Source organism: Talpa occidentalis, unplaced genomic scaffold, assembly GCF_014898055.3.
Source record: "Talpa occidentalis isolate TD23 unplaced genomic scaffold, MPIMG_talOcc4v2.1 talOcc4.5, whole genome shotgun sequence".
NCBI lineage: Eukaryota > Metazoa > Chordata > Mammalia > Eulipotyphla > Talpidae > Talpa > Talpa occidentalis.
Window position 1 is genome coordinate 72,872,604 of NW_023604861.1, and position 72,089 is coordinate 72,944,692.

The following is a 72,089-nucleotide window of genomic DNA, read 5'->3' on the forward strand; positions in this document are numbered from 1 at the left end:
CAGTTTGGGGAGGCAAAAGGGCTCATTTTATGGTTTTAATTAAACAAAAAGCTCTTTGGCTATGAATAGTTGTGAAGCCACCAATTAAGTAATTTGAAACAAAACTAAAGTTAATGTCTAACCTCATACCATATATATATATATATATATATATATATATATATTTTAAATTCAGAATTGAGGCTGCCAGAGGGGCAAGGAAGTTGAGGGTGTGATTACTTGTAGGTTTCTGTTGTAGCAACTGGGTGGATCCATTTTCTGCTATGGAAGAGACTGGAGAAAAATCAGGGATGGGCAGAAAGATCAATAAATCTGCTTGGATATAGGAAGTTTGAGTTGTACCTGAGAGATCAGAGCCAACATATACTTGATTTGTCAGTCAATCTGAGCTCAGAAACCAAATATCAGCATAGAGATCCAAGTGCAAATTTTAAGGATGGGTGAGGTCTCCTGGGAAAAGAGTACAGCGTGCTAGGGGAGGAAGGTAGCACTGGAGTTCCAATGAATGAAAAGATTCTAGGTAGCAACATGAAAACATAAAAGTATAAAATCACTTTATAAGACTAAATATGTAGACAAATACATAATGCTATACCAATTTATAGTAATATATATCATATTTTTAAAGATTTATTTTATTTATACAAGAGCTAGGGTACAGGCCAAATGTCCAGGAGGGTGAGAGGTTTCACCAGAGACAGAGCAGGGAACAGAACAGGCAGACTGACAAAGCACACTGCTAAGAGGAGCAATGGCGAGGCAGGAGAGGTCGGCCACACCTATCATTCTTAATTTTAGTATAAAAGTTAAAAGATTAAAATATTGAGGAAAACTGTAACTATAAAATTTATTAATAGATACTATAAAATAATCTGATCACAATGATATACAAAGAACTCACACAGCTCAACAAAAACAAAATAAACAATCCAGTCAAGAAATGGGCAGAAGAACTCAAAAGACATTTCTCCAAAGAGGAAATGTAAATGGCCAACAGGCATATGAAAAAATGTTCAACATCCCTTATAATTAGGGAAATGCAAATCAAAACCACACTGAGATACCACCTTACACCAGTAAGAATGGCACATATCAAAAAAACAAGCAACAACAAATGTTGGTGAGGATGTGGCGGAAAAGGAACACTCCTACATTGCTGTTGGGAGTACAAACTGGTCCAGCCATTGTGGAAAGCTGTGTGGAGGTTCCTCAGTCTAGTAAAAATGGAGCTACCATATGACCCCACAATTCCACGCATAGGGATCTATCCAAAGGACACAAAAACAGTGATTCAAAAGAGCACCTGTACACCTATGTTTACTGCAGCACTATTTACAATAGGTAAAACCTGAAAACAACCCAAATGCCCAAAAATAGATGACTGGATCAAGAAGATGTGGCATATGTACACAATGGAATATTATTCAGCAATCAAAAAAGATAAACTCATGTCATTTGCAGCAACATGGATGGAGCTAGAAGGAATTATGCTCAGTGAAATAAGCCAGAAGGAAAAATAAAAATATCAGATGATTTTACTTATAACAGGAATATAGGGGAACCAAATAAGACATCACTGTAAAATAATAATAATAATAACAGTACAAAACACAACAAAGCAAAAACAGACAACATAAACCAGAGATATACTATAGGGGAGGAGGAGAGAGGAGGGTGAGAAGGTAGGGAGTGAGGAACACAGGGAACTGTGGTGATGGTGCAGGGGTGCCTTGGGGAAGGAGATTCTATGGGGAATCAATCTGAGGGGGTGGGGGAAAGCAAATATTGCCTAAAAGAAATGTAAAAATTATATGAAAACAGTAGTTAAAACATTACAGTATTAGCATGAAGATAGACTAACGACCTATAGAACAGAATAAATAATCTCACACATGTATAGACAAGTAATCTTTGACAAAGGAGTCAAAAATGCACAATAGTCCAAGGAGAGTCTCTTGAAAAATTGGTGATTGGAAAATTGGATATTCACATGAAAATGAATGACATTCTATTCCTATTTAAGCCATATCCCAAAACAAATTAAAAACTGAAATTTAAGACTTAAATCTATAAAACTTTTAGATGACTATTACCAAAAAATAAAACATGCAAAAGTTAAGCAAGTATTGATGAGGTGAAAAGAGAACACTTGTATAATATTGTTAAGAATGCAAAATGGGGGGCCTCCCCTGGTGGCACAGCAGTTGAGCACTGGGTTGGGAAGCTGCCCACAGCCTCTACAGCGCCGGTTTAATCCCCGACCACCTGTAAGTGTCCCACATGGAGCGCAGACCTCTCTTGCTGCTCCCCTCAGCAGTGTATTCCGTCACTCTGCCTGTTCTGCTCCCTGCTCTGGTTCTGGTGAATTCTCTCACCCTCCTGCGCTTCTGACTGTACCCAGTGCTTGCATAAATAAATAAATTATTTTTTATAAAAAGAATGTAAAAGGGTACAACAGCTAAGTAAAACAGAATGGGGTTTCTGCAAAAAAAATAAAAATAGAACTAGAAATCCCCCAATACCTGGGGGTGGATTTGAATATATAAGTGCATGAAGCCAACAGAATAACAGAAATCATAGAAGAAAACATAGGTAATATACTCCTGTATGTCAATTATACAGATGTACTTGGGCACTTGACTCCAAAGGCAAGGGATACAAAACCAAAAATATCAAACCAAGAAGTTTCTGTATAGGCAAAGAAATTAATATCAAAACAAAACAAGAAAAACATTCTGAATTGGATAAGATACTTGCATATCTTATATCCAACAAACTGTTACTATCCAAAATATACAAATAACATAAAACCGAACAATATAAAAACAAACAACCTGATCAAAATTAGGTGAAGAAACTGAATAACCACTTTTCCAAAGAAGGCATATAGACGGCAGATAGGTACTTGAAAAGATGTTCATCATTTCTTATTACTAAGGAATTGCAAATCAAAAAAAGTGATATCATATTGCATTTGTGAGAATAGCTACTATCAAAAAGGTAAGAAATCAGTTCAGAGGATATAGAGAGAGTAGAATCCTTAAACACTGTTGGTGCAAATGTAAATTTGTGCAAGCTTTATAAAAAGCAGGATGGAGAATCCTCAAAAATTTTAAATTAAAAATTCTATAGATCTAGTTATCTCACTCCTGGGTATTTATTCTCAATATATGAAAATGCTGATTCAAAGTTACATATGCATTCCCATGCTTATTGCAGCATAATTTACAATAGCCAAGAACTTGAAAGAGCCCAAGTGCCCATTGACTGATGAATGAATAAAAAACATGTGATACATAGACACATTGGAATCATATTCATTTATAACAAAAGGATGAATCCTATCATTTGCAACTATATGGATGAAGCTAGAGGAAATTCCTATCAATGAAATAAGGCAGAAAAAGCCAAACATCCTATTATTTCACTCATATAAGTTAACAGAGAAAACAAATGATAACCTAAGTAAAACAAAAATAATCTTTTGGACTATAATTAAAAACTAGTGGCTACCAGAATAACAAGGGCAAGAGGCAGATGAATCCAGAGAAAGTTGACAACGGTATGGTGAAGAATAGACTTCATCTTTTACCATTTAACTTAATGTAGTAGATACACATGTTGATTTTCAACTATGAACACCTGAAGCTTATATAATGTAATACAATGTTACTTCAATAAATAGATTTAAATAAAATAAATTTAAAAATAAATTTAAATCAAAAAACAAGAATGAGGGTCTCTAATATGAACTGTTCATAGCATTAAAATAAGGGGTGACACAAGAAAACTTTTAGAGGTGATGGGTAGTTTTATTACTTTGATGGTAGTGTTAGCATCATGGGACTATGTATACATTTAAACTCATCAAATTTTACACACTAAACACGTACAGTGGGGCTGTTTTTTGCACATCAATTATATCTAGATAATCTGTGTGATCATTTAAAAGTAGTGGGAGTGATGGTAGGCAAGTTCACAAGCTAGGTCACACCAAAGATAGCATCTGTCTGGCTCTTGTCCTCTTGCATTGCTCATCTTAGGGAAGTCAGCTGCCATTTTATGAGGGCACTAAAGGGGCACATGGGAAGGTGCGTATTGGGCAAACCTGAGATATCCCATTAGCAATCAGCTAACCATATGAATGAGACACTTTAGATCCTCTAGACTCAATCACCTACAAAGACAGACATTAAAAAAGGGGATGAAATAGACATCCACCTATGGGAGTTATTGATTGGGTTTAATGCTAGGGCTTTTATCCTGTTATGCTGCATGTAATATACTGAGGATTTCAGGGGAAAAAAAAATACAATACATGGGATGTCCCTGGAACTAGAGGTCAAAAAGGAGTGGATAATAGAATTTGAATAAAAAGGAAAATTGATTAACTGATAGTGATTATTAGGCAAGGTTACTGAAGGCAATATTATAACTAGCAAAGCATCACTAAAGGACACTCATCCCTTAATACAAAGCCATCTTAATCAACCTAAAGTAGAAAATATGAAGACTCAAGTGACCAAGGCAAATTTTAATTGGGATGACAAATGTTACTTTGCAAAACATGACTAAGAAGGCTCCTTGAGAGTGTTTATGTAGAACTGCATGTCTTTCTTGCAAACGTTCTTTATAAGGCATTGCAAAAAAAAAATCTTTAATTCCACTTTATAGATTTTCCTTATTTTAATGTTCTTGTCACTGGTGTAGGCATATTATAAATGGAATTAACTACATTACTAATGCTTTTAATCTGATTTTACTAGCGCCTAGGGCTGATGACTAGGAATCAGCCTGTGTGTCGTTAAAAGAAAAATACAGTTATATAGAAACTAAATTACATGTCCAAATAAACACATTTATCCATGCACTTTATTTATTGTCCTAACTAGCAAAAGCACAGAGCCCTGTCTGCCTATCTTCAAAAATAAAGTAGCTACATAGCAGTTTGTGTGGCTGCTAAATCAAAAACTCAACCTTGATGAAAAAATGAGCAAAATAGCTCACAATTGGATGAATTCCTTTATCACCCCTGAATCTAAAACCTGGAACTAGAATTTGTGAGGCACTGCATACATTTCAAAGACCATATATATATATATATATATATATATATATACATACACACACACACACACACACATATATGTAAGAAATCACAAACTTTTGTTAATACATTCAAATAATTCCCAAGCTATCCATTAGATTTGAGCACAGTTGATCTGATTTGACTGTTCAGACAAGTGAAATATCAGTACTGACTGGTTATTGTTGATTAAAAGTCATCTGTATTAGACCAAAACTTTGAACCGAAGAAAAAAAGTGAAGTGTTAGAATGTATGTGCTGAACATTTTATAAGAAATAATTAAAGGGAGGGCATGACATGGTCCAAACTACCAGAACTGGTTTCCAAAACCAGAGTTGACTTTAACCTCAACTTACAATTGCTTCTATTTACTTTGGTATATTTACAAATTCTGTGCTATATTAATCATAAGTCATCTTATTATAGCTTTCTCTTCTTATCATCTACCTGTTCTGTTCATCAACTCAGAGACACTGGTGACACTATCACCAGCTAAAATCTGCCCTGACCACTCGTGTGTGAGAGATCCTGGTTGTCTTCTGCCCTCTGATTACAATTTAGAAGACAGAAGTCTTTTTATATCCATTGCATCTGTCATAATTTTGTATTATTGTTGAAGGCTTCTGTGCTATCATTTGACTTTTAATATCACTTATGACTCCAAGTACCTGGGAAGTTTCTGAAGTGCAGGTGATTTCATTTTATCTTGTTTTGTGTTTTTCCATGCCCTTCTCTCCCACTGTGCTTGTCACAGTGCTTTACAATAGGATATTCTCATTACACAATTTGTTGTTTTGCAAGAGATCCATCACATACTCGGAAACATCACAATTTCGTTGGATCCAGACAATATTCACACCCCCAAAATGCTTTACTCTCATTACCAAAAAAAGGGGGAAATATGTTTAAGTAAGAATAAGAATATTTTCACAATAGTTTAATCTTCTCAATATCCTCACAAGGAGGTGGGTATTGTTGCTATTTCTATTGTAGAGATGAAGAAACCAGGTTGATTTCAATGGTTAGGGGTGTGATGATTCCTATCCAAATCAGTTGGGATCTATTTTCTGGGCCAGTTCAACATAAATAACACTAGAGATCACAATTAATAGTCAGAAAAGCAGACTAACAATTGAGGAATTGTGGAGTAATGTGAGCATACAGAAGTGGGTCATGGCACAGGAAAGGTTTCCTGAAAGAGGGAATATTGAAGAAAAAGAGAGGGACTAGAGCCCTGAAAAATAGAGGCTCTAGTAAGTGGAGCAAGGTAAGAGAGAAAAGAAAAAGCATTTGCCATTAAGACTGTGGAAATATTTACAGTTGGTTTCCAATCACCTCATATTTTCTATCTAGCCAAACAGCAATAAAGGTATGTGGAAAAAACATATATATTAAATTACTAGGTGTCAGATTTCTGATTTGATAACACTTGGTGTAAAAATAACAGTTATTATTACTCTTCATTTATCTAGCTCTGAGAGTGTACACAGCGCAGTATAATAAGTAGAATTTATCAGAGAAGGGACAAGATTTGTGCCCCAAGGGCTTTGCCAAGAAGAGTCTCAAGTGGAAACTGTGTGACTCCTGAGAATGGCACTGCAGTCATGCAGATGCAGAATCACCCTCCCCTGCAGCTGCCTAAAGATGCAAGGTCCTGGTGCATGGGGCATTTTCCTTTTGTGGGAGTATATGGTAAGGGATTTTCATGTCCATCTTTTAGAGAGAGGATGACTGGAATCTTTTTCTAACATTATGTGCCCTAAGTTATTGCTTGAAAAAAATCTTTTTTTCTATGAAAAATGTTCTGGCTGTTTAATGGGATCAGTTACTTTATGATCAGAGATCCCCACAATGTGGGGGCCAGCGTGAATGAGCAATTTCTTTCAGTGCCCCAGGAACACACTGTGGACTTAATACAACTTCTATCTTAGTTACAGATTATCCGTCTGAACTAGTAAATATAAGTTTGTGGATTGCAGCTCAGACATGTAGAAGACAATCAAGAGAGCGTTGGGTTTGATGTATTTGAGAAAGAATAAGAAGAGGCAGCAAATAAGCAAAATGTAGAGCTTTCACTTAAATTAGACCACAACCTGCAATCATAAGATTATTAACACTTACGCTGGACATTGTTTAATAAATTCATTTTTATAGTTTCCCAGTTAGGTACTTTAGCAGCAGCAAAAGCAAAGTATGAAGAAAGACAGAGAGCTGGCCAAGGGAGGAGATAGTAGAGCTGGGAAAAGTAGGCAGGACGCAGGTATTAGGGTGACGAGGACACAGAAAAGCAGCCATACGTATGACTTGGTGGTCCCTGAGGTCATTGGTATTTCTAAGGGTCATAACCCAGAGCTCAGTTTGTGCTTATTTCAGCTGATACATGCTATATATTATCCTTATTAGAATAATTATATTTTTATTTTTTAATGATTAAATTTTATCTTTTCATATTTGAAAACAAATATGAAATCAACTACTTCAATTGAAAGAAAAAAATAATTGGAATCAAGAATTTAAGAACAGAGAAGTCCTTCGTGTAGGATAAGAGCTGTGAATAGCATTTGCACTTATGCTTAAATAGTCACTATTGCTTTCAAGATGTAAGCAAATACAAAAACAAAAAGCATTTTAAATTAAAATGTAATGTAAAAATGCTAATGATCATTTAGGAAAATACAGGTTATTTCAAATAAATTTTGTAATAAGACAGTTGTCAGAAATGAAAATCATGATAAAGTTCACTTGACATTGAATATGATTTTATTGAGGCTCTTTGAATCAGGAGCTAAAATAGTCTTAGTGCAACACAAGGCAAAGCAGTTCTTGCCTGAATTAAAACCTAGCATGTGAACATCAATAACCAAGTATGCAATACCTAATATCACTGCTGGTTGTGACACCTGTTACAAAAATAAACCAAGGTAGGAATGTCAAGCACAGTCAAGGGGAGCAGTTGCTACTATTTGAGATAGGGTGAACTTCTCTCATAGGAGGTCACATTTAGACAGTCTGAAACAGTATGGCCATTCCGTGAAAGAGCATTCCTAGAAAAGTACTAGGTGAGTGCAAAGGCCCTGGGGGAGGGTTGGGTTTGATGTATTTGCGGAAGAATAAGAAGCAGAATGAGAGAGGGAAAGAAGACAGATCATTTGGAAGAAATAGGTAGTATTCTAGAGGAACAGGAACTACAGCTGAATTGGAAAGAAGGGATCAAGAACAAATATTAGGAACCCCACCCCTGCCACCATCACCTAGTTCCCAGGATATTGGGTAAATGGTGGAGCCTATTATGGTTATAGAAAAACTGTGAAAGAAGAAAATGTGTGAAGGAGTTGGCATGGAAACCCAGTGGCCAGTGGGGTGATACCTCTAAAGATTTAGAGAGCCTGGACTGAAGATCAAGGCCTGGGCTCCATCAGAGTATAGATGGACTGGCTAAGAGAACATCAGCAATGGGACAGACACAGGGGGCAATAGGCCCGGGAACTGGCTCTTGACACAAACCGTCACTTAGAAATAAGCAGGGAGGGCATATAGGGCAGCAACCAGGTACACGGCAGGCAGGGGTACCAGGGGGCCAGGAGGCCAGTAGGCCTCCAAGCCCCTGGCAAGTCTTCACTCTGGGCTTCTCTGGGGTTCTTTCTCCCCTTCTCACTCCTCTCTTTCTCTTGCCTCAGCTTTGCTTGGCAAATATATCAATTCTACAGCCATGTTCCACAGAAGAAAATAATACAACTTATAACAATGGAACAAAATTCAGATGCCCACCATCAGGCAGGGGAATCCTAATGGCAGGAGGGCAGAAAAGCCTGAAAACTATTTACCCTAGTGGGTAGTACACAAAGGAGTAAGCAGTTCAACTATCCAAGAGAAATCAAAGGACACAGAATTCTGAAAGTGAAGGAGAATATCAAGAATAAATCTTTGGAAAAATAGAAAGTTGAGGGCCTCCCTGATGGCGCAGTGGTAGAGCGCTGGGTTGCAAAGCTGCCCACAGCCTCTGCAGCGCCGGTTCGATCCCCGGACACTGGCAAGGGTCCCACATGGCCAGCAGACCTCTCCTGCCGCCCGCTGCTCCCCTTAGCAGTGTATTTCATTGTTCTGCCTGTTCTGCTCCCTGCCCTGTCTCTGGTGAATTCTCTCACCCTCTCACGCTTCTGACTGTACCCAGTGCTGGTATAAATAAATAAATAAATCTTAAAAAAAAAAAAGAAAGTTGAGCAGTCACCTTAGACTTTAGGATAGTCAGATGAGCACTGAGAACCCACTGTTGGGTACAGCAATCTGTTGGTCTTTGGCAGCGAGGAGAGAGTACTAGGGCAGGCATTTACAGATGTACAGAGAATTGAAATTGACAATGATGGGAGAAACAGGCAAAGTTTAGGGTTAAAACAAACTCCTAATATAAAAAATATGCTACAGGGGGTCACTTTCACTGTGCCCCTCCCTGACACACCAGACACTGCCTAGTGACCCCTTGTAGCGAAAACGGTTTTCAGGCTTTTCTGCCCTCCCACCATTAAGATTGCCTTGCCTGATGGGGCACCTGCAGTTGTTACATTGTTGTAAGCTGAGTTGTTTACTTCTGTGGGCCATGGCTCAGTATTGAGATATTTGCCAAGAGAAGCAGAAGCAAAAGAGAACAGGAGAGAGAAGAGATAGAGAAGCCCAGAGTGAAGACTTGCAGGGAGCTTGGAGGCCTCCTGGCCCCCCTGTATCCCTGCCTGCCTTGTACCTGGTTGCTGCACTACATGTAAAAGCTCAATAAAAGTCTGAGAAAGCCACCGAGGGCTCCAGGACTCCTCCCTTACCCACTCGGCTCGGATCATAGATATCCTGCTCTGTGTCTGTGGCCTTCCTGCCACTACATCCCTGTTTCTAACAAAGTGTGTCAGACCATTGGATACAGTGGGGTACAGAACCCAGAGTGGAATCATTCAGCCCATGCTTTAGAAGATGACAAATCCAAACAATTTAAGGAGTAAATGAAGACCTCACCCGGGGACCCACAGAATCCAGTGCTAAGTGGCAGTGGGGGACAGGGGAGGGGGCGGGGCAGGGGGTGTAGGGGACTGGCAAGAGTCCAGCAGTGGTTTGCTTTAGAGAAAACTAATTCTAGTTAATAAGAATTTTTTGTTTGGTTGTTTTCGTTTTGTGTTTTAAAGGTTTTCATCAAGTGAAATCAAGTGACAAGAGAACCTACATCTGATGTTTGGAATTTTGTAGGAAAAAAGAGGAAAAGGATGTGGTGCTTGTGGACTGAAACAGTGTGGGGAACAGCGCCTAGACAGAATACTATCTCCCCTGCTATTGTAAAAATTTGATATAATTGCTCATTGGGAGAAAATCTAACCATCATATTTTTCCCCCTTATACCACCTATATTTTATTGTATGTGGCTGTGGAATTGATGTATGGAAATACTCCTTTTTCTTTCTTAAGGACCCTGTGAAGGGAAAAAAAGAAAAATTTCATTGTGATAGTGCAGCAGCCAAGATTTAAAGGTTGTGCTGGACTTACAATTGAAATGCAAATCACTCTTTGCAAACAGCCTCCTGCTGAGGCCCAAATTTTTACAGATCAGGTTCTGCTGTCCTGATGAGGAATCATTGAACAGGCATTTCCCAGGATTCACAAATTAGTTGCCGTGTAAGGTATCATTTTCTACGTTATAATTGTAACTTACCAGAGGAAACTTTGTCACAAAAGACAGTACCCTGTGCTTCCATTATTTTTCCAGCTGCACGGCTACTAAGGATTCTTTCACACACAATAAAAATACACACATCACGACCTCCCTCTCTGAAATACACACTCCTTGAATATAAACATTTTGAGAATATTGGTGTGCTTTTCTTCCCCTTCTTTTTTAGATGTGCAGGTGGTAAAATACTGGCTGCCATGAACTGCAGACAATAAATAAAAATTACCAGCTTCTTATGGCTGCCTGATAGAAATGTGCCAGACTGGGGAGGCTTGATTCTCCAGACACAACGAGTCTCTGGGAAAAGAAGTCCCTGGAGATTCAGGTCCATTTGTTGGGTGTTCCCTCCTGGATGGGCATTGATGAGTGAGGGTGTCCAGCTCCAACATACTGCTTTTTGAAATGGGGGAGGGTGCGCTTAAAAGCCTCCTTCCATAAGTTAGCAAGGCTACTGCTCTGAGAGAGGCTGTCTTGTACACAGGGCAGAGAAAAACAAAGGTTGAGTGTTTAACAGTCGAAGTTGAGAGATGGAATAATATCCAGAGGTCCTATGGCTTAGTGGGTTTTTCACTACCTAGAGTCCTTCAACTTGGCCTTGCCCAGACCCTTGCGGAGTCTGGTCACAGCATTTCTAAGGACTCTGATCATAAATGTTCTGGAAGAGAGTTTCTCAAAAACAAATCTGAGAACCATCTGTCCCAGGGAGCTTATTCTAAAAGGCAACAGAGTCTGATTTACTATATTCAGGTTAGGTTCCCCAAATCTGTTTTCCCCTGATCATCTTTGTGCACACTGAATTTGAGAACCACTGTGATGAAGTCTGAAATTCCTTCCAGGCTTAGGGTTTGAGAATTCACAGGTTAGTCAAGCAAACCCACCATGGAGACTGGGTTCTAGAACTAGAAACAAATATCTGGCAAATGTCTCTTTCAGATGAAGTTCCTATCTACATCTAACACATGCTACTTGAGGGCCCGTCATTCGAGTATACATGTACAAAATTTAGACTGTTAAAGAAACCCAAATATTTCCAATATTTCCCTCTTTTTGCTTTTTGAGTTTTATTTCTCCTGGTATTTTCCTTATGTGGTACCATCTTAATCTTTATTCCCTCAAATAGCTAACAAACTGTATAGGAAACTTTCAATAATTTACAAGTTTAGGAAGCTGTTAAAAATAGTATAATATGCATAGTTGTAATACTAATCATATTTCCAATAAATATAGAAAATTACCTTTTTTTTTTTACTCTGGTAGAGCCCTGAGTGCAATAAACTCTTTACCCAAAGCATTAGCTTAGAATGATAACATTTGTCTTCAAAAAACATAAACCCAGTTTATTTGGACAATGCTACTTTTTTTTTAAATAATAAATTTTATTTTTATATTCCCCATACAATTGCAACCCCCCCATTTTGACCCCAATCCCTCCCCTCCCACCCCTCACCCCCCAAAAAGTGTCTCTGGTTCATAGTTTTTTTTGATTTTGATTTTCACTTTGCTACTTTATTGGGTCTTAGTCTCCTTAATTACAGCACAGTACAGGTATCTGTGTTAGGTAATTCAAACAGGCTTTCTCAGCTTGAAATTGTATCATTTTCATGAGCACAGTCCATGTCTATGCTACCTGGAGATACAAACCAACTGTCTTCCTTAAAGTAGGGGCTCTACTCTGCAGACTTCAGGCCCTATCTGGCCAGAGATCAGTTTTTATAAGGTCCTTAAACCAAGAATGATTTTAACATTTATAAAATGTAGTAAGGAAGCAACAACAAGAATATTTGACAGAGACCTGAAGATCACAGGGGGCCCTGTCTTCTAGTTGGTCCTTTACAGAACCTGCTGCAGGGGTTAATAAAGTTCCATTAATCGAGAACATTACAGGTATGGTGCTTCCTTTTCTTCTGGGCACAAATTCAGAACACATTGCCCAGCCTTTCTTGCAGTTAGGACTGACCATTTCCTGAGTCTACAGAATAGGGTGTGGCTCATGATCATGCGACAACCTCTAGGTCTCTAATAACACTGTCCCGTGCTGTGTCCATTACCTGTTCCTGTGTGTACCAGCTGAAGCCATTACAAAATGCTTGCACTTTAGATGATGGAGCCCTACAGGGAAGGAAGTCCATTTGACTGACTTGGTGGAAAACTACATACCAGCAAAGAGCATCATATAGAAATTCATCTCAGTACAATATAAATTAGTGATTGCTAGGATGGCAAATGGAGGAGTCCATTTAAACAGACACACACACACACACACACACACACACACATTGTCTTTGCCACCACAGCCCCAGTGAGCAGCTTGCTCTGTCTCCTCTGAGTTGGGAAAGCAGAGCATTGACACTGAACCAAACAAATAATGGCACTAAGGACTGTCCAGTTTCTAAGTGAATGGAAAGTTCTATGACATCAATTTAGAAAAAAAAATTTGTAGATCAGAGATCTTTGTTTATTTGTTAGTTAGGTTGTGATGATTTCCTTCTGGGAGATAAGCCATTTTGTTTCTCAAGTAGTTCCCTTCAAACAAGTCAAGAGTCAGGGCCATCAACATTAGCTGCATTGCATCTCCCTTTTTCCTGCCCTCGGACTGAAGCTAGTCAGAACTCAGGGAACTAAAGGGAGTGTAAGTGCTTTTTAACCGACTAGGCACGAAATTTAATTCTCAAGATATATGAAGATTTATACTCTGAATATTCTCACTGACTGGGAAAATCACACAAATAATCCTGATAAGTTTAGAAAACAGTCAACTAACATGACAATGTGCTGTCCACAGAATATTTGTGTATCAAATACAATTTAAAAATGGATGTCATTATTAAGACAGCATTGCCCTATAGAGGAGGAGTTAAGAGCATGACAGAATTTAGTAAGCCTTGTACCTCACTTATTAACTATGTTCTTTTGTGATTTCAATCTCTGTTATTCTATTTCTTCACTTGTAAATAGGGGGGATGATAATAAGGTTACCTACTTCATAGGGTCATAGAATAGATTAAATGAGTTATTATCTTTAACTTAAAACAGTGTTGGCACATAATATGTGTTCATTCATTCTAATTATTACACCATTGAAAATAATCCATTGTGCCACATCTAATGTGACACTTGAAAATCTCTCGGTTCTCTCAAATGTCCCTTTAAAAACATGCTTTATATATATATACACACATACACACACCCCAATGTTTTATATATATATATATATATACATACACACACACACCTTTATATATATATATATAACATTGTTATATATATAAATATAAAACACTTTCCTAGTATTTTACTTTTGTAGAAAATTATTATTCTTTTATTATAATAAAATTATATATTTACATTATTTAATTATAATATAACATCATAATAAAAGTATTATTATTCCTTCCCAGCCAAATTTGGAGATCAGAGTTGCTTCCATGGGAAGGCTGTATAGGTATTCCATTTAGATGTAAAAGCAAGTGAAAGAGTATAGGAAAGGATGGAGTATGTTTGATTAGGTAAGTTGTGGGGCTATCATCTTTAGAGTGCAACTTTGCATTTTTGGTTTTTTGGAGGTTCTATTTTTCTGAAAATGAGATTTAAGGACCAAAAGCATCTGCTTGTCTTCTTAGAGAATCGAGAAGATTTTTTTTTTCAAAATCTATGTAGACATGAGTCCTTTTTATTTTCAGTTAAAGGAAAAGAGGCAAGCAGAAAATTTATCCTATATATATTCTATATATGTGTGTTTATGTGTGTGTATATGTATATAAATATATAAAATCCTGAGAATCTGAATCTTTGCACATTTTATTTTTATCAGTGAATCTGATTTTCTTTGTTAAACCTTAAGATTTCTTGGAGCAAAGCATAAGTAACTCAATTATTTTTTACTGCAATTTGGAAAGATTGTTTTGTTTTCTTTGAGGAAGAAGAGGAGTGACTTTTGTCATCAGGCTTGTAGTCACCTTGTTTGCAATTTCTTAAACAAGTGATAGTTTTTTATGGAGAACAATAAATGCACATACTGCATGCAATAGGAACACACTAGTTTCTGCTATTAATTCAGAATTCTTAGTCCATCCCACATGTTTTATAGTCTAACAGTGCTATGAAAGGAATTTTATATATTTTTGTTCTGTCCCTCTGCTGGCAGTGGAAGTAAATCCCAAAGTATTTCAGCAGGTGCTATTAATATGCAAATAACAGAGAATACACTATTTCTAATAGACCTCCCAACTGCATGGGAGGCGTCGCTGTTGGAGCAAATTAGCTTTCTGTAATTTGCATGCTTTTCACAACCTCCTGGGATTATATTTTAGATCAGAGACAATAAAAGCATATGCAGTTAGCTTAAAATGTAACTAATTTTAGACTTTGAAACAATTTTAACCTAACTTCTTTGTGGTGTTAAACAGCTATTTGCAAAGAAACTTTTATAACAGTCTATAATTTTCATAGCATTGATTTGCCATTAATGGCTCCATCTCTCTATAGAATGAAAACAAATGTGTGAACAGACCAGGTGTATGGGTTTCCCAATTGACTGAAAAGACCCAGGGGGTGCTGAACTGGAGGCCTGAGAGTATGCATTGTTTGGACAGTTACAAAGGATAATAGCACTGAAAAGAAGGCATGAAGTTGTGCCAAATGGAGTGATCGGTCAAAATGCCATGGGAACCGACCAGAAAGATGAAGTATATTTATTAATGTGACCATATAATTCTCACAGTTTCTAAGTACTTACATAAATAAAACAGTACCATAATAAACTAATACTAATATTAAAATAACTGATTTTTAATTATTCCAACTTCTATCTTGCAAATAATGTGTTTTTGGAACAACTATTTCATGTCATATAAATTGGTAAAGCCCCTTGAAAAATATTCAAGCAGCCTTGCAGCAACCAAAGTCATAAGTGATTGGAAAATTAATAAAATTTACCAGGATGATGTTTTCTTTTTTTTTTTTTAAGATTTATTTATTTTTATACAAGAGTTGGGATACGGACCAGAGGAGCGGGAGGGTGAGAGGATTCACCAGAGACAGAGCAGGGGGTAAAACAGTCAGATGACCGAAATACACTGCTGAGGGGAGCAGCGGGCGTGACAGGAGAGCTCTGCCTCACCATGCGGGACTCTCGCTGGCCAGCCGGGATTGAACCCGCACTACAGAGGCTGTGGACAGCTTCATAGTGCTGCACTCAACCTGCTGCACCACCAGGGTGGCCCAGGATGATGTTTTCTTACTGCTCAATCAGTAACAAGGTGAAAATTGCATCAACCCGAATATATTTCATCAACCAGAATAACTTATTACATTAACCAGAATAACTTATTTTGATCCCAGTCTGTGCTGGATAAATCAGGTTTTTGATACGTAGGTCCTTTTTCAGTTTTTGATTTTTTTAAGCTTTTTGTTGAAAATTAAATTGAAGAAATAAAATAATTAGATGTTTAAAGCTTAAATGCCACCATTTACTATGTGGTTTTGATATGGAACTCAATCTAAAGACTGAATTATTTTGCATTTCCTTTTATTTCTATAGGTACAAATGCATCATATGTTTATGATATAAGTATGTCACATGAGAAAATGTTAAAAATGTGAATTTTTAAAAAGATTTGCTGTCTAAATGTTTTCTGTTCATAGTTGACCATAGTTGACCAGTAACTGACCATAGGTTAAACGATAACTTGGAAGAAGTAAAAAAAAAAAAAAAAAAGGCAAAAATAACTTTGATATGAAGAAAGAATGTGATTATGTATGGTTACTCCAATATCCCTGGTCATATTATGGACTGATGCAATTAAAGTGATTTCAGTCTCATGAATCTTTGTAAAATCTGAGAATCAACTGACAATAAATAATCTAGCCTTTTGACATACCTAGAGTCTACAAAGTAAAAAGCAATTAATTAAAATATGATAAATCCAATTCATCAATCATCTGTGAATTCAAGCTTTAAAGATATTATTTTGTACTCAATGAGCACATTTAAAAATTAGTCAAGTGAAAAGTGAATTTATATATGTTATATATAAGTAAAGGTAAATGTTAAGGCAAGAAGTTCTTTGAACATCAAACATGATAATGAGAATCATGCTAATTTTGTAACAGAACTTAGATGATCTAATATCAAATAAATATAAATGGTATAATAGCAAATAATGATTATAAATGATATAACATATATAATTATACATTATTCATAGAATTTATAATTGATACAATTACCTTAAACTACTGTGCCACTGCTTCTATCCCATCTCTTCTTTAATACTTTTTCTTCCATACCAGCTAACTTAGAGCAGTGTCCTCATTGTGTTGTTTTTCTCTATTGCTGTTAATAATATCATTGCTCTCCTTTTACCTCCTTCTTGTATAATTTTCAAAGCAATGCCTTCAGTTTTCATGCTTTTGTTTTTTTGTTTTTTTTTTCTGATAAGCTGAAGATTTGAATTCAGTCAACTCCATGTATCCTTCAAAGTCCAGTTCAAATATAGGCTCCCCACTGTGGTGAGCTGTGTGGAGATTCCTCAAAACACTGGAGGTATATCTGCCTTATGATACAGTGATTCCACTCCTGGGAATCTGCCCAAAGAACTCAGGAACACTGGATCTGTGGGGAGAGCTGTACTCCTATGTTTATTGCAGCATTGATTACATTGACCAGAATGTAGAAACAACCCAAATGTCCCTCCAAAAGATGAATGGATCAAAAAAGTTGTGGTATATATACCAAATGGAATATTACTCAGTGATCAAAAAGGACAGACTCATGCCATTTGTGGCAACATGGATGGAGCTGGAAAGGATTGTGCTGACTGAAATAAATCAGAAGGAAAAAGATAAATATTAGATGGTTTTACTTTTATGAAGAATATAGAAAAACTGAACAACAGATCAGGAAAAAGATCAACCTTGCAAGCTGACCATAAATTTGAGGCAGACAGTGGTGAGGGAGAGGGATCGTGGAAAGGATTGGGAGGGAAGAGCATAAGGGGATATGGCAATGGTTCACAGGTGCTATGGTAGTGGGAGGACTGTGGTGATTGTGCTTGCGTGGAGAAACCCCATTACTGTACAAAGATGAACAACAATGTAAGAACATAATAATAATAAAATTAAATTTAAAAAATATATGTGGGCTTCTGCAAAAGAGTCAATGGTGTTGCCAGCTCAAAACATCTATTTTTTTCAAACATCTAGTTACCTTCAAGTCATTCTATTCTTGAAATATAGTACTTCCTAAGTTTTAAATTATATTGAAAATATCTTATTTCCCTCTACTAAACTCTATGCTGTCTGAGAAGAAGGTCTGCTCTTGCATGCTGAGGCCAATTTCTTAAATATTGTAAGAACTCCAGAAAAACTTAATGGCTATTAATAAAGTTTTTTTATAAGCATTGAATTATTCTTTCATATACTCAAACAGACATGTAAAGAACACCTCTTTTTAAACAGATATTTATTCTCCCTGCTCAGAGTGATTAACTAGGAAAACCCAGTTTTCAGACTAAAAGGTTTTACATTGCTTTTATGTGACCTTAGGTACATCATTTATTTCTGCTGTGTCTCAGTCTTTCTATTTGTAAAACATTAAAGTCTCAATCTCAACCCCTCTGAGGATTTTTGCATGGACATGTTCTGAAGGCAGTTTTTATAAGCAGATGAGCAGCTCCTGGTACTCCAGTACTGGCCAGCTTTGGGCCCTGAAAGCCACTGAAGGCCAAGGTTGCCTCTGCATTGGGACACCATCTGAATGTCCTCATCTTTAGTTACTTGGCTGGCCCCTTCATGAAGAAAACCCTTTATGGGCTCTGCTTTTCACATGGACTGGATATTTGGACATGATTTTCTTACCAGCTGACTTCAAGTCAAGGAGAACTTTTCGGCAGCAGATGTGAAACAAATTCTGGTCTAATGTGTTCAGGGCCTTAAGTCACAGATCTGTGTTTATTTTTATTGAGAGAGAGCAGAGCAAGGAGACCTGGCCTGTGGGAAAGGGGTAGCACACCACAGCAGAGTTCTGAGTTCAGCACTGGTGGAAAAGATGTTTTAATATTTCAACCAAAGCACAGTAGACGATTATTATTTTTTTACTGTGGACAACTAAAGATTACTCTTCTAGGTATATGACACAAACATAAGCCGGAAGAGGATTTCTTTTCCAAGAAAATGCCACATTTGTTACTCATAAAGAAACCCCTAGTCTTTCCCGGATTAAATATCAGTAAAGTCTTGCCTTTCCCGGGAATCATTGACTCTCTCACTTCCTATGCCCCTTTCTATACCCCAGAGCTTCTTTTTGATATGTTGAAGATGATAGTACACATATATATGTTTCTTTAGTGAATTTCTCATATCTTCATGAACTAACTTTGATACCTCTAGTTAATAGGGGAAATTCCTTTCTTTGTCACAAAACATAAGTTCTCTCACATCAACCTCCCCCAGGCCCTGTGCATGCACCAATCATTTTTCATTTGCCATATAAAGGACCACAATGTGCATGTATTGAACAAAAGCTGTGAGATAGTCACATTGCAAGGAACCTTTCTGTGTCTCCTTTAATCTTCACAGCCATCCTTAAAGATAGATAATATTGTGCTCATTTTAGAGAGGAGAAAATTGGGTATCCATAGGCCCCAAATAAAACTGCTCAGTAGTTGCCAAGCCAATATATAAATATTCAAGGCAGTTTAATCATAGTTTTCAAGTTCTTTCCATTATACAACTACAAACAAATCAATACTCACTAATTTATATATAACTATATATATTTATATAACTATAACTATATATATTTATATAACTACACAAACAAACATGTATGTGTACACGGAATACCTGTTGTTGAGGTTTCACCACATCTTTAGTGATCTCTAGGACCAGGAAAAAAAAAAAGGAACTAGGTACTATTAAAACGGTACATTTGTGGGCCTCACCGGTGGCGCAGCGGTTGAGCAGTGGGCTGCAATGCTGCCCGCAGCCTCTGCAGCGCCGGTTCGATCCCCGGCCACTGGCGAGGATCCCACATGGCATGCAGACCTCTCCTGCTGTGCCCTCTGCTCCCCTCAGCAGTGTACTTCGGTCCTTCTGCCTGCTCTGCTCCCTGCTCTGGCTCTGGTGAATTCTCTCACCCTCCCGTGCTTCTGACTGTACCCGGTGCTTGCATAAATAAATAAATAAATCTTAAAAAAAAAAAAAAAAAAAAGAAAACAGTACATTTGCCACACTGTAGGTAGTGGCAATATTCATATATAATATTCATATTTCAGTCCCACATATACTAAAGAAGCTAGAATAATCTATATCCCCATTCGTTACTTTAAATCTTACCCTTTCATAACTACTCATGAACTAGAGCCTAAGATCCCCAGATGGACATCCTGGCAGGTGTTCAACGGGCATCAGATGTTTCAATTGGAAGGAGGTTGAGCAAGTATTGGAATGAACATGGGACAAGAGGCAGATACTATCTTCAAAAGACAGAAGATGAAGACTCACATTAGGGATCTTTGACTGTGGTCCAGAACAGAACCATCCTGATCTGAAGCTCAGCCTCTGGAGGACTGGACCAGGGCACCCCAACTTCCCCTGAGCAAACTGAAGGTCATTTCCACAGTCTACAAGAGAATCTAGCCTGTTGATGGAAAAATGCTCATAGCTCCAAAAATTAGAGGGCTTAAGAGGCGGGGAACAACCCAAATCATCCCAACCCTCTTTTTCCCTTAGTTAGTATTCTTTTCCTTTTTTTTTTTTTTTAAGATTTATTTATTTATTTATACAAGCACTGGGTACAGTCAGAAGCGCGGGAGGGTGAGAGAATTCATCAGAGCCAGAGCAGGTTGCAGAGCAGGCAGAAGGACAGAAGTACACTGCTGAGGGGAGCATTGGGCGGCAGGAGAGGTCTGTGTGCCATGTGGGATCCTCCTCCGATGGCCGGGGAGCAGCCGGGGATCGAACCGGCGCTGCAGAGGCTGCGGGCAGCTTCGCAACCCAGCACTCAACCGCTGCGCCACCGGGGAGGCCCAGTATACTTTTCCTAAGCTTTCTGGACCGTGATTACTTTTTGGCAGACCATGGTAATATGTGCTGTGAAAAAAAAAATGAAATTAAACTATTGCTTCAGGAATTCTTTCATAATGTAATCTGAACCGGTCCTTATTAATGAGGCCAAAGTATTTCCCATCAACTGAAGTCCTGCAATTATTTAAATGTGTTAGTGAATCCATTCTTTATACCTTCATTCACAGTCTATTTAAGTCAGAAACTGAGTTTCCTTGGTTTACTAACAGGGCATTACGCACCATTTGAACAGTTTAAGAACTATCAACAGTTGAAATGGCCCATAATAAAAATATGTACAATTAATTTTATATAGATTGTCCTTCATAGTTGGAAATGACATTGTCAATACATTTTTAGTCACATGCCTAACTGTTACTAATATTTCAGTGTGTATTTGCATGGGAATTTTCCATTTAAAGTATTTACATTACTTCATTTATTTCTCAATATAATCCAATATTATTGTAATGATTATTATTTTATCATTAAAGAAATAATATTCAGTGTTGTTGAATAACCCAAGAAGGGATAAAACCAGAAAGTGGGAAACCACCTTGTCCAGCTGGCTACATGAATAATGACCATTTATATGAAATGTAAAGCCTATTTATGAGGAAGAGAGGTTATTTATTTAATTTCATATGTAGTTAAATTTGTATCTTTCAGCAATTCCTCCATCGAGGTATTTAAGTGATTTACTTGTGACATTCAATTTAGTTATAGTTTGCAAATATAATAGAATTTTAAATAATCTGAAAATAGTCTTGAAGACTCAATTTTTATTCACAATTTAATTTATAAATGTAAATATATATTTAGTTTTAAAACATAGGTATATAAATTTTCTTCAATTTTAATTGAAGACATATAATTGAATATATATTATAATTATAATATAAAAAGCAGTTTAAATATAATTTTTAGAGTTTTGTAAAATACTGCAATATAGTTTTTAATCTTTTTTATTTTTATTTTAATTTAATTTTTTAAAATATTTATTTATTTATACAAGCCCTGGGTACAGTCAGAAGCGTGCAGGAGAGTGAGAGAATTCAAAAGAGCTAGAGCAGGGAGCAGAACAGGCAGACTGACAAAATACACTGCTGAAGGGGGCAGCGGGCGAGACAGGAGAGGTCTGCCATGCCATGTGGGACCCTCGCCAGCGGCTGGGGATCGAACTGGTGCTGCAGAGGCTGTGGGGCAGCTTCGCAGCCCAGCCCTCAACTGCTGCACCACCGGGGAGGCCCTTAATCTTTTTTAAAGATTTATTTATTTATACATACAAGAATTGGGGTACAGGTCAGAGCTGTGGTGGGTGAGAGGATTTACCAGAAACAGAGTGGGGAACAGAACAGGCAGATTGACTGAAATACACTGCTGAGGGGAGTGTGGGTGAGGTCTGCTGCTCTACGTGGATAGCTCATTGGCCGGGATCGAACTCATGCTGCAATGGCTGGGACTAGCTTCATGGGTTGCATCTTAACCCCTTGCACCACCAGGGAGGCCCTGTTCTTCAACCTTGAAGTCTGTGTATCTAAAGCCTTGTTTTGTAGATTGTCACTGGTATTAGAGAGAGCTCATGAAAATTATTAGTTCACTTTGAATAGGGAAGGTAAAGAGTTCTTGTTGATTTTATTATTTTTTAAAGATGGTATTCATTTATTTTTGCATAGAACTGGGGGGGGGGTCACCAGAGACAGAGTGGGAATGAAACAGGTGGATTGACTCTAATACACTGCTGAGGAGAGAAGCGTGAGGAGAGGTCTGTTGCACCATGTGGTTCAGCTCCCTGGCCTGGGATTGAGCTCAGGCAGTTCAGGTGGGCCTTCTTGGTAGTAGTGCTGAGACTTAACCCCTAGGCCACCAAGGAGGCCCCTGATTTTATTCTTTTCAACTCACTGTATCTTGAGAATAATCCTTAATGAATTTCTCAGAAAAATTAATACGGGGAAAGATTAGTGTCTGATTAGGCATTACTAATGAAGCCTCTCCCTAAATCCAAATAAACTATTTATAAAGGTTCACAATATAATGGACATTTCACAAAAATTTCAGTAACTGACAGAGAAGCTACTGCCAAAACTGGAGGAAATAGCAAACTGTCTACAACATCTCTACAGCTGAATGAGATACTACAATTAGCAGTGATGCATATGTTGCTAAAACAGGGAATTTATTGGTCTGAAAGAAAGAAGAAAATAATTTCTCTCTCCACTATTCTGTCTTTGAAGCAGAGTTGCCTTCAAACCCTGTTTGAGATGCTCTTACAGCATTGGTGCTGTGTTGTTTGTGTCATCCATAAATTCCTATGTTGAACCCTAACTGCAATGAGATGGTTGTAGGAGAATTTAACCCTTTTTTTAATGATGAATTTTAGATTGTTTTCCAATATTTGTTATTAAAACAATAGTGTAATTAAACAACGGTTTATACATCTACTTTAGTATTTTTGAATGACATGCTTCTATAAGTACACAATTTGTTTTAGCCAATTTGCATATATTTCATGTTAAACAGCAGTTTCAAGGAATCCAACTTTTACCTAAGTGGTAGCTCTAAGACTGGCTCTGGACACAATATCCCGTTTTGTTGCTGGCTTCTGTTTTCTGAACAGAGGACTCCTATAACCACCAGGCACACATCCAGAGGCAGCCTTCTTCACATGTATCGTGGGAAATTTTAATAAATTTTTTTATTTACCAGTCTGAGAAAGTCAATATTTAGTTTTTTTTTTTTGTTTGTTTTTTTTTTTGAGGAATACATTGCAATTGTCAGGAGTGATCACTTTAGCACCTTAGATCCTTATTTACAAATATCAACAAAACAGAAAAGAAAAATGGTACTTCAGGAAAACCAAAAATAGCATAAGCAGAAACAAAAACAGGAAATACTGAAATTTGGAGTTGTCAGACAAGAAATTTGAAAGGAAAAATTACTCTAAGAAAACAGATATAACCTAAGAGAAAAGGACAATTTTAAATTAGTTAAGTTTGTGTCCCCAGGAAACAAACAGAGAGCAAATTTACTGATAAGAACAACAAACAAGCAAGAATAGAGAAAAAAATAAAATAGAAAAATTCCTTGGAAATTGAAAAGTTATTAAACTAAAAATTAATAATAGTGGACCTGAAAAGTTGAATTGAAATAATAGTGTAAATTCAGACTGCAAGAAATAATAAGGCTAGGTAAGTCAATGCAAATTATACATAACTCTAAATCATATTTGATGTAACAGCTATTGAATGATTATCAGTTCTAAATAAGGAAAGGCATAACCTGAAATCATTTTAGTTACTTTCTAGCATAAAAATATTTCCCTAATTTTTATATAACTGAGTGAAGAAGATCATTAGAAGAGGAGGAAGTGTTTACAAATAGTATTGTCTTCATTGAGGAAGAAAATACAGATACTAATTGTCTTTTTAGAACTCTACTTAAGATAGGAATACAATAAAGTATACCCATATTAAATGAATATTTTGAGAGTTAACAGATATAAACAACTGTGTAACCACCACCATAATTTACTTACAGAATATTTCTTTTACCACATTTGTTCCTTTTGGTCCTTTACACTCATTGCCACACACCTAGCCCCAATCAATCATTAATCTATTTTCTGCCAAAAGAAAGTATCTTTTCTCTAGTTCTATATAAATGGAATCATGCAGCCTGTTCTTCTTTTTTTTTTTTGTATCCAGTTTCTTTTTCTCAGCACATGTTTTTGAAATCCATCCATATTATTGTATCAACCAGTAATGTGTTCTTATTTATTTATGAATAGTATTCTCTTCCACAGATATAGTTCAATTTGTTTATGAATGCCCTTGTTGGTGCACAGTGAGTTGATGATTCCTTTTATTTTATTTTTTTTTTTTTATAGAGGCATGCTTTATTTATTTGTTTGCTGGTTTGTTTGTTTTTGTTTATACATGCACTGGGTACAGTCAGAAGCGCGGGAGGGTGAGAGAATTCACCAGAGCCAGAGCGGGGAGCAGAGCAGGCAGAAGGACCGAAGTACACTGCTGAGGGGAGCAGCGGGCGGCAGGAGAAGTCTGCACGCCATGTGGGACCCTCCTCCGGTGGCCGGGGAGCAGCCGGGGATCGAACCGGCGTCGCAGAGGCCGCGGGCAGCTTCGCAACCCAGCGCTCAACCGCTGCGCCACCGGGGAGGCCCTGATGATTCCTTTTAAAGACAACTAACATATTAAGTTTCTATGTAAGGTTACAAAAACCTATTAATTTTGGAGGAGGGTGATAAATCTATGAGTGCAATTTCTGGATTATGTATGACAGTATATTTACCTGTTTTAAAAACAGCTAAATTGTTTTCCAAAGTGACTGCAAATGTTTTACTCTCACCAACAATGTCTGAGATTCCCAGTCATTTAACATTCTCATCAACACTTACTATTATCAGGATTTTTAAATTTAGCCAGCCTAATAGGGATATAGTATTTATTGTGGTTTGATTTTTCAGTTCATTAATGACTAATGATATTGAGCATGTCTTCTTGTACTGATTTGGTTATATGTATGTCATCTTTGAGGAAGTATTTAATCAAAACTTTTGCCCAAATTAATTGGGGGTTGGAATTCTTATCTTAAGGATGAATGAGTTTCTTAAGTATTTTGAATAGAATTTATTTGTCATGTAAATGCATTTTAAATATTTTTACTTTCTGAGATGGATTTGAGGTGTTTATGTTAAGTTAAAGAAGTCAGAAAGTGAAACACAGTAATGGATGGCTTCACTCATTGGTAGAATGTGAATAGCAAAACAAACAAACTGACAAAACAACAAGAATTGTTTTTACCCTCTATGAATAATATTCTGGCTACTTGAAGGGGTTGGGGAGAAGGAAGAGTGGAGAGTGTGGGCACTGGAGATGCCCTAAGTTAGGTACATACACCTAAAAAGGTGTAAAGTTGTACCCCTAAATCATAGCTATATAAACTAGTGTGGATCAATAAAACTTGAAAAAATTCTTTTTCTTAACATCTTATTTTAAAAAATAGAAATTTGTAAGTTTAGTGAAGCCCAAATGGACATTTTTTTTTCTTTCATGAGTATGATTTTTGTGTTCTTGATAAGAAATATTTACCCAAAATTCTCCAATTTAATTTTCTTAAAGTTTTATAATTTTCACCATTACATTTTAGTCTAGGATACATTTCAAGTAATGTTGCGGTTTGAGGGAAGAGTCAAAGTTCATTTTTCTTCAATATGAATATCCAATTTTTTGAAAATCCTATGTTTTTTTATTGACATGCTCAAGCAAATTTGTTGATTATTAATGAACCAACCAAATATGTGAGGGTCATAAAGGGTATTGTTTTATCATTTATGAATATGGTATATCCTTTCATTTAAATCTGTCTTACTTTCTCAACATTATTTGGCAGTTTTCATTGAATAGAATTGAAACTTATTTAAATTCATTCCAATATTACTTTGGGGAATATTGAAATGATTATTTTTATTTTAACTTCCTAGTTTTTATGTAATTATATAAAATAAAAATTGGTTTTTATGTATAGATATAATATCCTGTGATCTTACTGAACTCATTTACTAGTTCTAAAATTATTTCTATTAGCTTCTTTGGGAATTTCTGTATATACTATTAAGTCATCCATGAATAAAAAGTTATACTTCACTTTCAATTTTCAATTTTTATGTTGTTTATTTTTTACTCATTTTGTGTCACTGTGGTCTCCAGTTAAATGCTTGAATAGTATTGTTACCTGGCAACCTTGGTGGAAATGGGTGTGACCCATGCTGTCAGTACCCCCCAGCACCTGTAAAAACTTGGGACAAGACCCAAAATTAGGCATTCAGAAAGAAATATAAAAAAGGTTTATTTTTTACAAGGGGAGTGAGAAGAGGGAGAATAAAAGAATGAGGGGAGAGAAAGAGAGAGATTAAGAGGGAAGTTGGCCAACACATAACTTGATGCCTTCTGTACTACCAGCAGCAGAGACGGGGCATATGTCAAAGCCAGAAGCATTGCTATTATTTTTTACAAGATACAAAAGATACAGTTAAATATGTTTGTTAACTAGTTTGGAAATAAATGGTGAAATAATACTTTTATGATACATAAAAATTTAGCTTAATATTATTCTAAAATTAACATTAAATTGAACAAAAACTGTTAACACTAAAATAATATTTTGTGGAAGTTAAAAAGAGTCCTCATAATAAAATAAAGACTCATCACTATAAAATTAAAGAAAGAAAAATGTTTATTAAAATAAGAAATATGTAAAATTGCAAGACAAAATAATTATAATAATAAATGTAAATGGATAAAACTTCAAACTTCTCTGGTTGACATAAGTTAAAGTCCTATACATACCACCTACTTATAAAATTTTATCACAGCTATTAGATAATATAAAAAGAATATTGGGGAAAGATTCATCAGGTAAGAAATTTTAAATGACAATATTAATAATACAAATATAGAATTACAGAAAAAAAAATAAAGACAGTGGTTATTGCTTTGTGTTGATAAAAGATATTATGTTTTAATATGTTTTAATAGATAATAGTTCAAGAGGATCAATTACAGGTATCTCTTCTCAGCTTCACATTGAGTGTTGTTGTATGAGTAACTTGAAATTGGCGATGGTAGAATTTCTAAACCAGAGACTGGCAAATGTTATAAATCAGACTTCCTCTCCTCCCTTCCCTTTTCCACCCTAGTGAGCTAGTTGTTGAACTTTTAACAGCATCTTTGATCATAATTCAAAATGAATATATAATAGCCATGACTATAGGACTCAATAGCACAACTTAGAAATGTAGAGCACAAACTTACTATAAATTCAAAGGCAAGAAGACAAAAGCTCAATATTTGTTGGAGAGACTAATACTTCGCATCTCTGTTACCTTTGATGGTTCAAATAAACACGCGCACACACACACACACACACACACACACACACTACAATTGAATGAGTGATTCTGAAAATATAATTGACAAGGTTACTTGATATATGGATTGGAGACACCAGAAAAATAATTTATTTTCTTTTGGTGAACACCTGCAATGCTTTAAAAGAATAAAAAAATCATATAGAAAATGAAAATAATTGCCAAAACATTTAAATAGTGAGGGATAGAATCTTGGACCTCAACACAACCAACTAGAAATAACAGAAATTTAACTACCTTTGCTGCCCAAGCAAATCTCCCCCTTTCTGTAACATGCACAGCATTTGCAAATAATTGGGATCAGTAGTGTAACTGAACATAATTTAAAATATAATGAAGATGTGGCCATTACAGTATAAACATTAAAACTATAATTCATGACTTTTTTATTGAGTGAAAACCAGAAAAAAGGCAAAATAATACATTGCCAAATTCAACAAATAATTTAATTTCTTTGCTATAAATTACTGTTATGAATAGGGTATGGTTACATTTTTAAAGAGATTGAGACATAAGAAATCAAAGTACATGACATATATCTTTTAACTGCTGAAAATTTATTATAAAAGTTAGACTAAAACTTACGTATGATAAAATGATGTTCCCAAATAAAGGGACATATTTTAAATGTGAAAATGCTACACGTAACTATTTCCAATAAATGTGTGGAGAGTTTAGAAATAGCCAAAATAAAAAGTTAAATGTAAAAATAGAAAGAGTCCTCTCTGGTGGTGTAAGGGGTTAAAACACAACCTGTGAAACAATCCGCAGCTTCTGCAGCATGAGTTCGATTCCCGGCCAGGGAGCAGACCTCTCCTGACAAGCCCACTGCTCCCCTCAGCAGTGTATTTCAGTCAGTTTGCCTGTTCTGCTCCCCACTCTGTCTCTGGCGGATGCTCCCAACACCCAACACCTCTGGCCTATACCCCAGCTCTTGTATGCAGAAATAAATAAATCTGTAAAAAAAATAGAAATAGTTAGAAATTTTGAGTATTTATCCATGCCAGACAGTATTCTAAGAACTTTAAATCTAAACTATTTAGTACTCAGAGAAAACTATATGGTAAGTGGGATAGTTCACATATCAGGTAACTGAGGAATTGAAATGTTAACTAACTTACCTGAAGTTAAATATCTGGTAAGTGGCAGAATGGAATTAAAAGTAGGGTAGTCTATCTTCAGAGTCCCCACTCCTAATCACCACACAACATTACATCTCAGTTTGAGGATTTTTTTAGGTTTGAAACAATTGGCTTTGTTTCAAACAAATCTAAATACAAAGTAGGGGGAAAAGCCAATTGCGTAGAAAAAATTGTGAAATCTCTGTGGGCTAACTTCAAAAGTAACTAAAATCAGTCAAATTTTATTAATTGTTTTCCAACTTTCAAGGCATCACTATAATTGGGATTAGGAATTATACCAGAAACCAGAGAAAATGAGTGCTGTGTAAAGAGGAAAGAGGGTTAAGTGGGAAGGAAGGAAGGAAGGCAGGAAGGTGGCATACAGGAAGACAAGTTCTCTACTCCCAGGAGCTAATTTTCAGTGGCTATAGACTTCTTTCTCTGAAACAGTGGTAGATAAAGATGACTAATACGCAGGAAATGTGTAAGAAATGTATTAATGATGCAATAAGGAAATAACGTAATTTTACTGAACAAAGGACAGAGGTAACCAAAGTCAAGATTTTCTTAGCAATGATCATGTTTTATAAGTATATGTTTATAATTTTACAACTATTATTAATAATCATATCTTCAGGTAGAAAACATTAATTTAAATCTGAAAATTACTTTGCCACTAATTACTGATATTTTATGGAGGTAATTTTTTTAATAACAGCCTACAAACTCATGTTTCTTAGGCAGGCAACCGCGGTATTATTGCAGAACACAGTGTATATGCCTTTAACATACATAAAAGTTTGTATCTGAAACTGACAATAGATATAATTTATGAGTAAATGCCAAATAAGATCATCAAAACATTTAGTTGAGAAAAAAAAGCTTTGACCACTATACCATTATTATCTATGTTTTTCAGAACATTATGGGCGATGCCAAGGGATTAGTAACAGGAATTATAGTATACTCAATGATAGAACACAAACTTAGTTTTCTAATATTCATAGATGTCATCTTTATGACACAGAAAATCTAACAAATGCAAACAACATGCATAGAGAAAAAGATCTCTCCTCCCATAATCCAATAACCAATTGGAAGAGATGATAAAAAAATTTCCACCAAGAAAACTATAATTATATGTGTCTATATCTATGCTTATGTATGTGTATCTCTAGTGATAAAAAGTAATACCTAAATAAAATCCCTTACCCCAGAAACATTTTTAGCTCCTTACCTAGTTTTTCGTTAGAGCACCCAATAAATTATGTGATTATAAAAAGCATTATAATCTCCATCTCTTCCCTCCCTCTTATCCCCTTCCCTCCCCCACCCCAGCCCACTCATGAGAGAGAGTAAGGTAAAATTTTTGTCCATTCTGTGCTTAGTGCCTGCCACATGGTGAAGACTCAATAGGTACTGGTGGTAGTAGTTGTTGCAGAACGGGAAAACCTGAAAAGTGAAAAGGGATTTATTCATCATTAGCCTAGTTAAACAATCTGAATATTGCAAACAGGTTAATCTAATAAATTTAAGGAATAATTCATTCAAGTCCCAATGGATATGTAGTTTGCAAACTAATAAAATATTCTATATTATAATTAGAAAAAGAAACAGAAAGGAATCACTAAGAATGCACTGTTATAGAGAGAGCTAAGCAGATTTTAAGGTCATGTCTTAATGTGCTCCCAAATTAGCAGATGTATTAGTGGACCTAGTAAACAGGTTCTAGTGAACTGACCCCAGTAAAATAAGAATTTGCCAATGCAAATGCATCACAAATAATAAGAAAAGTGATTATTCAATAAATGTGATTAAAATAAATTAAAAATAAAAAATAAAAAATAAAATATAAAATAAATATTAGGGAAATAAAATAAAATAAATATTAGGGAAATATGTAAGATAAATCCTACATATACTGAGAAATTGAACATAAGCAGATTACCACACAGCATAAGAAGATAAATGCATATTTAATTTATGGAGTAAGAGAACACTTTCAAGACACAAAGAGGCAGAAATTTTGGATCAAAAATTACATAAATATTATGTATCAAAGATTAAACTGATAGATTAAATTTATTTTCATCAAATATTGAGTTACTATCCTCAATATTAAAACAGCTTGTGCAAGTTAATAAATAAGCATTAATACACAAAAAAATTAAAATATCCAATACTTATATGAAAAATTGCTTGGCAATAGCATGTCATTTTTAATTTCCTAAGGAGTAAATGGTTTTTAGAATTATTAATAGTGGTGGTGAAGGTATGAAATGGGAGAGGCAGTAGCATGTTTGTATATATTTAAAAATTGGCTCTCTGGATTAATTCACACTAGTGATTGACTAATCTTTAATGTTAGATTTAATGTTAGATTTAATGTTAAGTCTAGTGTTAAATCTTAGATTTAATGTTAAGTCTAGTGGTAAGACAAAAGGAAAGAAAGAAAGAAAAAAATGATAAAATCCAGGATGTCACTCATTCTTTAGTAAGTTGAGCTACATAGGATAACTGATTTTGGAATGATGGAAAAATGATTTCTTCAATAAATTGCACCATTCTTAATGTAGCTGTTATACACAAGATACAGTTTTGAAAGTAAACCTGTATTATTACCATATTTTCCATTGCTTCATTAAGTCTTTTAAAGCAACACAACAATAATTCAAGCCCTAGTCTGTAGTGCTTATTGCTTTGCTGTGCTGAAACGATGTAACCAGACTGATTTCAAGCATGGAATGTAGAGTTGCTTAGAGATGCCCAGTTACACAGTATTATGTTGTGTTTCTACAAGATGTTATAATAGGTATCAATAACTTCAAAAGTGATGGATTCCTATCATATTATAAGAAAAGCTATATGTCATATAAATTGGAGAAAAATTATACATTGCTTAACCTCATTTTTTCAAAATCTGGGAGGGGGGTGTGTGTATGTGCAGTTTCAGGTGTGATAAATGTTTATATTTGTTTTACCTGGGTGGTACACTTAGAGATAATTTAAGGATCTTTTTTTCCATTTTTCTATTATTTTCTATAGTTGGTATACACTTTTCAGTCATTACTTTTTTACAGTCCTCTCAATGGAAACAAGGAAAAAATTTGCCCCTCTGAGAACATATTTTGCTTGATATCTCCCAGCATTTAAAAGGGTGGGAAAAAAATGGAAGTTACAAAAAACTATTTCATTGTTCAAAAAGCCAAGTCCTGTAGAATTTTTACATTTTAACTTAACTTCACATAACTTAAACAAATTATGATTCAATTTAAATATCACTGTCTGTCCAATATTGGCTCTAAATTCTTCCAATTCATGTTGTTAGGTCCCCTACCAAATAAGAAATGTTCTTTAATGGGACAGATCAAGGTCCATTTTCCATTAAACTGAACACTGCCTAACCCTGCAGTCTACCTGAGGTTGGTGCAGCTGGATCTGTATTTCTACATACATTTCCACATGCTGATTGTAGAGAATGTGATAAGCTCCACTTTGATTCATTAGTTCAGTAAGGGATATGTTCAGAAATATTCAGTGTAATTCATAGCACTTAAAAAAGCATATATTTTCATAATATTCTAAATCTATTGCCTACAGTAGTAACTCAAACACATTATGACCAGTTTGCCATAAGCACTGTCATTTTAAAATTGTGGCAGTGCTACTCCTTCATTGTAACTGGCCAACATAAGAATTGATTTAGAATAACATTTTTATCAAGTATTTAATATACAATTGTGTTGTTTGCACTGCTCTAGTAGTAGAGGCATCAGTACTTTTATATCAGTAAATATGAACTATATTTTTGAGTTGAAAACTGGCCAACTTTAAAAAAAAAAAACACATAAATTAGTTGTTCTTTTGTTTCTCTATTTAACATATATATGTTCTCTTATATAATTAGTTTTACCAAGGGTAGGATTTGGGGTTTATTTATGTATTATTTAATGTGAAAGGGGCTGGACTTCAGGATTTTTAAGATGGGTACATGCACTTCTTCTCTACATGAGAATGAATTTCCAATCCATTTCTTATTATACTATTATTATGTCAAAATTGTTAGAAACCCATGATCTTTAATTCATCATTATTGAAAACTACTTAGTACCTCTAATAACCAGTAATTAACAGGAAGTTGTGAAATTCATTGCTAACCACTTGTCCTGGTGGAGATCTTATTAACATTCAGAATTGTCCTTTTCATAATCACAATTACGTTTTAAAAAAAATCCACTTTCACCAGAGTTGTTCTGTTCTAAAATTCAAATTAAGTTTTCTGATGCTGTCTTAGATAAGCAAAGTGACTAGTACATTCTTGAACAATATCTAAACCTCTGTAGTTATCTCTGTGTGATCAATATGTTTTATTTTCATGTTCCCTTTTAGAGATCAATATATCAGAAAGATTTATTTAGGAAGATTCTACTTTGGATACAATATTTAATATTTCTATTTTAGTTTAACTCCAAGACATTTCATGCTTTTTAAAATTAACACTGTAAAGAATAAGTGATGAAAGAGAACTATGAGAGATCAAACTTTACAAGATGACAAATGTGTGAGGAGTGTCCGAAGCAGATAAAACTAGCAAGATCATTTGGTCTTTGTCCTCTGCTGTTGGATAGAAACTCTGCCTACCGAATACATACATACATACATATATACATACATACATGCATACATAAATAAATAAGTAAATAATTTTACAAAATAATAGAATTTTTTAAAAGTTCAAGCTAGGTTGCTTGGACTTAAATAACTAAGATTGAATTAAATAGACAAAGACCCAATAAAATGATGAGAATTCAAGGTTTCCTCAAAAGTGTAACATTCTCAGTAAAAACCAAATGGACCTGGCGGTTGTGCAGCTTGAGTTACCCAACTGGTTGCATACCAATTATTTATTTCATAGCATTTTATAGCAGGGAAATAATGTGTTGACCACTGAATATGTGACCAAAAGTTAATTAAATGTGTTTTCAAGTTAGCAGATGACAGAAAAGCTGAAATAAACTGAAAAAGCAGAAAGTCTAATTTAGTAATGGTCATTTAATTGAGTAATGTTTATGGGTGAGAAATTTGTTTTTTATGGATATTCATTTCTAAACTCCTAGTAACAGAGAGACATCTAATTTACTAAATGTGAAGTCATCACATTTTAGCTTACACTGTCTCCTGAAGTAGCAGCTTGAGCAGCTCAGGTCTAACATAAAGGAAAAAGTGGAGAATTAAGAGTTTAGAAAATGACTCACCTCCTAGGTTCCTAATATACCAGAATAGAGTAGAAACACAAAAGAAAGATTTGGAGATAAAATGGTAACTTTTATCAAAGAACCAAAATCTGTTTTTGAGGAAAGGTCAGGAAGATGGGAGAGTTCAAAAAAATTAATGAAAAATAAAGACCAGGGCAAAATATTAAGCAAAGTAACAAAATGTTTTGTTTATAAAAAGAAGGTATAAAGAGGAAAAATGGAAATGCTAACATTAATAATACAATGATTGATATAAAAACTCAATTATGCACTCAACTATGGAATGAGAGGAACAGAGGAAAGAATCACTGACCTTAAAGATAGACCAATACAAATGACCCAATCTGAAAAACAGAGAATATCATAAAAATGAAAACGTGAATAGAGCCTTTCAGACCTTCAGGGTGATAATAAAATATCTAACATTCATGTTATCAGAATCTCAGAATGAGAGGAGAAAAAGAAGGGATAAAAGCTTCTCAAAGAAATAATGACAGATTTTTGCAAGTTTGGCGAAAGTCACACGCCCACACATTTGAAGAGCTAAGCAAACTCCACATAAGATAAACCCAAGGGAATTCACACCAAAATACATGACAATAAAACTTCAAAAAACTAGAGATGAGGAAAAAAAAATCTTCAAAGTCTCCAAAGAGAAATGACACCTTACCTACAGAGAAAAAAAAATACTCATATGGCAAGATTTACCACCAGAAACTGTCAAGACCAGAAGGCATTTGTAGAACCAAAAGAGCTAAAACAATTTTGAAAAGAAGGAATACAGTCAAAGACATTATTCTTTCTGATTTCAAGACTTATAACTACATCAATCAAGACCTATGGTGCTGGCAGAAAACTAGACAAGTAGATCGATGAGAAACAATAGAAAACCAAGAATCAGACCCACTCAAATATTCCTTACACTTATTTTCTTTTTAAAATTAATAAACTTTACTTTCTAGGGCAGTTTTAGGTTCACAAAAAAAAAAAAAAAAACTGAGCAGAAAGTACAGAGAATTCCCGTATACTCCCTGTCCCCACACCAACACAAGCTTCACCACTATCTACATCCTGGAGAATGTTCTGCGTGTTCTGCTGCTGTTGGGTGGGATGCTCTGTATATGTCTGTCAGTTCCATTTGGCTTAAAGTGTGGTCCAAAGCTAATGTTTTCATGTTGATTTTCTGTCTGAAAGATCCATCCATTGCTGAAAATAGGTTATTGGAATGTCCTTATTTTTGTATTGTCTGTTTCTTCCTTAAGATCTGTTAGTATTTGCTCAATATACTTAGATGCTCCATTGTTGGATGTGCATATATTTATGATGGCTATATGCCATTGGTGAATTGACCCATTTATCATACATAATGGTCATCTTTGTCTCTTACTGCTTTTGGTTTAAAGTCTATTTTGTCAGATATAAATTTAGCTCCCTCAGTTGTCTTTTGGGTTCCACTTGCATGAATATCTTTCCCCATCCCTTCAATTTGAATCTCTATCCTTTTTTATCCATCTAGTCATTGGAGAATCAATCCATTAACTTTAGTTATTGATTGGTAAGGACTTACTAATGCTATCTTATCAATTGCTTTCTGGCTGTTTTGGTATTCCATTTTTCTTCTCTGCCTTTCTTGCTGCCTTCCTTTGTAAGCTAATGATTCTCTATAGCGATCCGCTATCTTTCCTTTCTCGTTTTCTTTTCTTTATTGCAGATGTTTGTTTTGTGTTTTCCATGAGACTTAGATAAAACAGTTTAGGTTTTTCTACCCTGTACTTTTTCCCCCCTGAGGTTTCTGCTCATGGATTTCTGCTCTGGTACAAAAGTTTTCAGCAGAAGCAAGAGAGACTTTTGAAAAAATGGCCTGGGGCAACTGGACAATCATGGTCAAAAAATAAGCCTTGACCTAAGCCTTGACCTAATATAATACCTTATATTAAAAAATAACTGAAAATGGGTTAGAGAATGTTATGCAATATCATTAAATTTTAGGAAAAAAATAGCAAAATGTCAGGATCTTGCATTTAATGACTTGACAGCAAAATCACTACCCAATTAAGCAAAAATTAATAAGACTATCAAAAATATTTTTTTTTGGTGAAAGATCATTTAAAAGGGTGAAAAGACAAGTACACTTTGGGGGAAAAAATTGAAAACCTCCTATTGTACGAAGGTCTAATATCTTCAATACTTAAAGAATACTCAAAAGTCAGCATTAGCAAATTCTATTAGAATATTATAAAGTGGGCAAAACAGAAGAGGAGAATACATAGATGTCAAATAAGCACACAAAAAGATGTGCAACATCATTAACATTAGGGAAATGCAAATTAAACTAATGAGATATTGCTATACACTTCTCAGAGCAACTAAAATTAAAATTTGTGACATTAGGGCCTCCCCGGTGGCGCAGTGGTTGCGCTCTGGATGGCGAAGCTGCCCACAGCCTCTGCAGCACTGGTTCGATCCCCAGCCGCCAGGCAAGGGTCCCACATGGAGCACAGACCTCTCCTGCTGCCCACTGCTCCCCTTAGCAGTGTACTTCGTCAATCTGCCTGTTCTGCTCCCCGCTCTGGCTCTGGTGAATTCTCTCACACTCCTACACTTCTGACTGTACCCAGTGCTTGTATGAATAAAATAAATAAATCTTTAAAAAAATTGTGACATTAAATGTTGGCTAGTGTGGGGGGAAAACTGGATCATTCACACACTGCTGGTGGGAATGTGTCATGCTCTAGTCACTAGGAAAAATACTTTGGTATGTTTTTTAAAATATTTATTTATTTATGCATACAAGAACTGGGGTACAGGCCAGAGATGTGGGGGCGTGAGAGTATTCACCAGAAACAGAGTGGGAAACAGAACAGGCAGACTTAGTGAAATACACAGCTGAGGGGAGCAGCAGGTGAGTCAGGAGAGGTCTGCTGTGCCATGTGGGTAGCTCCCTGGCCTGCCAGGGGATGGAGCTCATCCTACAGAGACTGCAGATAGCTTCACAGTGCTGTGCTTAATCCCTTGTGCCACCAGGGAGGCCCTGATTTGGTAGTTTTTAAAAAAACTACAGATGCATCTACCATATGACCTAGTAACGACATTTCTGGACATTTATCTCCCAAAATGAAAATTTATGTACACAATTTATAACACATAAACTATTTAAAAAACTACTTATAGTAGTATGACATGTAATAGCCCAAACTGGACACAACCTCAATGTCTTTCATTGGGTGAATAGTTGAACAAAATGGGTATATCCATACCATGGAATACTAGTTACCAATAAAAAAGGAAGAAACATTTCTACATTCCTAGATGAATCTCCAGAGAATTAACATGCATGTTTATTTATGACATTATTGAAATGACAGAAATAGAGAAGCAGAAAAAGATTAGTGATTTTCAGAGGTAAGGAAGGTAAATAGACAGGGCTCTAAAAGCGCCGCATGAGAGAAAAGCAACTTGAGGGACGCTTCTGCTAATGGAAAAAGCTGTATCTTGCCCATATCGGTGTTCAAACTCTGGTTAGTACATTGCACTATACTTTTGAAAAGCATCACCTTTGGGATGAACTGTGTGCAAAGCGCATGTAATCTGTATAGTATTTCTTACAAGTGTATGTGAATCTACAACCATCTCAAAATTAAATTTATTTTAAAAGTGCAAAAAACATAGTAACAATTAAATCCAGACAAAACTAAAAACAGAGAAGAGGTTTCCTTAAAGACTTCCACATTGGAAACTACTAAAACAGATTCTGCCCGTTGTGGTCTGATTCTGTGGCAAGATTCTCCTTTTTCCTTCTAGCTTTGAGCTGCCTCACAACTGTGATCGGATTCAATGAGTTAAGTTTCTGAACAGGCCAAGGTTTTTTCCTGATGCAAATTTTGACATATCTTTTTAAGACTGCAAATACGTTACTTGGGCTTCCTAGTATTCTAGAATCTCACTTGTAAAGCAGCCAACAACATGGTCAAATCTATTGAGAGCATACCCTCATCAACCTCCCGTGTTTATTGATATTTACGTTATGATACAAACAAGTTTTTTGAGAGCCTTTTTCTCACTGCCTGGTGTTTGCTTTCATAGGAGAGAGGCCAGACAATTGAGAGGGAAGGAGGCAGCACTTGTGCTGGATTTATTGGCATAGCACACGGAAGAGCAAGCATACCACCAAATAGAGGATATTGATAAGGAGACTAAATTCATTTGAAATCACTAAAACTCAGTTAGGGGCATATTGTATTAAGTGAAATGCCATTACTGAAAGGCCCAGGGAAAGACTGTATGCCAAGTCATGAGAGCTTTTCAGCTCACTGGAAGGCAGCCATTGCACCCACACACTATATTTGATGGCTTGGAAGTAGAGATAATTTCTGCACAGATCATAAAGGGACTTGAAAGTGGCTCACTCCCTAGGAGCACAGGCACGAGCTGAATAGTCCCCAAGCGAAAGCATGCGAGAGAGGATCCCTGCGCAGTGAAAACAAACACGGAAGGGTACACATCCCAACTTTCTATAAAGGCTTGCTTTTATTCAGAATGTGGCACATTGGTGTATTTTAAAAACCTCCCACTAAGGCCCACCATCCATCATTTGATTCTGCAGTTTCGTTTTTCGTTGTTTTTTTTTTTTTTTTGCAAAGCAGCTCACTCTTTCTGGAGAGGATGGCAACAGAACTCAGTTTATTTAGTATATTTTAACCAGTTTTTTTTTTTTTTTCTTTTCTTTTCTTTTTTTTTTTTTTTTTTGTTACAATGTCCCCCCACCCCCCAGCTGAAATAAGTTCCCTACTCTGGTCTTAACAGTAGCTTGGGGGCTATTTTTGGTGAAAGAGAGTTTGCTACCTATACAAGTCAAAGATGAGATTCAGAAAATCAGTTTTCTTCTAAGCAGCCTCCTGCATCTCCCTGAAGGTTGTTTGAGGTCTTCTCTCTTTATGTCTCTCCCACTGCCCTTGCGCTGTTAATCCTGGTGAGCAAGGACATACTGTAAACACCAGTCCATTTCAGTGATGTGTATAAATCTTGTTCAGGTTATTCAGACTCAGGCAGCCCCTTATCTAACAAGCACCAGAGCAGACTTTTGAAAACACTTTTCACCTGTGACAATAGTCGCCCAGTTTTGTCCTCGCCAACAATGGAATAAATGCAATATCTCATGTCAGCTAACTCCATGTCTTATTTATGCTAAATTCTTCTGGGTTCAGCCTTTTAAGTCAGGCTCTGCATTAGGATTTTATTCTATCAGAGACTCCCAGAATAGTATTGCCCTGGAAAGAGAGATTTTTCTTTTAAATATAATTCTAGAATGACCAAAGTAGAAATAAATTGTCTTTGCTGTGCTATTTTACCTTCCAATGATACTATATATTAATCAGGAGAAACCAAACTTTGAACTTGTAGGGTAAATGGAAGTGATTAGGATTTTTCTGCCCTCCCGCCATTAGCATCAATGATCTACACCTGTGGTCTTGCACGCATGCCTGATGGCGGCACCTGAAGTGTGGTGTGCATGGGCATGAGTAGGCGCACCTGAGCTGAGAGCTGGAGGATATAAGGGTGGCAGCAGAGGACAGGGTGGCAGGGGACTGTGTGGCAGAGTGCAGTAGAGACCAGCGGAGAGACCACGAGAGAAAGCAAGAGAGCCCAGAAAGAGTGAAGATTCCCCGGGGCCTGGGAGGTCTGCCAGCCTCCAAGCCCCCGGGGCCCCTGCCTGCCCTGCACCTAGTTGCCTGACTACAAATGGTGTAGAAAGATCATTAAAAGCCTGAAAGAGTCACCGAGGGATCTAGGACTCTCCTTTACCCCTCTTCCCGGATCCACAAAGAACCTGCTCCGTGCCTTGCTGGCGCTACAAAGACCTGTTATTACAGGGCAACCCCGATATGAAACGGGTTTTCTGACTGTGGGTCCTCACCAGTATGCTTAAAAGGGACTTATTAATACTCCACTGCAGGCACACACAAAAAGTTAATAAAAGGTTTATTTACAAGGGAAGGGGAAATGAGGAAATGTACAACTCAGGGAGAAAAGAGGGAGATAAAGTCTTAAATGTGTCCTACCTGTTCTGCCAACCTGGAACCCCAATGGCATGCTGAGAGCTGGCGGAGAGCCAAGAGCCATGAAGCCAAGAGAGAGAGAGACCCAGGCCCACGTGTCTGGTTTTTTACCAAACCTGGCTGCTTAACTCCATGCTCAGGTCCCAGCAACCCTCCCTTTGGTGATGGGATTTATCATTTCCAGTGTCTAGATGGCTTTGGTCTGGAGTGGGGAGGGTGGCGTGGAGTTCACAAAGCCTGTATGGAATTAGCTCAGGACATCCTTTCCCCCTAATACTGTAACAATAAGTGTGTTGAAAAGTACCAGAGTCATGCCAAGTACAATGTGATGATTCTTTTTTTTAAAGATTTATTTATTTATTTATTTATTTATTTATTTATTTATTTATTTATTTATTTGTACAAGCATTGGGTACAGTAAGAAACGCAGGAGGGTGAGAGAATCCACCAAAGCCGAAGTGGGGAACAGAGCACGCAGACTGATGAAATACACTGCTGAGGGGAGCAGTGGGCGAGGCAGGAGAGGTCTGTCACGCCATGTGGGACCCTTGCTGGCGGCCAGGATTGAACTGGTGCTACAGAGGCTGTGGGCAGCATCGCAGCCTAGCGATCAACTGCTGCGCCACCAGGGGAGGCCCCAATGTGATGATTCTTGAGGTCAGCAGACAGGACTGGTTTCTGGCTGAAGGAAGATGAAGGGTTGTTCACTGCCCATTAACTGCTTCCACCAAAAAATAAACTGAGTATATGCTTGCTAGTGTTGGGAACCAATAGCATTATGGACTGTAGGGTAAGGAAAAATGTCAGGCTTTTCTGCACTCCCACCATCAGGATAGATGATGGATCCTTGCGGTCCTGAATGCATGCCTGATGGCGGCGCCTGGAGTAGGGTGTGGGCATAGGTAGATGGGATTCTCCTTGGCTGAGACTGCTTTTAAGGGTGGCGTTATGGGGTCGCCAGGAGAAGCCAAAAGAGAAGCTGAGAGAGAAGCAAAGAAGCAGAAGCCGAGATCACCGGAGAGCCCAGATAAAGTGAAGACTTGCTGGGGGCTGGGAGGACTGCCAGCCTCCCAGCCCCCCAGCACCCCTGCCTGCCGTGTACTGGGTAAATCCCAATAAAAAGACCTGCAATAAGCCACTAAGGATTCTGACTCCTCCTTTACCCGGTCTGCTGGATCAGGAAACCTGCAGTGTCATTCCTGCCCTTACAATTGGCATAAGTTGGCAAGATGATACATGCAGACGGGTATGGAGCCCTCCGAAGACCTGGAGGTACTAAGGAGTAAAAGACTGTTTGCCTGTGACAATGCTGGAGGCGTCATGGCGGCACAGGAGATGGACAAGTTCCAGGAGCTGCAGGACGAGACCTCGCGTGGAGGACACGCCCGAGAGGACCAGCCAACGACCCCTGAGGCAGCAGAATCATCGGGGAAGAGGACCACGATTCGGAGCTCGCCAGTGCTGATGCAGGGAGAGGCCAACGGACTTGCACTGATGGTCTTGCACTGATGGACTTGGACTGACAATCCTGCCAGAGGGTGGAGGAAGTTTGGCAAGTTAAGTTTTTGGGACCCTGGGGGAGGATGCTGTTGTTTGTACACCCCAGGAGATGGGAATCTGGGGGTGGCCAGTGGACAGTGATGGCCAAAAGCAGCCTGTGTATGCCCAGCAGCTAGGCGGAGGAGAAAAGCCAACTGAGAAGGCAAAAGCTGGTGCTGATGCTCAATTTGGGAAGCCCTGAGTGGCTGCTAAGCACCAAGTAAGCTGAGGAAGGCCAGTGAGTCTCGTAAAATCACCTGTGGGTGATGCCCTGCTCGTTGTCGAGTGAGGGTGAGGAGCTGAGGAACCCGTCATTGGGGGACGGGTGGGCAACGTGGCTCGGGGTGGAGCCCAAGCCGAATGTAGAGTTTGGATCCAAGGATCCCCGACCCATGTGCTTGTGCAGTGGGTTGGCCTGAGTGCAGGGGTCTGCGAGTCGCATTGGTGGCTATGAAAGCCGAATGTTGGAGCGACTGCAGACAGGAACCCTGAGGGTTGGGTGATTACCCCGGTAGGGTAAGGTAAAAGGTATCAGGCTTTTCTGCCCTCCCGCCATCAGGATAGATGAGGAAACCCTGTGATCCTGAATGCATGCCTGATGGCGGGCACCTGAAGTGGGTACACCTGCGCTAAGACTGTGCTTTTTAAGGGTGGCGTCACAGGGATGCAAGAAGCCGAAAAAGCAGCAGCAGAAGCAGAAGCCAAGAGAGAAGCAGAGAAGAAGAAGCAGAAGCAGAGAACGCCAGAGAGTCCAGATAGAGTGAGGATTTGCTGGGAGCTGGGAGGACTGCCAGCCTCCCGGCCCCCCAGCACCCTTGCCTGCCATATGCCTGGTGAACCCCAATAAAAGACCTGCAAAAAGCCACTGAGGACTCTGACTCCTCCTTTACCCGGTCTGCATGGGATCAGAAAACCTGCACTGTGTCCTGTCCTGCCCTTTACAACCCCCAACAGTAGAATAGAAACGCCAATCCCAGAGCGAGTGCATCCTGGGGGTGGATGCGGTGTGTGGCTTGTAGCCGAGACTACAGCCAGAGAAGGCCAGGAAGCCTGACGGCCCCTGGTGTGTTACAGTAGATGCCGTGAGTGGTTCCCCTCCCTCGCATGAGCAGTGCCTTCGGCAGCAGATTTGGTGGCTCATCTGCTGGTACCAATAATTGTCTTTTGCCACTAGGTTGGGGCCCTGCCTGGACTTATTTGTGTTCTGTTGTATTTTGTTGTTATATTGTGATGTATTTGCTTTTGTGGGCCATGGCTGCATTGTTTATGTTTGCTAAGAAAATTGTATATATGAAGACTATATATGAAGACAGTCCACCCTGAGGGGGTGGACTGTAGGGTAAGGAAAAATGTCAGGCTTTTCTGCCCTCCCGCCATCAGGATAGATGATGGATCCTTGCGGTCCCGAGTGCATGCCTGATGGTGGGCACCTGGAATAGGGTGTGGGCATAGGTAGATGGGATTCACCTGGGCTGAGACTGGACTTTTAAGGGCGGCAGCATGGAGACGCCAGCAGAAGCTGAGAAGAGCAGGAGAAGCCGAAAGAGAAGCCGAGAGAGAAGCAAAGAAGCAGAAGCAGAGATGACCGGAGAGCCCAGATAGAGTGAGGATTTGCTGGGGGCTCGGAAGCCTGCCAGCCTCCCGGCCCCCCAGCACCCTTGCCTGCTGTGTACTGGGTAAATCCCAATAAAAGACCTGCAAAAGCCACTGAGGACTCTGACTCCTCCTTTACCCGGTCTGCTGGATGATAGAAAAACTGCACTGTGGTCCTTCCTGCCCTTTACAAAGATGCTTATATTTGCAACAATAAATCTGTATTTCTTCTTGGTGACCACAAATGCACGACTGACCTTTTGACAGCATGCTATTTTTTGAAATCCCCAAATCACCAAAATGAGTTTCATTCTACCAAACTGATATGCCTATGGCAAAATAGAACATATTTACAAATTTTTTGCAAGAGGGACAGAGACAAAATTTGCAAGCAGGTGTTTTAAACATATTAAATCATAGCAAATGTATCAATTTTGAAACACTCAAATCCCTATTAACTTTGAAGCTTTAGTTTAAGGTAGAAAATAGAGGTCCTGGGAAAATGAAAAGAAAAAAATGCTTAGAACATCAATACTTGTATTTATCCCTCTGATTTACATTCTCCATTTCATTAGTCTTTCACCACATAGATCTGAGTGTATCACTATCCTGGAAAATTCTTCAATAGTTGTCCACTTTTTTTTTTTTTTAAGATTTATTTATACAAAAACTAGGGTACAGGTCAGAGGTGTGGGAAGGTGAGAGAATTTACTAGAGAAAGCAGGGAGCAAAACAGGCAGACAGAGCGAAGACACTGCTGAAGGGAACAGCGGGCGAGACAGGAGAGGTCTGCCGCGCCATGTGGGAATCTCCCTGGCCGGCTGGGAATTGAACCAGCGCTGCAGAGGCTGTGGACAGCTTCATAGCACTGCACTCAACCAGCTGCGCCACCGGGGAGGCCCTTTTGCCCACTTTTTGCAGGATAAAATGCTAAGCTCCCTTGAATGGCCACATGGCATATCTTTCAGTTCTTTGTCTAACTCTGCCGTCTCCTTTTTAGATCTTTGTCTGCCATCTCTTGATGCAGCAACACTGAAGAATTTATTCCAGAAGCATGCCACATCTTCTTTGGCAATTGTATTTTGCATTTGTCCAGAAGACTTTCACTTGACTCAGTTGGAAAACTTCTCTTTCGTCTTTTAAAGTTGATTGTAAAAGTAATTGTCATCTGAAAACCTTTCTTAATGTTCCCAGCAACTCTCCTTCAATTGTGATGTGACCCATAGTGTCTTGTACATATACACTTTGTTGTCACTCCATATACTTGTGATGACTTATGACCCCAAATTGAGTCTATACTTCCTAGGGGCAGGAACTGTGAATTTTCATGTTTTTTTCTTCAGTATCTATTACAACGTCTAGTACATATGAAGTCTCAAAGCATTTTGTTGAGTGAATGTGTGAACAAATAAGTAAATCAATCCATAAATGACTATAGAGAGAAGAAAAAATGTAGTTGTAAGCACAAAGTAGCAAAATAAAAAACACAAAGCCACAAAATGAAAATAGAGATGAAGAAAAGAGGAGGGATATCGAATTTTCTCCTTTAATGCATTGCAATAAAACTTAGGGAAGCTTAAATTTGGGATCCCCAGGTCTCTGAAGTGATGCTTTTCCTTGTTCCTGTAAATAATACTGAAACTTTTTCAGAAGTGCAATATATTTTCCCTCCTCTTCCTCTTCTTCCTCCCACTCCTCTTATATATAACCAACATTACGCTCTTCTTTTGTTCTGGTCTATCCATTCACTAAGAGAAAGTAGAAGAAATCCTTCACATATCAGTTTATGGTTCCAAGAAAACCACTCTTACCCAATTCTCAAAGAGGATGAGCTTGCAGGATCAAAAACAAACAAACAAAAAAATAAGTCTTAAGGCAGAGTCAAAGAAATCTGCTTATCCATATACCTGCTTTTGCCAGTCTTTAAAATAAAGTGCTATTTCAACATGATGTTTGGGTCCCTAGGTTTGCACCCTAAAAAGAAATCCAATATCTGACTAAGGCAGTGCATTCTATAGCAAAATGATCAAAAAGATGTTAGTGTCTCCTAATGCAACTTTTGTGTTCTCATGGGCAGATTATTCATGGTTCGGTTCCCATTTTAAAAGAATATTTGTTTAAATATTTATTTAAAGAAATTAAATTCAGACAATATATACACTTTTCTCACAGTGATATAGGTAGGTATATAGGATACTATTTATAATGAGCCTGATTTGCTTCCTAGTAAACTTTGTGCTAAAACCTCTCAATGTGCTCACTGGCCAAATTATTGAATAATTGATGCTATGGTGGTATGTGGACCCACAAGGCTGGTCTCCCCCATCAATCAATCAGCATCGATGACAGTTCTGTTCCATTTTGAATGTTGGGATCCTGTCATCCCTGTAAGCAATGAACCTGTTGCTTTCTGAAACCAATCTACCTGATTAGCTAATGATGTTGGTTATACCTGGGAATGTGAAAATATGTGATATTTAAAAGGTGTTTCCATTAACAATGTTGTCAAATTATGATTCTACTCCCATAAGAGGAATACAACTGTATGACTGATTCCAACATACACGAAGTACGTAAACAAGCAAAAAAGTAAACAAACTCAAAAGAAAACCTAACTGACATTATTTTAAGTCAAGTGATATTTTGGAGGGTTAAGTAATCCTAGAACTAATATATTACTGAAAAGATTCAACTTTAGTACTGTGTGTGGATATTATAACCAAAACCCACACAATATTAAAATATATGCAAAATTTATGAGAGTATGTCAGGTGTAATGCTTGATAAAGTAAGCTTAATGCTTAAGAAATTTATCTTCCACCAGAAAAAGCCAACTCTTGCAATTCTGAGTTAAAATTTAATTTTAGAAACTCTTTTCTGTAAAGTCATTCTCTTATTAATGAGTTCAACTCTAGGTGTGCTGAAAGAGGTTACTTCCCTAAGCATCCAGGAAAACAAACAAGATCCTCAAAAGCGTGGAGAAGTCAGTATGCCATGTTAAAAACAATACCCAAAGACAGCTTCCTATTATTCTCTCCAAGGGAAAAGCTGGAAAAGACTGTCTTCAAGGGAAAAGTAGGAAGGAACATCAAGCAAGTTTAAACTTATGAAATGGTGTCAATTTTAGGATCACTAGGACCTAGTAAACTGTCCCGAAGCTGAGATCTGGAATGTACTTCTTTCTCATGGGCCTAAGTGGGTGAGAAGTTTCTGGGAATGCAGGACTTCTGTGCACCATGCATTTGAAACAGCCACTTTGCAAATATCCCAATTCCTAATGTTTGCTTCCTATGTCCAGAGCATTTCTGAACAAGCACAGCATTCTGAAATAAAGTTGGAGGCATAAGGAAATGCCTAAGTGATTAATTTTATATCGGTCACATCTCTTTTCAGTCACTTTTATTCTGCAACAAAATAACAACAACATTTTTTCTTTAAAAAACTAAAGCGGGCCTCCCCTGTGGCGCAGCGGGTTGAGAACAGCACTGTAAGACTGTCCGCAGCCTCTGCAGCGCCAGTTCAATTCCCGGATGCCAGGGAGATTCCCACATGGCGAGACAGACCTTTCCTGTCTCACCCGCTGCTCCCCTCAGCAGAGTCTTTGGTCCGTCTGCCTGTTCTGCTCTCTGCTCTGTCTCTGGTGAATTCTCTCACCCTCTCTCACCTCTAGCTGTACCCCAGTGCTTACATAAATAAATAAATCTTTTTTAAAAAAGAGACTAAAGCAATGGTTTGGTTAAACTTTTAAAGTTCAACTCTTTTCTACATTACTTGGTTGGATAATGAATCACCACACAATTTTACAAGATACTCCGTTTGGTTATCCTACCTACGAAACTCAAATAGAGCCAATTAACTTGCTCATAGTTGGTACATCTCTTCTTACCTCATGTAATTATTCTTAAACTACCATGTCAAAGAGCACCATCATCTGTACACACCAGCTTAATGTTAGCTTCTCTTGCTCCAAAGCAAACCTCGTCTGTCTCTCTCATGTTTCTTCTTTCTCTTGTTTTGTTTTTTGCCTACCTTATATTATTTTATACCTGTTCTTCCCAACCTTCTTTTACTTTCATGCTTTCTAAATATTTTATACTAGATATTATTTTATGCTGGTTCCATTTTTTGAAACCCATCCTAAATCTTCTTACAAAATGAGGATGATCAATATATTGCATGCTTGCCAATTAAAAAAAAAAAAAGTGAGAGGTTCAAAAAGAAAATAGCTATGGAGGTGTGACTGCCAGATGCCTGAGTTTAGATGGGTTAATACAAATGTCTCTATAAGAAGAAAGAAATCTATAGATGGATTTCTACATTCACTGGTATTACTGAACATCTTACATCAATATTAGGTATTGAATATGACCTTCTTTGAGGAATACTTTATGGAATGGACAGTTGACATTATTTCAGGTCACATGGATTACAAGGTAGTATACTTACTGTAAGCATTAAAAGGTTTCTGGAGAAGGAAATGGGTAGCCTCAGAGGATAACAGCTTTCAATATTCATGGCCAGAGGCCAGAAAGTCAGAAAGAAAGTGATAACCTACTTTTTCAATAGTAACTGCCCCGGTGGGGAATGGAAGGCCTCTTTGGTATTCACTGTGCACTGGCAAGGAGTGTGGCTTATTCTGGGTTTTGTACCGGGCCTGGCTCTATACACACTCATTACAAGGTTATTACCATCATTATGGTGGACAATGCAATAATATTTTAAATGGGCCAGATTTGGCTCCCAGTTATTCATGAACTGCTCTTGCAGGCCTTAGGGAAAATAGCTTATGAGTGCAGGGAAATGGAATCTGGCCCACATCCCATTGCTTCCTCTACTCTAAATCTAAAAAAGCCTCTGTGAAGAATATCCATGATTCTAGTTCACATGTGCTCTGATGATAAGAAGTAGCATTGGTGGGTAGCTCTTTGGGATTAACTGAAGAACTGGTTGAGGGCAGGGGAATCTTTGCCCAGATGGTTCTCTGCACAAACTGTTTTGCTGGAATCCTATTTTTAAAATGGTTAAAAATCAATTGGCTAACTATTTCATCAGGACTAAAAGTTACCAGAAATCTGTTTGAATAGAAATTTCCATTTTGAAGTTGAAAGGGTACAAGTCTTGAATAGAACTAATGGGCTTAATTGTTCACATTTGGAATAAATACAAAATAATGCCTAAAATTTAGCCTTAGTTTCTAGAAGATATCCAACTGATAACAAGCTGATGGCAGCTATTTCCATGTTTGATTCACTAAAGTCTTATTATTATTATGAGTTGTAGTTGTTAAAACTACCATGGGCATCAATTCAACCAAATAATGCCAAGAGTTTTTGCTTAGCAGATACCTTGTCAATGAAGACATTTGTCAATGTATGTCTCCTGGGAGAGGGGTTCTTCAGAATGTCCAGCCACAAAAGGATTCTGGGAAAAGTCTCTGGATGGATCACAGTGCATATGAGCATGTTAGAAACGTTGAGTCACTTCAGAGGAAAGGGGTCTGCATCATCATAACATAGGTCCCCTTTTGGGGCATAAGATATGATAACTCTTGTAACTGTCATTGTTCTAGAGAATTAAGTAAAGGTTTGAGTTTTAGGGGTCATTTGGAGAGAATAATGTTTAATTATAAGAGAGTCATTATGTGAAAGTCAGCTTCACTTCAAACCTAAGTTGTATCACCTAATATGCAAATAACATAAAGAATCTTTCAAAACCTTCACCTTACTGGCACATTTTAGATGGGAACTTAAAAAAATTGTCAAGATATTAATTTCTCTGAAAGCACAATAATTTCAGTAAGAGAAACAAGGTATCTGCTAAGCAAAAACTCTTGGCATCATTTGGTTGAATTGATGTCCATGGTAGTTTTAACAACTACAACTCATAATAACAATAATAAGACTTTAGAGAATCAAACATGGAAATAGCTTGTCATTAGCTTGCCATCAGTTGGATATCTTCTAGAAACTAAGGCTAAATTTTAGGCATTATTTTGTATTTATTCCAAATGTGAACAATTAAGCCCATTAGTTCTATTCAAGACTTGTACCCTTTCAACTTCAAAATGGAAATTTCTATTCAAACGGATTTCTGGTAACTTTTAGTCCTGATGAAATAGTTAGCCAATTGATTTTTAACCATTTTAAAAATAGGATTCCAGCAAAACAGTTTGTGCAGAGAACCATCTGGACAAAGTTCCCCCTGGCAATTATTAACTTCATTTCCCTTTGCAGAATTCCTAGGGAAACATGATCTGCAGTCAACTAGCCCTTTTTGCTAATAAGCATTCAGTGTTTTAGAAATAAACTTAACAGGCTACCCTAGCCATAGATTTTAGGCAGCTTGTGAATAGGGAGTGGAAGTTGCATTGCCTTGTTTTCTACTTCTATTTCTCAATGTGGATGGCATTGATGGGATGATACTGGGGAAGTGACAATAGAAAATGATATACAACCATTTCTCATAGAAATGATTCTTTGTCCAGATTAAGGGCTGCTTTACAATTTTCCAAGACACAAGGACTCTGTGATCATTACATTGGGGCATGTGTGAGGAGGCACATAGCCTTATGTAGCACTGGTCCTTTTGGAATATTTTTGTCCTTTGTGATAGAGTAAAGAAACAACCTCCAGGGGTCCATTTTAGAATAGGATTTGCAGCTGAGAAGCCAAGCAAGAAATCAATATAGAATAATAAATTTTACCCCTGACTTTTTCTCTTAGACTAATGCTGGCAGCACTAAGTTCTAGAAGATACTTTGGAAACATAAAAGCAAAGGTTTCCCTTTATTTGGAGTCGCTGGATTGTATGGAAAAGTTAGACCTAAAACCAACAAAGATAGACTTTTCACTATTTAAGTTCAATAGAGAAAGCTTTGGTAGATAACACAGTATAGAGGAAATTAAAACAAGAAAATATTAAAGACTAAATGAGAATAGGCAGGAATAAATGCTCAGACTTTCCAAATAAATTGAGTCATTTTAAATTATACCATAAATGTACCAATTATTTAAGACTATATTAGAATCAAGTGTTCCTCCAAACTTGTTAAGAAAGTTTTTCAGCAAGTTTAAAGTAACTACAATTTGTTCACAGAGTCATTTAAACAGTTTTCAGCTTAGCGAGAATTAAAGACTTCTGTTAAGGAGTAACCCTGCCCATTAAATGGTTGTGAAGCTAGCAGTTCATCCCAGAAAGTTTATCTAGGAGAAGCAAAAACACATTCTGGTTCAAAATGTATTGACTCAGTATTGCTTCTCTTGTTGTAGATCCAGTTCAAGTTAGATCAGCCCCTATATTAGATAGTAAATCACAATTCATGGATTCCAATTCCCTTTGTCCAATTCTCACTCAGAATGCTGCCTTAATCCCGACTGATTCTAATCTACTCTACCTTGTCTCTTTATAAAATGCATGGATTGGCTGATTACCCTAAACTGTCCCTTTCAGTAGGGTCCTCCGTGTCAGAAAATCTATAATCGATTCTTGCACCAGGTCTCACTCTAGACCTGCCCATTTACCTCCACCTCTCCTTGATAGCACTTCTTCACATCCCCTTCATTGTTCCCTTGTGACTTCTGTCCTGATCTATGACACTTAAGAATTTAGAGTGCTACTACTTTACCTCATGGAATTTGCAACCCTCCAGAGGAATTGTATTCAAGCAAAAAGAATGAACTACAAGTGGAAGGATTTCAGGTAGCAGCCAGCAAGCAAAGGAAAATGTGAGAACCGTGTGCACCTTCTAGTTTGCAAGGCAGCACGCTGTGGTGTAGAAGCCTGCTTACTTAATCTCTGTATTTCTGTTTGCTCATTGGTAAAATGGGGATTATGCAAGTCCTTATAGGGTTGTTAATGAGGTGTAAATGATTTAGTATTTGTTAAATGCTTAGGAAATAAATACCACAAAAGTGTTTAATAATTAAATAAAAATAGGCATCCAGATCTGTCAAGGTGTTAGAATGAAATGTGTTAAATATGAACAATGAGTTCAAGCCATGCACTTGCAAGGTATCATTCCAATCCCTCCCATTCATCTACACTTCCTTCAACACCCTCTGTGCTGTACAGACCTGAAGATTTGCTCCTCCTACACCTAAAACACTGATACCTCTTTCTCACATCATGTCCCCTCTGCATTTTACTCATTAAATTTTACTTAACTCTCAAGACCCAGATTCAACTTTTTTTCATAAATAAACTTTCATGAACTGGGTTCTACATTGGCTCTATTTTTTCCTGAATAACAACGATAGTTATGATATAAAAAATAGCACTTGCAAATACTGTACAAAGATAGTGCTCAGTAATTAAGCTACAAAGAGCTGACATTCAAAATGATACCATTTCCTACTTGCCCAGGAGAGACCTGACCTTTATTCTCGTGCCCAGGCTACCTGAATGACTGTCTGCTTGACCCTGGGTCTGTCTTTGCAGATGATCATGGTCTGATCTTGGAATCATCCTTCTGTTTATGCCTTTGTGTTTGTGATGACCAGTCCTCTTCCCTCTGATATCCATCCCAAACTACTCTCAATGCACTAAACATTCTTCCTTTCTAACAGTGAAATAACAAGGACTCAATAATTGAATGTTTCAGCTTCTCCCAAGTATGCACTCTCTTTCCACAAAAATAAGGAGACACAAAAGTGCATCCTTGCTTTCTTTTTGTTATACTTTATAGCAACCTTACATATTTGTTGAATCCCTGGTTCTTAACTGTCATAATAGCTAACAAATATTTATTAAGCATCTACTGTACAAAACTCTGAGCTATGAGATTGAGGGAGGAGAGTGAGAGCACAAAGTTGATTAACTTCTTGAATTCAAAGAGATTTCTATAAACTATTCTTTAGTTATGGCAATTTAGTAAAATAAAATGTCTTTAAGAGATGTCTGAAAAGTTAATATATAGAAAATGAAGAAAAATTTATGTTTTCCATGAATCTTAATTATTCTCCCGGGAGCAGGTTTTTTAAATGAAAGTAGAATAACTTATCATTTCATTAAGATTATCCTGATGCTTATTTTCAATTTGAGCAGACTTGAGGTGCCCAAACTAACTCACTAATAATACACGTGAAAAGATATGAAGAATTAAGGACTCTTTGTGATCTAGATTAACAATTACAGCTAGCTGACTCTTAGCTATGGGGAACAAGGCCCCTTCCTCAGAAAGTTTTGGAGAGTCTTACTCTAGTTATCTCAGCTCATGCTTCTCCCTTAGAGGAAAGAGTTTGAAAATGAAGGCCACAACTTTTTAAAAAGATTTCTCAGACACCAGAAATCTAAATGCTCCCAGTGACTGGTGTGTATACCTCTAGATCAAAAGGACAGCCCAGAGAGCACAGCTGGTATGATGTGTGAGTGAAACTTATTTTTATTCATTAAGATTGTCTCAAAAATTGGGCCTCCCTGGTGGCCTAGGGGTTAAGTCTCAGCATTATCACCATGACCTCCTGAGTTCGATCCTTGGCCAAGGATCTAACCCACACATGGTGCAACAAACCTCTTCTGTCTCCCCCGCTGCTCCCCTCTCAGCAGTGTATTTCAGTAAATGATCTGCTCCCCACTCTCTCTCTGGTGAGTCCTTTTATCCCCGTGCCTCTGGCCTATATTGCAGCTCTTGTATGCATAAATAAAATAAATCTTTAAAAATTTTTTTTTTCCAAAAATACACTGGATTTCCTAAAAGCCCAGGATAGAGTGGGACAGAGAAAGAAAAGAGTGGTCAAAACCATGAGCTGTGATCTTACAGCTCCTTACATTGCCAATTTCTGTGGAACTCCCAAGAGTTCAAGAACTTCAAATTCAGATTTGAGCTTTTGGATCATTGTGAAGGTGTATTTTTCAAGGATATTTAAATAAAATATAAATTCTGCTTAACAGTTTGTTAACTTGATTTGTGACTTTTAAATATTAACCATATCACATTGAGGAACCCATAATTATTTTTGTTCTAGCCTTTCAAATGTTCAGGGTCAGTCTAGACACAACCATGGTCACATATAAAACAGGGCTGTGCTCATTCTTGCCACTCTTCGGGACATCACTCCAGGGCCTCGCCTGTTGTGCCTTCCATCACTTTCCCTCACTTACTGGAGTGTTTCCAGCTGCCTCTCAGACTCTACCTGGCCTTACGAAGTTAGACTAATTGTTAGGTCTCCACCTTTGTCTTCTCTGAATGCTATCTTATTGCTTTCAGTTTTGTGTCCCTAATGTCTGAACCCAGGTATACTCCATCTTCTTGTTCAAAAATTTCCAGCTCAGTCAAGATTTGCATGAGAGCTGTTTTATATCTTCAGGACTTAGGTTTAACCAGTTGCCTCGCTGTTCTTTATTTGCTATAATGTGTAATAAGCCTATTCTTAGTAAGAAATAATAAAGAAGAAAAAAAAGTCTTCAAAAAGAAAACCATAATTGGGCTTCCCCAGTGGCACAGTGGGTTGAGCGCAGTGCAGCGAAGCTATCCGCAGCCTCTACAGCGGGGGTTCAATTCCCAGCCAGCCAGGGAGATGTCCACATGACACAGCAGAACTCTGCTGTCAAGCCCGCCGCTCCCCTTAGCAGTGCTTTCGGTCCATCTGCCTGTTCTGCTCCCTGCTCTGTCTCTGGTGAATTCTCTCACCCCCCACACCTCTGGCCTGTACCCCGGTTCTTGTATAAATAAAACAATAAAAATATTTAAAAAAAGAAAAAGACAACCATTATTGTGTTGACAATGGATTCAAAGTAGTCAGGGGGGAAATATGAAGGTATTTAGCCAAAAACTTTTGAAAAAATTAAAGCACGTAAAATTAAAATAAGTTTTAATTTGAAAAAATTAAAAGTTGTAATAACAGTACTGCTGATGGCTGAGGTTCCTGACCTGCACAGTGAATGGCAAATGTATCACCATGTGCTGAATCCCTTGTGAATATCAAGTCCACAATAAATTTAATTATGCTAGATCCAAATATCTTAATCTTAATAGTTGTTAAAATTAATTATTGACTGATTCATTAGTGTACTCATTGTGCAAACATTCATCTAACATCTCTCCAGTAGATTAACTAATATGTTACAAAACAATATCACAAGACTATTCACTACATTTGTGCTTCACACTAATGTTATAGAAAAATGAACTTCTTTTTTTATCCTTTCTTACAAACAAAGTTCCCCCCAACAAGCATGAACATGTCTTATTTTAACTATTTTTGATGGAAATACTTCTAGTGTATACTCATTTCCTTAGAGTATACTAAATATTCTTTAAGCATTCATAAAATTAGGTGCTTATTACATTTTAATTAATTCTGCGATGTACTCAGGAATTTTATATGTACGGGTGGAAGTCTGTTTGGGTTTTTATTTGTGTTTTATAAATTTTTAACTTACTCTTGTTCATCATTTCTATCATGGCACCTTCTCTGGTAACTCTATCTCATTTAATGTGCCTCTGATTTTTTTGACTGGAAAACCAAAATTAGTAAATTCTCTTGTAAAACAGCAGTGAATGTTTGACATATTGTCTATAAAGACTAGCATAACATTTAGTACACTAATTTTATGTCATCTCTTCTGATTACTTACAACCAGTTTTGATAGTGATCAAAAAATCAACCGGAAAAACCTGTTTTTCAGGTATATTCAAAAGGAAATTTATTGAATTAACAGTTATTATTTAATAATATTTCAATAATATATGTCACAAGATTTATCTGACTAGCTTGAGAAATGTGATTTTAAAGAGGCAAATTCACTGAAACTAATTTAATTAATTGGCTGGTTATCAACCAGGCCAAATCACAACACTGTGTGTGCCAACATCTAGCATTCATTTTGCCTTCTAAACATTCTGAAACTCAAACAGAAATATATAGAAGACTTGTAGAGCAAAAATATAATAATGGGCTAAGGGATCAATCTCCAGTATGAGAGTGTAAGGAAACATAGCTGGCCAGAACTCCAATGAAACCAGTGAAAACTATTAAAAAAAAAAAAAAAGAAAAAGAAAAAACCTCAGGTATCTGAAGAAATGTCTATTCAAGAATATCTGAAAATTTGGGGGGAAAAGAGTATGTGATATTTGAATGAAGATCACTCTACTTCTCCCTTATTCCCAGCTCGCTGAGGTAGAGATTTCACTACAGGCTAGTGTTGCCAAAAATACAGGACTCCTACTGCCCCTGAACCAACAGAGAGAATTCTATTTCTGGGAGAAGCAGGATGTTATCATTTTTTATTCTGTCTCAAGTTTCTTGCTGCTAGTAAATCCCAGGTGAGTGCAATTGAGAAGCAGGAGCTCCTTTTTGTGCCCACCCTCCATTGGGAATGGAGGCTCCACTAGGACCCTGGACATTCTCTTCTGGCTCATGAGACCATGGCTCCACACCAGGAGAGGCAAGCTGAGAGAATCACAGACTTCTTACTCCTTTTCCATGGAGTTCTTGATTCATAGACTGGAGGTGACCTACAAAAGAAAGTTGTCATTTTCCCTACCTGAAGGTCCAGAGCTTTGGCTTGGAGATATTTTCTTTTTCCCCTGGGGAGAAATACACCACAAAATAGATAGTACTTCATCCCCTCATAAGGAACTATCTTCTTTTGAAATTTAGAGTGAAAACAATCAATGCCTAAAAGTACTCTCAAGAAAGTAGAGATTAATGGTGGAAGACATTTGGGAGGAGATTGTAGATGCAGGCTAAACTGTAGGTCAAGTAGTTTGCAGATTAAACCAGAGAATAATACAGCTGAGATGAACCCTCCAAAGATCAGAACAAAAATCAAACACTGACCTCAGAAACCATCCCTTCAAAGGAGCCAGAATGGATTAGTTAGTAGAGTAATTTACACCCCAGGAAATTATTAAATGCCAGAGGGTAATGAGCTGGCAATTAATGGAATTTAATAGTTGAATATGGGCAAGGGAAGAGAGGAAGAGAGTTATACTTGTGCCACTGTCCTCCCTGGGAAGCTATGCATCCCTGAGGAACAACAATAGAGATTGAGTACTAGAGAGGGGCAGGTTGAATGATACTAAAATAATCCAGTTAGTTGCTACACAAATAAGGAAATAGCAATAACAATCCTTCGGGAGAGGGAGGACAGTCCCCAGAATTGGGACTATACGTATCTAAAATGCCTAGTTACAACAAAAAATATGGGGCATGTAAAGAAATAGTAAATTATCAGTTATATATAGGGGGATAAAAATGAAGGCAACTGAATCTACTTATTAGAAAGACCAGATATTGAATCTATGACAAAAATACTTTAATGTAGTCATCATAAACATGCCCACAGATTAAAGGAAACTACATTTAAAGAAGTAAATGAAGAAAGGATTATAATATTGCATCAAATAGGGAATAAGAATAAAGAGAAAAATATTTAACAAAGAATCATTACAGACTTCACTAAAGAAGCTCAGCAGTGGGATTTGAACTGAGAAAAATAGAGCAAGCAATACTTAAAATAGATGAACAATGGAGAAAAATGAATACAAACAAAGAACATCAATAAGCGCACCCACACACAAAAAAATAGGAATATCACAAGGATAGGAGAAAGAGAAAGGGCAAAAAAATATTACATGCAAAAGACTGAAAAGTGGATACACGATATTGAGAACAGAAAAAAACAGACTTTAAACAAAAAAAAAATCCTAGAATTAAAGCCTTTTTTGGTGATAAGTCAATCCATCAAAAATACATAAAAACTGCAAATATATATGTGTTGTCTAATAATATAATATAAAGTTATCAATCAAGAAGAGAAATAGTTCAACAATGATATTTGGAGACTTCAATACTCCAATTTCAGTATTGAAAAGATCAAATAGAAGATAGATTTTTCTGGTGGCATGGGGGTTAAGTCTCAGTATTATCATCACTGTGGCCTTAGTTCAATCCACGGCCAGGGAGCTGACTCACATGGTGCAGCAGACCTCTCTTGTCTTGCCCACTACTCCACTCAGCAGTGTATATTAGTCAGTATGCCTGTTCTGCTCCCCACTCTTTTATGCCCTCACCCCCTACACCTTAGCCTACACCCCAAGTACTTGCATGCACGCACGCATGCATGCATAAATAAATAAATAAATAAACCTTTTAAAAAAAAAAGAATGAAAAGTATATAAACAAGAAAAATAAAAGAATTTTACAACACTTCTGGACATCTGTGGAACACTAAGCCTAACAACAGCAGCATAAAAGCCCATCTCAAATGTACACCATATCCAGGATATCCAGGAGAAACCATATGCTAGGCCATAAAAAGAAAAAATAACTCAATAAATTTGAAAGGATATAAATACAACTGGCTATTGAACAACTCAGGGGATTAAGGCCACTGATGCATGCAAAGTTGAATATACACATGTAACTTTTGATTACCTTGGAACTTAGCTATTAATAACTTAAAAGTTGATAAACACAAATTTTGTATATTATTTATATCATATACTGTTTTCTTACAATGAAATAAGCTAGATAAAAGAAAACAACATTAAGAAAATGATAAAGAAGAGAAAATACATTTACAGTACTGAGCTATGTCCATGAATGCTGTAAGTTTACATTGCCTGCTTGCAAGAAAATCCATGTGTAAGTAATATGTTTTCCTAGCACAATGGAATAAAATTAGAAATCATTAGCATGGAAATATTTGGGAAACTCATAAAACGTGGAAATTAAATTTTATCCTATCCTAAATAACAAAACTTTATCCTATCCTAAATAACCAATAAGTTAAAAGTGTCAAAAGAGAAATCATAAAATGTGTTCAGGTGAAATGAAATGAAATGAAAATACAAAATACCAAATACTATATGATGCAGTGAAAGCAGTGCTTAGAGGGAAAAAAAAAAGCTATAAAATGTTTACATTAAGTAAGAATTATCTCAAATAATTTACTCTTTGCCCTTCCAACACTGAAAAAAAGATGAACAAATTAAATTTACAAATAAGGTAAAATAAATAATAAAGATTATAGCAGAAATTAAAGAAATGGAGAACAGAAAAAAATTAGTAAAGCCAAAACTAATTCTTCAAAAAGATCAACAAAATGTATAAACATCTAGCTAGATTGCCAAGAACAAAACAATTAAATTATTAGAATAAAAAATGAAAGAGAGGATATTATTATTGACCCTGTAGGAATAAAAATGATTATAATATAATTGATTAAATTAATTGGACAAACTCCTAATAAGATACAACTATCAAAACTGGCTTTGGGAGAAATGGACAATCTGAATAGACTTATGACAAATGAGAGACTTAAGCAGTAATTAAAAATATACTGGCAAAAAGAAATTTATGCCCAGAAAATTTTGCCACTGCATTCTACCAAACTTTTAAAGAAGGATGAATGTCAGTTCTTCACAAACACTTCCAGAAAGTAAAGATTAGAAAATATTTCCCAACTTGTTCTATGAGATCAGTATTAAAATCATACCAAAACAAAGATCATTAAAAAAACAAAAATTATAAACTGACACATCTTACAAATATAGATGTAAACATCCTCAACACAATATCAACAATACAAATCCAGTAACACACAGAAAATTATACACAATAATACACATTTGTTTTCAGAGATGGGAAGTTAGATCAGTGGATTCTTAGTGATGGGAAAATGAGCCATATAGATGGGTTCATAGCCAAATGATACAGGTTTCTTTTTTTTTAAATATTTATTTATTTATTTTTATACAAGAGCTGGGGTACAGGCCAGAGGTGCCGGAGAGTGAGAAGATTCACCACAGACAGAGCTGGGAACAGAACAGGTAGACGACAGAAACACACTGCTGAGGGGAGCAGCGGGCGCAACAGGAGAGGTCTGCGGCACCACGTGGGCTTCTCACCTGCCGGCCGGGATCGAACCTACACTGTTGAAGCTGCGGACAGCTTCACAGCACAGCACTCAACCTGCTGCGCCACCAGGAAGGCCCCACAGGGTTTCTTTTTGAGGTGATAAAAATACTCACACATTAACTGTGTGATAGCCATACCTCACCACAGTTAATACACTAATGTAATATATTACATATAAAACCCAATGAATTAAACATATCATAATAAGAACGATTGGTAAATTTCACCAGATATAATTTTAAAATACCTTCACTATAAAAATAAACCAAATCAAGTTAAAAGCGCCAAAGCAGAAAATGTAAATTCCCCAACTAAATTTCCCTTTTTTTTTTTTTTTTTTTAAGATTTATTTATTTGTTTATACAAGCGCTGGGTACAGTCAGAAGCGGGAGGGTGAGAGAATGCATCAGAGCTAGAGTGGGGAGCAGAACAGGCAGAGTGACAAAATACACTGCTGAGGGGAGCAGCGGGCATGGCAGGAGAGGTCTGCGAGCCATGTGGGACTCTCCCCGGGGTCGGGGGATGGAACCGGCACTGCAGTGGCTGTGGGTAGCTTCACAGCCCAGCGCTCAACCACCTGCGTCACCAGGGGAGGCCCAAATTTCCCTTTTCTTTCCCAACCTCTCTTGCCTTAACCGAACAATTAAGACAGTATGTCAAACCATGCAGGTGAGTTATTCAGTCATGCTGAGTTTCTCCCATGTATACAGGAGGTATACATGCTATTATTAAATTTATTTTACATTTTTTTTTCTCTTATCAATCTGTCTGATAATTGATTATTTGCCAGCCTAGGAGAACCCAGAGGGGTCTGTAATGATTTTCTTTGTGTCCCAACAAAGTCAAAGTTTAGTGTCAATAATCTGTAAATAACTTTTATAAATTAATTTTAAAAAATGGCATTTACAGAAGTGAAAATCTGAATGTAAAGAATCTCAGCTTCAGCAGGTAATCATAAAATATCAATATTAAATAATGATACAATTTCACACTCATGAGATTAACAAAAGCAAATGTTTAAGAACATGAATGTTGGTAATGAAATAGAGAAATAGGGACTCTCCAGATTCAGTATAGTAGGCATAAAGGTGGCACAGCCAATTAGGAAAGCCACTTAACTAAATCTCATACTCTCTGCCTTAGTAATTCTACTCATAATTACATTACCCACAATAAGTTAAGAATAAGAACTGAATGAATCATGTATAAGAATTTTCATTGTAACATTGTTTTTATCACAAAAATCTGGAAGTGACATAAATATCCATGATCGGGAAATTCATGATATATTTACCTTAGGACACTAATAACAGTTAAAATAGGGAACCAAGGATATGCTGAAAAAGACATGGATCTTAAGAAGCAAGAGTAAAATTAAGGCAATTACCAAATGATAAATATTTCAATAAAATTTAAAACCATTTTTTTTTCCTAGCACCATCTTTTTTTTTTTAAAGATTTATTTATTTATTTATACAAGCACTGGGTACAGTCAGAAGCGCGGGAGGGTGAGAGAATTCACCAGAGCCAGAGCGGGGAGCAGAGCAGGCAGAAGGACCAAAGTACACTGCTGAGGGGAGCAGCGGGCGGCAGGAGAGGTCTGCGCGCCATATGGGACCCACTTCCGCTGGCCGGGGAGCAGCCGGGGATTGAACCGGCGCTGCAGAGGCTGCGGGCAGCTTCGCAACCCAGAGCTCAACCGCTGCGCAACCGGGGAGGCCCCTAAAACCATTTTTTAAAAGTCCATAAACACAAGTACAAAAGTAAATGTAAGTCTACAAATAAAAACACAAAAACGCACGGGATTGATAAACATTGAATTATCAGCAATCATCATCACAAGGGAGAAAATCAGTAGAATGGGTATGGACCAGTGTTTACAGGGGGAATGCTGTGCTAAAAAGTCTAAAGCAAATGTTGAGGATTTAACAGAAAGGTAGAGTGGAAAGTATAGAATAGGAGGAGGATTATGGGCACAGGTTGTGAATCAGAATGCTTTGTTTCAAATGTGTCCTCTGTCACTTACAATCTGTGTGAATTTATGCAAAGCACTTAACAATCCCATGCTCGCTCAGAACATAGGTTGATAATAATAGTACATCACAAGAGTGTTTTGAGAATTTAATTAGTCAATATGTGTAAAAAAAATCATAGAAGAATGCTTGGCATATAGTAAGTGTTTAATATTTTTATTTGTTAAAGCTGCATAATTAAGCTTCAATATTTATTTTTCTATTCTAGTATTTGCATGTATTTGAAATATCTCATGATAAAAATACTTTCATTCTTTAAATTATACTAGATTCTACATGGGGAGAAAAGATAGGGGAAAGCTTTCCATAACACATTTGATATAAGTTGATTGGTCCGTGCTTTATAATGCAGATATTTAAATTGCAAAGAAATAAAAGTTAATTGTGGGGTTAATGTTGCAACAATTAAGGTAATGACCAGACCAAGCAGCCACTTTTGGAGTTAAAAGATATTTGTTAAAAGTTGTGTCCAGTTTTGCCTGAGGCAATAGGCAAGCTTAAAAAAAAAAAAAATCAAGCAACTGTTAAAGGAGTCCCTTATCTTATTAGCATACAGAATGTGGTCCCAAAGGAAATAACCAGCAATCAAGACAAAAAAAAAAAAAAAACTTATGTAAATGCCATATTTTATGATCCTCCTGTACTATAGTAATCCAGAGATGAGAAATGGCAGTTTGGCAAAATATGAAGAGATGGTTGGTGATTTGGTTATTTGATTTGTTGATTGGTTGGTTGGCTTTTTTTTTTCCCATTTGCATTACTTTTCAAGTGAAAATAAAATTAAATTTTCTAGAAAGGTGTGAGATTTTCATAAGCTGAGATAACAGGAAGACAAGGTGAAGGAAGGAGGGGCACAATAAAGAAGACAGAAATAAAAGTTTAGAAGTAGCAATAAAGTAGGCTTGAAGGGAAACTATTTGCTTGCTGGAAACAGAGGGTTTAACTCCCAGAACAACAGAGACTAAGGGAATGAGGTAAGGTCAGTGCAGTTTACATCATAACTACACTTTATTATAATTGAAAGGGGATTCTTTAAGAGTGACTTGTGATAGAGTTGATTCAAAGAACCCTGATACTAGGAAGTAGCTTTCATTTGAATCTTTAGAGAGGAGAATTATTAATTTTATTCTTGAAGTTATACCTTGAGCCATCAGATGAAGCTGAAGACGTTTCCATGAAAATGAATCTCCTTTAGAGACTTTAGTGACTTTAGACTTCAGAGACTCTTTTAGTTATGTACATAACTAAATAAATTTATATTAAAAACAATATATTTTAAGAAGAAAACAATTATTGGTGTAACCTCTGACCATAATCTTTTCTGGAGCTTGCAGAGAGCACCTGATGGCTGTCTTCACAACTACCCAACAACCTCTTAAAAAATGAGCTTTTTCTGTGATTTAATAACACCATTTACTGGAAACAAAATGTTTTAATACCCACTAAGAGCATGGAAACAGGGATAAGGCAGGGAATTGTCAATGAACAATTCATTATCTTTGTGTAAACAAACATGCAAATAATTCCTCATTTAATGTCACAGATGCGGAGTGGGCAAGGGAGAAAGTAAATCCTTTTCAGATGCTATGCTGGTGGCTGTGAAACCTTTTTCCTCTACCCTGTGGTCTCACTGACACGCGGGTGCTTAAGTGAAAATATTCTACCAATTCTAATAGACTGAACATAAAAATAAATAGCTTAATTACATGGTGGGTGTTTCTAAATGGCTTTCTGGATTTTAAAGTGTGCGTCATATGTCTCTATTATTTCCATACTCCACAAGAGTGCCTCACTTGAAAAACTCAATGAAGTGAGATGGATGCAACAAATAACCAGAAGATATATGTCTGGAACCTGATGCACTTTGTTCATTTCACCACTGAGGACAGTGAAATGTTAAGTTAAACTTGGTTGCCCCCATGTCTACTTGAATGCCATGTCTAGCTCAAAACTTCCATTTTAAGTCAAAAGATGAGCAAACACAGGTTGAGAAATACTCAATTAGTCTTCTTCATTTTATCTGAGATGTGGTGTTTTAGGTTTCACGGCAGACTGCAAGTTTTCAAAAGATTTGATGATGTTACCTTCAAATGGAAGTCTAAGTAAAAGCTAAATGAGGACAGTGAAAAGACAGTGTCCTGGTACTAAAGAAAAAAAGAATAGCTCACAGAATTTGTGGCTTATTTTCATGCTTTCTCCCTCTTGGTTCTCTGCTTCTGGATTAAGTGTGCCCCTAAAATATGACACCCAGAACTGAACACAATACTCTGGAAGTGGTCTGAGCTATAGAGTATAGGAAGAATATTACCAACTCTAATTGACAAAAAGAACTTCTACTAATGCAACATATAAATGTGATTTTTTTTTTTAATTCATCTCCCTCACACTGATGGGTCTTATTAAAGTTGTGGTCAGCTAAGTTCTCTAGACCTTTCTCATATGAATTTCTGCCAACTTAAATTTTTCCATCCTGCACTTAGACAATTAATATTTGAACTTTTATGCAGAACATTGTATTTATCACTAATTTCATCTTATTGGAATTTGCTTAGAATTCCAGCCTGTCAGAACAATTTTGAATGTTGATTTTTTTTATTTACTATTATTTCCAGCTTGCACTTTTCAGATTCCATAAGCTTCCTCTCTGTACTGTCAAAAAATCTTTAGAAAGCAGGTTTAATGATGCTGGCCAGACATGGAATGGGCGGTCATCCACAAGATGATAGAGTGTAAAATAAATTATTTGGCTCTAATTGTTGAATTCAGTTAAACCAATTTTACCTAGATTATGTTTCTTCACATACATTAATTTTATTTTTATTTATTTTTTAAAGATTTATTTATTTATGCATGCAAGAAGGGTACAGGCCAGAGGTGCAGGGGGTAGGGGGTAGAGGATTCACCAGAGACAGAGTAGGGAACAGAACAGACAGATTGACTGAAATACACTGCTGAGGGGAGCAAGGGGGAGACAGGAGAGGTCTGCTGCTCCTTGTGGGTCACCTTCCTGGCCGCGATCGAACTCACACTGCAGTGGCTGCCAGTGGTTTCATAGTGCTGCATCTTAACTCCTCGCACCACCAGGGAGGCCCCCCACATACATTAGTTTTAGAAGAAATACAAGAAATTGATCCATTCATTAGTGACTACTGTGGGCCAGGCATAGTCCTAGGCTAGAGAAATTCTGTGAGCTATTATAAGGAATTTGATTTGCAATGACAGACCTTTAGAAGGTTTATTAGGCATGGCAAAATGGTCTGAATTCAAGATCTCTTTGATACTACATATGAAATAGCTTATAGAGGGCAAGACTGAAAGCACTGAGCAATTATAGGCTGCAGAGATTAATCAAAACGTCATCTAATTCTGGGACAGAAGATTTAGGTTCTACTCCTAGCCATGTCACTGATGATATGAATTTGGGAGACACATTTCGGCCAAATAACCGAAGTTCCCTCATCTTTGAAGTGAAAGAGTCTGCTTTGTAAAATAACCACTAACCACTTCTAACATTACAAGTATCTACAACTTAATCATCACTATTTCATTTGTCCACCGTCAAACCCAGAATATGACATGGTTCCATGACAGTATATTTTTTTCAAAATCAAGACTTTTTATGTTAGACATGATACTTCAGAAGTTGTGGGAATTGGATCTTTGTAATAGCATTTGCTAATTCTTTACCTGGAACAGGTGATGGAAATTAAGTCAATTAGCTATGTATTCCTTTACTAAGCTCTCACTTGGATAACAATCTTCATTTTACATTTAATTATTTTTCTTTCTGAAGACCTGATTTGGAAGACCATAGCAATTAAGAGTTGAATAGTTCTGCCTTCTTGCTATTGACTGTATAGTTGGATGTTATTATATGTTTATGTCATTTTAATGCATTTGTGGCTGCTACAGCTATCATTGGGGTTATACAGGGCAAACACCAAATGGACATATTTCAGCAAGAAGCAGTTTGTGACCTCCTTGCTGCACAGGCCCGCCATAGAAAGGATCAGTGTCTCCATCTTCCGGAAGAAGTCCATCTTCTCTTGAGTTGTATTATCATCACCTACATCAGCGGCAGCATATTGTTCTTGAATTCCATTAAATGTATAGTATATGTCTGGCACTGAGATCAAAGATTTATGTGCATTATCTCATTTTATAGCGCAGTTAATTCAGACATCCATTCATTCATTTGATTACTATTTATGGTACACCTCCGCTGGACGAGATATTGAGTCAGCACTAGCTTGTGGGGAGTAAACCAAGTAGTCATATTTCCTGCTTCAAGTTATGTATAGCCTAGAAAGGGAGATCAGCATTAAACGGGTGGGTATTTTTTAAGTGGGTATTACTTTTTTGAAAATACAAGGTCAATGGGTACCCATAGGAGCAGAATTGACTAGATGATTCCAAATTTTGCTGTTTCTGAAATATCACCATTCTTTATCTTGAGAATTATTGATTCCCTACTCCTGCTCTCTTCTTTGAAACATCCACATGACTCATACCCACATTTTATTCACCCAAATGACGTTTTATTGGTGGAAACCCTTCCTGTCACGTTACTTAATGATGCAACTTTATTCCTCATTGCTTTCTTATTTTTCTTCATAGAATTCATCAACATCCGAAAGAATATGTATGCTTCCTATCAACTGGCTCTTCTAAGGAATAAGTTGCTTGAGATGAGGAACTTTGCTGTATTCACTGCCTTACTGGAATGTTCAGAACAATGCTTGGCACACACAAGGTTCTCACTCAATAAATATAACTTAATGTTTGGTTCCCCTATATTCCTGCTATAAGTGAAACCATCCGATATTTTTCATTTCCCTTTTGGCTTATTTCACTGAGCATAATTCCTTCTAGTTCCATCCACGTTGCTGCGAATGACATGAGTTTATCTTTTTTGATTGCTGAATAATATTCCATCATGTATATATGCCACATCTTCTTGATCTAGTTATCTATTTTTGGGCATTTGGGTTGTTTCCAGGTTTTACCTATTGTAAATAGTGCTGCAATAAACATAGGTGTACAGGGGAACCAAATAAGACATCAGTGTAAAAAAGTAATAATAGTACAAAGCACAACAAAAAACAGACAATTATAAATCAGAGACATTCTGCAGGGGAGGAAGAGATAGAGGGATCAGAGGGAGGGAGGGAGGGAGGAGCACAGGGGACTGAGGTGATGGTACACGGGTGCATTGGTGAAGGAAACTCTATGGGGACTATACCTGAGGGGGTGGGAGGAAGCAAATATTGTTTAAAAATGAACAATGATGTAAATAATAAAAATATATATAAAAATATAACTTAATGTTTGATTAATTGAATGAATGAATAAATGGAGGGATGTTATGTGATAGCCTAGGCAAAAGCTTGAATTTGTCATGCTGTGCCCTAGATCAGGAACCTGTGTTTTGCCAAGGACTAGTGGAGTCAAAGAGAGACAGGTTTCTCTGGCTCAGAGAATGATCATTTCACATCTGTGTTGGAAGATGGCTGTGAAGTTTAGGATTCCTGCAAAGAAAGAAGAAACACACTTTATCAACCTGGTAAAAGTGGCAACTAAAAGGAATATTTTTGAGACAGGTGCTCAGCTGATGCATGAAACTGAGCATATATGAGTGAACAAATGCAGTCCAGCTATGGTTTCTCTCCTTGTGTAATATTATGTGCAATGTTTCCACATCCTCAAGTTCTATGAACCTCGTGCCAGCCAGTTCATCTTCAAATTTTTCTGGACCTCCTTCTACATAAAACTGGCCCACATTCTGTCCTCCAGCATTCACACTTAGGAAACCTATAAAAAGAAGGCAAGATCCAAAGTTAAATAGCAACAAAGATCACAACAAGAGAATTACAATTAAAAGTGGAAACACAAAGAAAATCAGCTGCAGGGGAGCCAGTATGTGGCTTCAAGAAAGCAGTATTTGGGGAGGGGCAGGAGTCAAGAGCAGTCTCTTTTCCTAGGCGCAGCTGTCTAGAAAGCAAACCAACTTGAAGGGGAGATATTATGTCTGGGGATGAAAAGGGTAGGAATATAAGTGATGCAATGGATGAGTGAGGAAAAGTGGGCCCTCAAAGAGGAAAGCATATCTGACTTGAGGAAATCAGGTGGAACACAGAAATCAACAGTCTGAGCAAAGTGTACAAAGACAAGGGCGGACGACGGGTATCCCAGCAAGCAGGGGGAGGACAAGACAAAGAGCTAGGATTGGGAGGGTTACCTGAAGAATGGGAATCTCAGAAGGAACAGTGCATTCCATGTGATGTCATCCTCACCCCTCCTCCCCACTTTAGCAAGCTCTTTTTCTCGTCTCTTTGCCTGACAATGATCTCTACATATGTTGCTTTGCACCGAGGCAGCATGAAATTTGTGTGTCTCATGAAATAAAACATGGAGTCTTTCAAAAATAAAATTCCCCCAATTTCAGCTACCCTGTATTTACATATGTGGATAGGGCCCCAAATTGTAGCTTCACCAATGTAAGGCAGCTGGAAGCAAGGGAATAGCGGGAAACTATGCCCAAAGTGTGTTTCTAAATGTAAAGTTACAAATGAGTACGTGAAATCAAAAGAATAAGTTGTCTTGGCAGGTAAACATCAACATGAGGCCTTCTAAGTCCAGTCCTTGTTTCTTCCTTTAGGAAATATGAGATAATGTTCAGTGAATCACCAGATGGAGAATTTGTTCAGGCAAAATGGCTTTACAAGTTCCCTTGTAAATCGCCTCTGGCTTCTAAAAAACAGTAGCAAATGTGCCGAAGACTGAATTAGCTAGAACAGAAGTTTCACTTTTCAGTACAAGAAGTATCTGGGCTGAACTAAAACCTGGACTCCTAGAACTGGAAGGGATGTCAAAAGACTCTATCAATCAGGCTTCTGATTTCGGGCAGGAAAACTTAAGCTTATGAAACTTAGAAGAGTATTTGCGGTCTGCTCCAAATTGAGAGAAATCCACTCCCTTGATAATTTTGAATCTATAGGAATTCATTACCCATAGGATGTGGATGCTGAGGAAGTGACATTGACCTCTGCTTGACACACATTTCAAAATCATTGTGGAAGCTACCAGATGGCCTGGGGGTGGGGGTGTTGGAAGAGCTAGTCATTTTAGACAGCAAGAGATGAGAATCTTCTAAAAGTCAGAAGTTATAACATTGTTTTGATTTCCATACCTTTCAAACCTTCTAGAAGATTAATCAGTTAAAGAGCCTTCAGCTGAATTGAACAAAGGATGCTGTCTAAACTAAGCTCATTGGGCCTTCAAGTAACACTTGACCTCAGATACTGTGTAGTTCTGAGGCCTGAAGCTTGAGCATACTAAGGATTCTGAAGAGTCTTCAGGAAAGAAATGCCTCTCTAGAGTGTGTGTTAGAGCTTCCCCCACAGGATGTTACTTCCAGAGGACTCCACAAGTGAACATTCTACTAGTTAGAACCTGCTGAGGAAAAGGTTCTCCCTTTGCTCCTCCTGAAATAGAAAAGGGGATTTATGAAGTTGTGGCATGAGGAAATGATTTCATTCAGGTGTTTTAAAGATTCATCTTGCAACAACTTGGGTTAAAATTGGGACACTAAGTCAAAATTTAAAGCCACCCACCTTAACTTTAATGGGCTTTTTATGTATTTCTTTTCTTGAAAATAAAGCTTGTACTGGGAGGGGCAGTGGGGGCAGGGGTGGGAAACCTGAAGAGATTATGAAGCATGTGCAATTTAAATTCTTTTGCACTTAGTAAATTTTTTTCTGGAGAGGGAAGGATTCAGGTATTTGGATAATTTCATAAACCATTGACTTTCTAAGGAGAAATATGAAGAAACATATGCCAATTGAGTCAGAAGCTGGGCAGAACTGTGAGATAGATATTAGTCCCTTTTACCAAAATGTGGTTTATGAGGCTTTTAATAGAGATTAAATTGGTGGAAACCAGGTTTTACCTTATTATGGATTTGATAGTTTCCACATTTATCTCCCCAATATAAATCGTAACTGTTGGATCCAATGCAGTCTTTAACTTTGCACAGATCACTTTATTTCATTTTAGAAATCAGAAATGACAAATTTCCATATTAAAATCAAAATAATCTATCAGTGATTCGTTCCTTCTATGCAACCTCTCTTGCTGTCTCTCTCTGTTAAAGGCCCTGAGGCCGCTGGTGTATATATGACTTAGGATCACTTCGATTGCTAGACCTGATTTCTATCCTGAGATATTCTTCACTTGCCAAAATTCTACTCATTCAATGAATGTTGTTGATTTATTACCTCTGCTAAAGCCCCTTTCTGAAGGATGATGCACACAATGAGAGAAAGAAAACTGTCCAAGAAGAAGCAGAATGGATGGGTGAGAATTTTAGAAGACCAATCAGGAAGACCTCTCTGTGTTGGTGAGAAGAGAACTATATTAAAAGGGAAAAAAAACAAAAAACAAAAAACAAGTAAAGTGGGCAGAAGCTTTTGGCTCCTGCACAACAAGAATTGTTGGAGGGAAGTGAGGGGGAGTGTGGGGGAATGTGGGAGAGGCAGGTAGGTGACAGACACCTCTTGCTGACTTGATGTTAAGTGTGAAACCAGGGGAGGGTTGAGGAAATGGAGTGATGAACTTAACCAGCAACTGTCTCCGTGAAACTTACACTCTAGTGGGAAAAGAAAGGTAATTCATAAGGAAGCCAGATGTGAGTCCAGTCTTGCTTTAGAACATCACACCAAATTGGTATTTTATAAAATCAGGAATTCATGGGCCCATAAACTGTTGAATTTATCCCAGTCCATAGAGATATTATCTACCTTGAATTTCATGTGCAAGAGAGAAATACATCAACTTTTCATCAGTTTGCAACATGGGTTTAATGCTCATGCTGCTATATATATTTTCTGACCTATTTTTGGATAAACAATACAATTTAGTATTTTCAGGGACCTCATTAATTTATTATAGAGAAGTGGTTATAAAAGCACTACCTCTTCCCAAAAGAAAGGCTTTCTTTCTTTTTTTTAATTTTATATATATTTTTACCTCATTTTTCATTTTTGTAAAATGTATGCGTTTTCATCTTGGTTATAATCCCCATACAAGGGCCTCCCCTGGTGGCGCAGGTGGTTGAGCACCGTACTGTGAAGCTGTCCACAGCCTCTGCAGCTCTGGTTCGATCCCGGCCGGCCAGTGAGGGTCCCACATGGCACGGCAGACCTCTCTTGTCGCACCCGCTGCTCCCCTCAGCAGTGTATTTCATCAGTCTGTCTGTACTGTTCCCCGCTCTGTCTCTGGTGAATCCTCTCACCCTCCTGCACATCTGGCCTGTACCCCAGTTCTTGTGTAAATGAATAAATAAATCTTGAAAAAAAAAAAAGAAAATATCAAGATTTAAAAATAAATAAATAATCCCCATACAATTCCCACACCCCTTGTTTTGATCCTACTCCTTTATCCTCCCCTCCCCAGGTGTGTCTCTGGTTTATAGTTGCTTGTTGATTTTGATTTTTACTTTATTATAATTCATATTTTTCCTGGCCCCTTTCCAGATGTGCAAAAATAGATGACTGGATCAAGAAGATGTGGTACATATACACAGTGGAATATTTCTCAGCTTTCAAAAAAGAGAAACTCATGCAATTTGCAGCAACATGGATGGAGCTGGAAGGGATGATGCTCAGTGAAATAAGCCAGAAAGAAAAAGAAAAATACTAGATGGTCTCACTCATAGCAAGAAAGGCTTTCTATATGTTTACTTTATAGCGTTGATTCATAAGACTGATGGAGTTATGGCTTAGGCTATCAAGTGGGAAATTCTAGTGACGTCCTACCTAAAACATTAGTGACAGGGGTGTGTTGTGCATACATGTAGTTCATTTTAATGTCTGCCACCATGTATGTAAATGGATGAGTAAAGGACGTGAAAAGAAATGAACTGAGGCTGTTGTTTCTGAATATTTTATATTTTCTCTTTTGCCTAACTTAATATCTGAATTCTTAATATATCTGTTTCACTTATATGAATTTTCCAGTGGTGACCATGGAAGTGAAGACCTCTTCACCTCCCACAATGCACCCCTCAGACTACATATGAAAGGAAGGATCACATTGCTGGTAAATTCTAATATTATTCTGGAAATGTCATTCTTTGACTCTATTGGCTTCTCTCCAGATAAACAGGTGAAAATCAGCACCAAATGAAATAAAAGCAAAGACTTAAATTCCCATTACTCTTCAACCTTAGAGAACTTGGTTAGATGTCTTGGCCTGAAGCTGCTTCTTCTGGATAAAACTTTCAAAGTTTTATCCTGAGCTTCCATGATTTCCCAGAGATCATCAGTAGAATATTGTTTGCAGATCAGAAATGGTGGGGCCCTGAGACAGGACTAGGAAGAAAGATGGGTAAGGAAGGGCAACCAAGGAGACAATTTCAGCACAGGAGTCAGCCTTTTGACCTATGACCTTTATTTCCATGTACAGGCCTATTAGTTTTTTCCCATTAAGCCACTATTCATCTGGGAAGAATCAAAGAACCAGAATGTTCTGTGGACCAGAGGAAACCAGAGCAGCAGAGCCTGGAAGGGCTGTGTAAATACCATCATTCAAAGAGGAAGTGATGGGGAAAACAAGAAACACCAGCATCTTGTTTTGGTTTGAAAATAGCTGTGACTTTTTCAAAAATTTGCTTTGGCAGCCTCCCCTGGTGGCACAGGTGGTTGAACAACCTGCTGTGAAGCTGTCTGCAGCCTCTGCAGTGCCGGTTCGATCCCGGCCAGCCAGCAAGGGCCCCACATGGCACAGCAGACCTCTCCTGTCTCACCCGCTGCTCCCCTCAGCAGTGTA